Source organism: Lutra lutra, chromosome 2 (genome assembly GCF_902655055.1).
Source record: "Lutra lutra chromosome 2, mLutLut1.2, whole genome shotgun sequence".
Lineage (NCBI taxonomy): Eukaryota > Metazoa > Chordata > Mammalia > Carnivora > Mustelidae > Lutra > Lutra lutra.
In genome coordinates, this window is record NC_062279.1 from 44652756 (window position 1) to 44713703 (window position 60948).

General features: G+C 40.5%; 1 protein-coding gene across 2 annotated transcripts; it reads left to right on the forward strand.

The window, feature by feature from the left end:
- The first annotated feature begins 20913 nt into the window (after positions 1–20913).
- XPO7 (exportin 7) lies at positions 20914–60454 on the forward strand. Of its 2 annotated transcripts, none has more exons than XM_047717287.1 (28): positions 20914–20949; positions 21485–21631; positions 23868–23961; positions 24511–24677; positions 25703–25795; positions 28418–28522; positions 29915–30080; positions 31126–31199; positions 32867–32986; positions 36249–36395; positions 37570–37742; positions 39504–39697; positions 40372–40477; positions 42899–43034; positions 43542–43615; positions 44791–44871; positions 45834–45897; positions 46264–46372; positions 47317–47423; positions 49776–49864; positions 50608–50715; positions 52936–53018; positions 53231–53445; positions 53937–54075; positions 55833–55993; positions 56969–57067; positions 57717–57844; positions 58860–60454. In XM_047717287.1, the coding sequence occupies exons 1-28, from the start codon at positions 20929–20931 to the stop codon at positions 58951–58953; spliced, it is 3294 nt and encodes a 1097-aa protein (XP_047573243.1). In that variant the 5' UTR covers positions 20914–20928; the 3' UTR covers positions 58954–60454. The 2 variants fall into 2 exon arrangements, with proteins under 2 accessions (XP_047573243.1, XP_047573244.1); XM_047717288.1 differs by having other exon boundaries at positions 25703–25768.
- Positions 60455–60948: the final 494 nt, after the last annotated feature.

Sequence of the window (60948 nt, forward strand, 5' to 3'; positions counted from 1 at the left end):
TAGAATTTGGACAAGCATTGACAGGCTTGCAAGAAGTAAGGAAATCCCCAAGTCCCCCAACCCTATTAAATAATTTCAAGGAACTCACCCAAACTGGAGTATGGGGAGTGAGTGTTGAAGTGAACATCTCTCTGGGGTCAAATGCCAAAACTAAGCACTTGTTCCTGCTCCTGCAAAGTGAAGAGGCTAACGCTGAGGACCCTAGAAAACAAGTAGAGTTGTTAGCTCTCTCTGGCCACTAGCAGAAATAAGAAAATATAGGTATTCAGGATTTCCACAGACTTATTTTGAGCAATTAGGAGTTTATAATATCCCACACAGAAAAGGCCCCTGTATGTGAGCTTTAGCAGAAACAAGAAGCAACGGTTTTAGATTACCCCACCCCAGATACTACAAATCATTAGAGAATTAAAACAAATTAAACTATGTTTGAAATGCTTAACAGAGTAATGAATTTTTAAAAGAAAAATCAAGCAGAGTGTGATCATCAAAAACAAGACACATCTGACCAAAAAATCAAGTAGAATATAAGTTTAAAATATAACCATTGAAATTTTTAATCCAGTGAATAGGTTAGTATACTTGACATAGCAAGGAAGAGAGAGCTGGAAGATCTGAAGTTATTATTCAGAGTATATCGCAGAGAGACAAGCACAGGAAAAATATAAATGGTTAAGGGACATGGAAGACAATATCTTAACATACCTAGAAGGAGAGCATGGAAGAAAGACTTCTCAACAGCAACCTGGAAGCCAAAAGGTAGTACAGAGAAATAAATGTCAACTTAGAATTATATACCCAAGAAAAGAATCTTTCAAGAATAAGGTGTTATCAGTAATTTTTAGATAAACAGAAACTGAGTGTACCATCAGTAAATCTTTAAAAACTTATATGAAGGATTCTTAAGAAGGAAAATATCCTTGAAGGGTTTGGCTGTATGAGAAATAAAGGTGAAATTGGTAAATATAAGCAAATCTAAACAAATGTATGAAATAATAGTAATGTCTAATTTTTAGGACTCAAAAGATAAAACCAAAATAACAGACCATAACAAATGTAACACAGGAGAGAACTGATCATAGTTAATGTTCTAAGGCCACTCAGGAGAAGGGATAAAATATTGCCTAACTTTGGACTTTTTTGAGAGTGTGTGATAACTAGTATCGAGAAAAATAGAATTCAAAAACTAGCAAACAAAAAAAATTTTAAATCCAAAAAATGGAAAGAAAAACAGAAAACTATGACAAATATAGCAGAATGGAAAAAGGAAGAAGAGTCCAGGGTAGAAATTGTGATTAGAAATCACAAGTACTAAGTAATTTCAGAGTTAAAATCCAATTTGTCTGAGTAGACTAAAAATAGTAATATAAAAGAAGTAAGGTTTGACCACCACCCCTGCAACATGGTCACTTCCAGTGACTTTAAGATCTAAAGGTGAAAGTAAAAGAAACAAAACTTAAAAAAAGTTTTTATAGACTTTATAGTCTATAGACTATAGTCTATAGACTTTTATAGTCTATAGAAGAATAGACTTGTGATCTTAGGATAGGAAATGGTATGTTAAACAGGGCAAGCAAAATACTAATCATAAAGGAAAATAATGATAAATTGGACTATTAAAATTAAGAACTTCTGGGGCGCCTGGGTGGCTCAGTGGGTTAAGCCGCTGCCTTCGGCTCAGGTCATGATCTCAGGGTCCTGGGATCGAGTCCCACATCGGGCTCTCTGCTCAGCAAGAAGCCTGCTTCCCTCTCTCTCTCTCTGCCTGCCTCTCCGTCTACTTGTGATCTCTCTCTCTCAAATAAATAAATAAAATCTTTAAAAAAAAAAAAAAATTAAGAACTTCTCTTCCTCAAAGACACCATCAGCAGTTAAAAAGTTAATCTACAAAGTAGCAGGAGAGATTGGTAACAGTAACCGTTTTATTTTTAAAAAAGCCTTTAGAGATCAAAAAGTCACTAATAACAAAAGATTTAGCTCCTGTGCTTGTATGCACCTCATGAAGTAGCTTCAGAATATATAAAATAGGGGCACCTGGGTGGCTCAGTGGGTTAAGCCTCTGCCTTTGGCTCGGGGTCCTGGGATCAAGTCCTGCATCGGGCACTCTATCAGTGGGGAGCCTGCTTCCCCCTCTCTCCCTGCCTGCCTCTCTGCCTACTTGTGATCTCTCTTTCTCTCTGTCAAATAAATAAATAAAATCTTTTTAAAAAGGAATATATAAAATAAAAACTAATAAAAATATAGAGCAAAATTAGAAATCTGTTATTATAGTAAAAAAAAAAAAAAAGTCACTGAGTCATTGATAGGGCACAGAGCCAAAAAGAATAAAGCTACGGAAGATTGGAACACAGGTTAGCAGTTTGGATTTGATGGACGTACACAAACAGGGTCTTAAGCACACGTGGAATAGCTGCAGAAATGAACAAGAGTAGGGCACCTGGCTGGCTCAGTCTGTAGAGCATGGGACTTTTGATCTTGGGGTCATGAGTTTGAGCCCTACATTGTGTGTAGGAATTACTTAAAAACAAGATCTTGAAAGAAAAAGGAAGGAAGGAAGGAAGGAAAAGAAAGGAAAGGGAAAAGAAAAGAAAGAAACGGGAATCAGAAAACTGGGTGGTAAGCAGGCCCTGTAAGCCCAGAAGAATGAGGATGATAGATTGGAAAACTGAAGAGACCAGAGGGTTTGTATTGTGAGTGGAAAGTAGATTTAAAATGGATAGATTTCAAGTCTGATTGCTTACCAAATCTGAAATAGCACTCACCCTAATATATTGATCTAAAATTGAAACCAATTTGAAATTGAAATAGCACTCACCCTAATATATTGATCTAAAATTGAAACCAAGGGGTACCTGGATGGCTCAGTCTGTGGAGCATGTAACTTTTGATCTCAGGGTTGTGAGCTCAAGCCCCACATTGGGTGTAGAGATTACTTAAAAATAAAATCTTAAGAAAAAAAAATGCTCTTTAAAATCGAAATCCAGTCCTTAATTCGAAGCAGAACATAAATTACATAAATTTAAAAGTACTTTGAAGACTTTTTTTCTTTTTTGAAGGCATTTTAAAGTGTTATTTTTATATATTAGGTTGAACCACATAAAATTGCCACTTTTATAGATCAAGAGTGATTGGATTGGATATTTGGCATTTTTATATAGTTCAAGCTAATACAAGGTGAAGAAATGAACTTTACTGGGTTTGTTTTTGTTCTTTTTTATTTATTTCTTCCAGAAAAAAAGTGAGTATTAGTAAGCCAGAATTCAACATCCTATTAAAACATCCGTGCCAAAATCTTCTTGAATTTGTTTAATGTTTTATACTTCAGAAGATGTCTCAGGCTTTGGTAATGACATATTCTCAGACTGGAAGGATATGGTGGGATTATTTCAAGGAAACCATCTTAACTGCTCCAAGGATTCTTAAAGAGCCAGTACCCTAGAGAGTCTTGATACTGAATGTGTGGTTTCATACATAGTTTGAGTCATCCAGAAGAAACACTGCCCCCGGGCTTGGGGACTTCTGGCAACAATAGCAAATGAAGAGTCCTGAGATAGGACAGGGTCCTGAAAGTTCCCACAACTCCAAATAATCTTCTGAAGTTTTGCTCATCTCCGCTTGTAGCTCTCTGTAGGTTTTGGACTTCTCTGTGTTCAAAACTCGAGGTGCCGTCTGTTTCCGGTTTCTGTTGAATTGTTGAATTATACTTTTCAGAAAATCTCATACATTGGCACAGTATTTCTAGATATTAACATTCTAGACAAAATGAGTTTCTTTTTCTCACACTGTGAAGTTTAATTTCCACATTTATAATTAAGTGACTTTTCTTCCCTGTGTAACACAAATCTCCCTGCCTTAACCAACTTTTGTTCTTTGGGATTCAGTTGTTGCTCCAGGAACTATAAAAGCTGACCCAGACGTCATCCTTAGTGCATTGCCCGTCCAGAGGCAATTGCTAGCAGAGCCACCTTTCTCCAAAGCCTACATACTGAATAACATGAAACTGACAAGCAACTGAGATTCTTGCTGTATGCAGTACTTCTGCCATCATCACTGCTCAGATGGAAGTGTATTTGTGCACTCATTGTGCCAGAGTAGTTACAGACAGGTTTAGCACTTGAGAATTAATTTGTTAAAAGCAATGTGATTGGCGGGAGGAGGAAGAAAGCAGTGTGGTGTAAAAAAAGTTTTTTTTTAAGCTGAGGCTAAGTGTCTCAGGACTTCCTTTCCCCATGTGACAACTAAGTTGTCTCAGCCACTGCTCTTAACTCTGCCAGGAGTCAGGTAAAGCTTCTTCATGCCCAGGGCAAGGTTCTTAAAAAGCTGTCCACCTCAGTCTGAGTCTCACTTCATTCATTGTTCAGTCCTTAACTTTACTGAGTACTGTTGATTATTTTGGGTGGGTAAATGCAGACAGAACTTTCTTTTATTATAGTTTGGGAAGTCTTTTAACTTTCTGAAAATGTAGAGTTAGGAATACTTTGCTTTAAATCTAATTACCAAAGTAGGAACAGGTTTAAGTTCCAGAAGGTAATTTTACAGTCATTCTTACTGGGATCTGGGTTTGGTTTGGTTTGGGATTAAAAAAGGAAAAAAAAAAAAAAAAAGCATACACATTAGGTGGGTTTGCCTTTACTTAACTCACAGCCCTATCCTGAAATATTTGTTTCTGGTTGGGATGAATGGATCTAAAGTCATTTCATTTCCTTAGAAGTAGTTTCTTTAATCTCATTTGTCTCACAGGCTCTTATGGACATTTTCAAAGAAACACTTGTATGAAGATTAATTAACATCTATAGCATTCGATGAAGGAATATTTCATGTTCCTAAACTACCGGAGTTGATTTTTGTCCCCTAAAAGGAAGAGTAAATTATTCTCCCCATCAAATAAGTGAGATTTGTTGGTGAGGTTATGTGAAAAGGTTTAGGTCACATCATGTCTATTTCCGGGATTATTACTGTTGTTTTCATTCCAGCTGCTGGATTGTCAATTTCAGTTTATCTTTACCAGCCTGCAAATGTTACATGGACTTTCTTTGGAAGTATCTTGCAGTAGGCCATTGTTAATTTCAAAAAACAGCATTGGTTGGATGAATTTTATATATATTTATATGCACATTCCTCTTTTTTTTTTTGTAACCTTTAAATGAACTCATGTAAACTTTTGTTTGCCTTTTACTTTTTAAAAAAATAAGAATAACTACCAATAGGATTTTAATATCCTGTCTTAAATTTATGTAGGAAATGAGACATACATAAGTGTATACCACAGAGATTAACACAGAGTTGGTAGATACCCAGGAATGTGATAGTCTTTGCCTTTTGAGGACATCATGTGTGTTGTCTTAATCCCTAGGGAATCCTTGTTAGGGGTCATAAGTAGATGTGCCCTCTTTGGTTAACTCCTTCACTTTCTAAACATTTGGCTCATTTTTTCACGTCTTTATGAAGGTGAACTATGTAACTCACTACCCTAGAATAATATAACCTGCAGCTCTCCTACCTCCATCCCACCTACATATACTCTCTTTATCTTCCCTTGTTTCCATAGTATTTATCACTTTCCAGCATACCCTGAAGTTAATGTACTGTGTTTATTATGATTTGTCTTGCCTCACTATAGTGTCACCTCCAAGAGGACAGAGGTCTTTGTTTTGTTCACTGCTGTATCTCTAGCATTTAGAGTGGTGCTTGGCATATAGTAGGCACTCAAGTATTTGTCATTGAATAAATGAGTCCTGTCTTTTATGTGACAGAATAGAGGTTGTCAAGTTGGGGAACTTCCAGAGTCACATAGAGTCTAAAGCAGAGCTGCCCATGAAACCTCTATTAAAACTCTCCTTTCTTGACTTTAAAATTCACTGTTTTGTCTTTTGTCTGCCATTCTGTCTGTAGTTAAAATATTGATGCAGCCCTCCAGCATTTGATCATACTTGGAGAAGCCAGGAGCCATATAGATGTCTTACCAACTATTTTGTTTTGGTCTCCACCTACTGCTAATGTTTTTTCAGACCCTTGTGTTCCCTTCCCAGTATTTTTGGGAAACTACTTTTGAAGAGTATTTGTGGTACTTATGGTACTGGAACTTACATTAAGATCTTATGTTAATTACGAGTATATGAAGTGTACAGTTAACTGTGACTCGTATGTTGCCTGTGAAAGAGAAGATCCCAGTGCTGTTTGAACAGTGAGAATCCTTAAAGGTGATGGAGACACAACAGTATCAAGATAGGAGTGATTGATGATAACCCAACTGAGTCTAAACAGATTTAAATAAAAATTGTTCAGTATCATCCCCCTTATTGTTAGAGAGTTCCTCCTTGGTATTAGTGACCTGTTTAGCACATGTCACTTGTCTTTTCTAGGATATCAAATTCATTTCGGCTGCCTATTTCTTTTGAGAATTTAGCTTAGAAAACATGTATCAATTTAGGATGTCAGAGATGGCAAAATACCAGTAGTCGTTTCCTGTAATAAGTTTGTGAATGAAAATATTAGGACTGTCCAAATATAATATTGATATGTTGCACACACTACATTTTTTTAGTTGCACATTTTGTTATTTGCACTAATATTTCATATGTAGTGACATCTAATATTTACAGTAACTTTGGTTCTTCAGGTGAAGTATTGTTTTGTTTTTTTTTAAGCTGAGACAAATGCATGGTTAAGCTGCAGCAAGTTACAGAGACAATACTTTCAATTGTCAGAGTGTGCAGAATTGTATTCAGAATTTTGAAAGGACAGAATATGCCATATAAAATAGAAGACCCATAAGGCAAACCAAGATATATTTTGCTGATCTTTTCCACATGTATATAATGTTTGGGTGGCAGGGGGTAATAAAAGTAACAGGGGTACCTGGGTGGCTCAGTTGGTTAAGTTTCAAACTCTTGATTTTGTTTTAGGTCATAGTCTTGGGATGGTGAGTTGCGCTCTGTGCTCTGCGGGAGCAGCAGCTGCTCTTTTTACTGTTCTGTAGTTTTGTCTTTTCCTGAATGTCATATGGTTGGAATGACACAGATACAGCCTTTTCAGATTGGCTTCTTTCACATGGTAATAGGTGTTTAAGGTTCTTCCATGTCTTTTTGTGGCTTGAACACTCATTTCGTTTTGTCTCTGAATTATGTTCTGTTGTCTAGGTAAACCATAGGTTGTTTATCCATTCACCTATTGAAAGACATCTCAGTTGCTTCCAGGTGTTTGCTATTCTGAACTAACCTACTGTAAACATTCATGTACGGTATTTTTGTAGACATAAGTTTTCAACTCATTTGGGTGAATACCAAGGAGTGCAACTGTTGGATAGTCTAGTAAGAGAATGTTAAGTTTGGTAAGAAACCACCAAACTCCCTCTCAAAGTGGCTGTACCGTTTTGCATTCTCACCAGCAATGAATGTGAATTCCTGTTGCTCCACATCCGTGTCAGCATTTGGGGTTTTCAGTGTTTTGGATTTTAGCCATTCTGATAGATGTGTAGTAGTTCGTCATTGTTGTTTTAATTTGCATTTCCCTGATAACATACAATGTGGAGCATCATTTCATATGCTTATTTGCCATCTGTATATCTTGTTGGGTGAGGTGTCTGTTCGGGTCTTTTGCCAAATTTTTAATTGGGTTGTTATTGTCAAGTTTTAAGAGTTCTTTGTATGTTTTGGATACCAGTCTTTTCTCAGATACATGTTTTGCAAAGATATTTACCAGTCTGTGGCTTGGCTTTTCATTCTCTTAAGCAAATTAGATTCTGTTTGTAAATGGAATTCCTATCAGCCATGGAAATTGTGTTTAAAAAGAAGGGGAAAAACCCTAAGACTCCTGAAGTTCCCTAAATATTCACCAGCCCAATCACATTTATTTGGATAGCCTGTTAGTAAAACTAAGTATAAATACTTTAATCTGAATCCTTTTTTATTTAGTCACTGTAAAACATAATGATCAGGTTTGGTGATTGGTGGCCAAAGATAATTGGTAATTCTGCATTTGATCCCTTTTTTTGCTCTATTATATACAATTAAGTGTTTAAATGGCACTTTTAATATTTTTGTTTGTTTGTTTTTTCAGTAGGCTCTATACCCAACATGGGGCTTGAACTCACATCCCTGAGATTAAGAGTTGCGTGTCCTACCAACTGAGCTAGTCAGATGCCCCACTTTACTATTTTTAAATGATGATTCCATATAAAATACACTCAAAACTCTAAAGTTTGTATCTTATGCCAAATTGATACCTGGCCCAACGGTATGCCTCTACAGTGTAACCTAAATTAATAAAGAACTCAAAAACAAATTGCTCTTGGAAACCAGGACTAAATGAAGGTAAAGTCTGTACAACTCTCATAGTTTGGCTTCTTTAACAACAGGCTATTGCTTTCTGACCTTTAGAAGCATGTTTGTCTATGCTTGCTGTATGATAAAAATCATTGTTAAATTTGTAAGGAAAAAATCTGGTATCAGGAGACAGTATCATTCCAACTTAAATTGTTAGAGTAGAGATGTGGTTTGACACTCTGAACAGGAGTATTGAACAGGATTATTCTCCCTCTATAGATCTGCTTTAAAAATGAGGTTTCAGGCTGGCTTGTGACTCTTGATCTAGGGGTTGTGAGTTCAGATCCCACATTGAGTGCAGAGCCTACTAAAAAAAGAGGTCTTAAGGAGATGGTTAATATAGCAAAAAAGCTAATTTAAAGGTATATTGTTTTGTACTGCAAATTTGGGTTCCCAAGTGGCTGGGCGTTGGCTTCCTTTTGTAAGGTGATATGCTTGGCCTACATAGTCTACTCTCTTACTCAGCCATTTTCATAGCAGAGTACATTGTTTTGCTCTTTTACTGCTCTCAGCATGACAGAATCAAGTTCCATGAAAGGCATTTGAGAGACAAACAACCTTATTTATAAAGGAAGTGAAGGTGGCAAAAACCAAGTATATTCCTTTTTTTCCTTACTGGAACTCCATTTATATAAATCATAGGATGTAAAATGTTTATGCCCAAAGTCTGTTACAGATTTTTAAAATGCTGTGAATAACCATACAATGCAGTATTAATTTCAAAGCCATCCTTTAATGTTGCACCACTGCCTTTGTTCTTGGAATGTTAGCTTAGAATGATTACACAGGTCTGTAGACAAGCTTTCCAAGATGTGTAATAGAGAGTGGTTACTTTTTTTTTTTTTTAAAGATTTTATTTATTTATTTGACAGAGAGAGATCACAAGTAGGCAGAGAGGCAGGCAGAGAGAGAGGAAGGGAAGCAGGCTTCCTGCTGAGCAGGGAGCCCGATGCGGGACTTGATCCCAGGACTCTGGGATCATGACCTGAGCCGAAGGCAGCGGCTTAACCCACTGAGCCACCCAGGCGCCCTAGAGAGTGGTTACTTTTGTCATTTGAGGGCTTTTCTTCTTTGACCTGGATTAAGGTGAAATCTTTTCATACAAGAATCCTCACCCAGTGTTCTCCATGGCAAGAAGATGGCACTAAGATCTTTAGTGATGACTTCTTGAACAAGACTTGGCCCTTGAGCCACTTTGCTTGAATAAAACTGGTTGCGAGGATGGACAGTGCAGTTACCATCCTAGGATCTCCCTCCACCCGCCCCCTAGGGATTTCTTTGATGTCTCTCCAGCGTTGGCAGTTCCCATTTTCTGTATTCCACACTTACCTTTATATATGGGATTACTCTTATTTTGATGTGAAACACTTTCTTTCCCCAGGAGCATGGGTGATAGATTGCTGTGGCTTTACAGGCGAGAAATAGCTTTGTTCTCCGCTCACACTTGATTACTTGTTGGTCTGGGGTAGGTGTAGTATTCTGTGTTGTCATTTCCCTTCAGAATTGCAGACACTGTTCTCTTGGCTGTTTGCAGTGTTGCTTTTGCGATGTCCAGAGCCATCTGATTCCTGATCATTTGTATGTGACCTGGCTTAGGTTTCGTTTTTATTTTTTGACCCCAACTCCCATCCTCTCACTCCCTGGGCAACTTGTAGAATCTTTTTGTCCTCAGGTCTCAGAAGTTTTACTGCGATTTGCCTTGGCTTGATTTTCACCTGTGATGCTGGGCATTCAGTAGACTCTTTCCTTCTGGCAGCTGATGGTCTTCAGTTCTAGGAAGTTAACTTGAATTATTTTGTTGATAATTTCCTCTCCTTTACTCTTCTCTGTTTTCTCTTTCTAGAACTCCTGTTACTTGGATGTTGGACCTCCAGAACCTGGTCTCTGATTTTATATGTGCTCTCTCATTTTCCATCTCTGTCCTTTTACTCTACTTTCTGAGAGACTTTAACTTAATTTTCCAACCTTCTTGATAAAATATTTTATCTCTGCTATCATATTTTTAATTTCTAACATCTTTTTTTACGTTCTTTGAATGTCTTCTTTTTAGAGCATCCTGTTCTTATTCCACAGTTGCAGTATATTTTCCAATTTCTTTGGTGAGCTTAATAGTTTTTTCTCCCCCTGCCCCCACCTTTATCTTTTTTATCTTTCTCTTCATGATTCCTTCTTCCTGAATAACTTTCATTTGTTCCAGGTTGCTTTTTGTGTGCTTACTTAGATTGCAATTGCTAAAAATAAACTGAGGTATATTAAAACTTCCAAGAGTTTATTTGGGCAAAAATTAGCAAGCAGCATCCAATCTAGCAGACATAAAGGTGCTCAAATTGCAGCACAAAATGAAACACTTACAGGCAAGAAGGAAGTGGGAACATGGAAGTCCTACTAGGCAAAAAAGGGGGGTGGTTATTGCAAAGTTACTTTCCTTTAGGGATACCAGTGGTCTGTCAGGCAGATTACCTAACTGGTGCTGATCAAGTGGTTGCTGATTCACATGGTTTAAGATTCTAATAAAGCTGTAATTAAGTCTCAGTTTGGTGACATGGGGCTTAGCATAACTCCATTTGGGGCCTGTTGTCTTGTTTTAAATGCTGTCTTCCTTGTTAAAGGGCTTCTTTAGATTTCTAGTAATCTTTGATTATTTGCTCATAATCAAGATTAAGAGACTACAAAGTTGACTGGAAAGTTGCTTCAGCATCACAGTAGGATGATCTGACTGTACCATTTGTTGGGTGACACCTATATCAGTGGTCTTTTAAGTATCGCCTTTCTCATGGGAATATCTTCCAAATTCCTGCCTAGAGAATACTGTCTGGACACTGGCATTTCTGGGTAGAAGGAACTAAGTAGGGGAAGACTGAATACCATTCAGTGTCCTTGTAATTTACCTCTTAGCTGTGTGGTGCCCATATCCTCAGATGTGCTTTTGAATGTCTTGGTATCTTCCATTCCAGAGAAAGGGGGGCAGTCGTTCAGCGGCATGGAGTGAGGGGAAAATATCTGGAATCTAACTTTTCAAAAATACTTTGCACCCTGTTCTTCCTTGCTTTGGCCACCCCACTTCACCTTAATATCTGAGCATGGAGTACAAATCACGTTGGTTTTCAGATCTGGCAAGGAATTTGGCTTTCTTGAGTCAGTTAAGTCAGTTAGTTACCACTGATTTTTCTGGATTCCAAAACTTTGTTGCTATTTGTCTCCTCTCCTGTCTTCCCCATCCATGAGGGATTATGACTTTTAAAAATACCAGTAATGTTGTTTTAGTTGGGCTTTGGGAGGGAACAAAATTAGATGTGTGGCCAATCTGCCATTTTAACCCCAAATCCCTTTAGAAGCTTTTAAAAGTTAGAGTTAACCATTTATAAAGACATTTTTATGAAGCTCTTATTATGTGCCAGACATTTGTAACACTTTTGTCTTTTCCATCTAGTGTGTTCATTACTGCTCATTAACTAAAATCACAATACATAAATAATATAAATGCAGTTTAAGCAAACATTTGAGTCAATTGTGCAAGAATTCGAGTATGATAGATACTAATATGGAAGTTACGAAAGTTAATAAATACCTCTGTTTTGAGACAAATGCCTTAAACAGTGGCAGTGTAGTTCACTTTCTCTGGGGAAACTTGTACTGAATACTGTGTAATGATCCCAGAAATACAGTCGGACCTCATTATTCATGGTGGTTCTGTTGTGTGAGTCACCAAGAATACTGAACTAAGAGATACCAGATAGAACGTTGCTTGTAGAAGATGCACGGGGTTAGGTTCCTACAGACCTCTGGTCACAATATTTTCATCAGCCAATCAACCTGTAACCTTGGTCTTTTTCTGTTTCTGTTTAAAGGCACCATATTTAACATGTCTGAGTGAAGCTTTAACACGTATTTTCTGACAGCCTTCTTGGCTTTGGAACATTAGATAGCACTTCAGCACTATGTTTGAACCATTTTAAATAATAAGGTCAAATATGTCAGCTATACTTTAATTAGAAATTTCGAAATAATAAAATACTTAGAAGAAAGATAAACAACAGAAAGCACAAAACTGAAAAGCATGGCACTAAATAAACCACAAAAAGGATGCTCACACTTGTTCAGTGTCGGAGAGCTGAATGTTACACCCACGCTGGAATATATCTCAAGTGACTCAGATTTTTCACCATTCTGAGTATGTCTGCAACTGACCACCAGATTGCTATAGGTATTGATGTTGGGGTCCCACATAAATTTTGGCAAGTAGATGAATTCACTAATATGGAATCCACAAATAATGAAGATCACTTGTATATCTTATCCCCAATCCTCCTAGCTACCCACCCTTATAGGAAAAGGCATTTATAATCCCTCTAAAAGAAACAGTGCAGTTTTGTGTTGTTGTTGTTGTTGTTGTTGTTAAAATTATGTTATTTATTAGAGAGAGCACAAGTGGGGAAGGAACAGGGGGAAAGACAGAAGTAGGCTCTCCACTGAGGAGGGAGCCTGACGCAGGGCTCCATCCCAGCCAGGACCCTGGGACCATGACCTGAGCCACCCAGGTGCCCTGACAGTGCAGTTTTTATATGCATTTATCTATGTGCTTCTAAAACGTTGTTTTATTTTTTAAATATTTTATTTTTAAGTACTACTACCCAACATGGGTCTTGAACTTACAGCCCAGAGATCAAGAGCCAGCCAGGCACCCCCAGCGTTTTTAATAGCTAGTGTAATTGATCATAGCCAATAATAAACTCAATCATTAACAGTCGACATACAGTACCTTACTGACTTTACATTCTCGTGAGGTAAATATTTCTACTTAAAAGAAATAAAAACTAGTTTGAAAGATTTGAATAACTTATACTCCCACCGCTAGTAAATAGAGGAGTGGGGATTTTTCTGACATCTAAGGTCTTAGTCATTACACTGTACTCAACCTGCCCTCCAAAATGATCCTTGTTCTGCTAGGTCGCTGAAGTTGTTGTGAGTAAAGCTCCCATGTAAGAGGTATGGGTGGGAGTGTTACCAAATTTATTTATTTATTTAAAGATTTTATTTATTTATTTGACAGAGATCACAAGTAGGCAGAGAGGCAGACAGAGAGAGAGGAGGAAGCAGGCTCCCTGCTGAGCAGAGTGTCTGATGCAGGATGCAGGGCTCCGTCCAGGACTTTGGGATCATGACTGGAGCTGAAGTCAGAGGCTTTAACCCACTGGGTCACCCAGGCGCCCCCCCCCCCCAAATTTATTTTTTAAGTGTAATTCTCTAAGAAAATTTGTCCTGACTGTGGTTTTCATTATTATCTTAATTTTAATATTTAAATTTTAATTTAACTAATTAAATATTAAATTTAATATTATCTTTAAATATTTGCTTACTTTTAAATCTGATTTCCTTATTTAACTGAAAGAGAAAGAATAGTATATTACAATCAGAATTTTAGAGCTGGGAGTGTCTTTTTATTTTTTATTTTTTTTTATTTTTTTTTTAATTTATTTATTTGAGAGACAGAGAGAGAGCATGAGAGGGGAAGTCAGAGGGAGAAGCAGACTCCCCATGGAGCTGGGAGCCCGATGTGGGACTCGATCCGAGGACTCCAGGATCATGACCTGAGCCGAAGGCAGTTGCTTAACCAACTGAGCCACCCAGGCGCCCCGGGAGTGTCTTTTTAAAATAATAAAATCCACTTCTTCTGCACATGAGCAAACAGAAACTTCAGGAAATTAACTTGCCCCAAGTAACACAGTTAATTACCGAGACCAGTGTCCAAATTGCTTTAACTCTCAATCTCTCTCTTCTGTCGAAGTTTTATGCAGTTCTTGTTGTTTTAAACAGATTCAGCAAAGAGTACCCAAAATTAAGCACAAATCTGTGGTATGCTCACTACTCTTTACCCTTGAGATCGTAGAGTAAGCCACTGATAGCAGACAAAAACTACATTAAAGCCCAGGGAGAAAGCACTCAAAGGCCTGCAGGAACTGTGGTGAATTACAAGAACCTGCCCAAGCCAAGTGTCATCTGATTAGTGACACTTGAAAATGCCGGTCCAGTATTATCAGATCCTTGAATTTTTCTTGGGAAGCTCGAAAACCAGATTTTTTTTTTTTTTGAAAACCAGATATTATGAAATACTGGCAGCTATATATATATCTAACTTTAAAACCACACTGTAAGACAAAAAACGACACTGTCAATGGGCGGGTTTGAGGCTGTCAATAGTACTTTTTACAACCCTTACTTTAGAGGATTCCGCTGATACTGCAACTTTCATTCCTTGCTCTGTGAGTGATGACGAGAAGGAACCAAAACCAGGGCTTAGTGACATGCTAAATGAAAACACTTGAGTGAGGGGCGCCTGGGTGGCTCAGTGGGTTAAAGCCTCTGCCTTCGGCTCAGGACATGATCCCAGTGTCCTGGGATCGATGGGAGCCCTGCATCTGGGAGCCCTGCATCCGGCTCTCTGCTCAGCAGGGGGCCTGCTTCCTCCTCTTTGCCTGCCTCTCCCCCTACTTGTGATCTCTGCCTGTCAAATAAATGAATAAAAAATCTAAAAAAAAAAAAAAAAAAATACTTGAGTGAAGTTTATAAGTCAATAAGCCATTAAGTGACCAGGCACAGTTAATCTGTCTGTTTACCTCTTGAAATAGGTTGTTTACATGTGTTTTGGCTGCCAGTTACCCACAGTGCAAGGATCTTACGTGTTTATTGCAAGTTCAAATTGATTAGTATTTTGAGGCTAAGTGTAGAATTCTGCAGTCTCATATGTTAGCAGACTTGCTGTCCTTATCTAATGCATGCAAAGCTCTGGCGTAGTATTATCACTTGCTGGAAATATGTGTTTTATCTTGTTTTATGGCAGTAGACATTACACAGCATCTGCAACCAAAGTTTTACTCAGCCTTTTAGCACCCTCAGACATAGAATGTCTCCCAGAAGCAACCAGAAACCTTACCATATTTATTTATTGAGTTAGGGTTCTAAAACATGAATTGATATTAAAGTACAGCATTCTAACTCTAGAGTGTACCTGTCAGTTATGATGATGAACTTCTTTTTTTATGAATATCAGAAAGAAATATATGACACTGAATACCTGGAGAATTATGGGAAAACTGGGACATTCAGTCATCTTTTTTTAAAGCTTCTCATTGAGGCATAACATACAAAAACATATACAAATTAAACAGTTCAGCGGATTGTCTCAAAATGAGTGTGCCTGTATAACCAGCACCCAGAGCAGAAAATGAGATATTTATCCATACTACTGTTGAAGTACATTTGACTTTCCATTTAAGAACAATTACATTTGGTGCTGCCTTGAACATTCTTGTATGTTTTTTTGTGTGTGGTTGGTTTTTTGGCGGGGGGCTGGTTTGCAGGGGGGGATTTTGGTGGATTTAGCACAAATTTCTGTTGGTTACTTACACAGGAGTGGAATAGCGAAGTCATAGGGTACCCACATTTTGAGCTTTAAAAGATAGGGCCAATTTTCCAGTGTGTTTGAACCAATTCAGACTCCACTAGCAGCACATGATTTCTTGTTTTCACATCCAAATCAACACTAGATCTTGGCTTTTTCATTTTAATCATTCTAATAGATATCTCATGTGGTTTAAATTTAATTTCCTGACAATTATTGTGATTGACCACCTTGTCATTTGCTTATTGACCATTTGGATATCTTGCGAAGTGCACTGGCTTTGTAAACTTTTCTTTAACTTTTAAAAATAAGTAGTTTGCATTTATAACCATTCTCCTGGGAGAGCTAGCTACTTTCCCCCATTGACTCTACTGTAATAAATAATATCTTCGATATCTGCTGATACATGTATAAAACCATAATGGCTTTGGCCCACAGGATTGCCTTCTAGATAACATAAACAAGAGAAATCTTTTGTGGAATGTTCTTTTTAGGCAATTTAAATTACCAGCATTTACAGTTGGTGAGAACAAAATAAAAGTAATAAATAGAGACATAGCTTTTAAAAATTTCATTTTTAGGGGCACCTGGGTGGCTCAGTCAGTTAAACAGCTGCCTTCCCGCTCAGGTCATGATCCCAGGGTCCTGGGATTGAGCCCCGCATCGTGCTCCCTGCTCAGTGGAGAGTCTGCTTCTCCCTCTTCCTCTGCCTGCCACTCTGCCTACTTGTGCTGTCTCTCTGTCAAATAAATAAAATCTTTTTTTTTTTTAATTCATTTTTAAAATAGCCTTTTGCCTTTTTGGTTTTTTGAATTGGTTTTATGAATACTGGCTACAAACAGAATCAGCTGTTAACTAGTAATATGTTACTAATTTAAAAAGTTAATTTAGAGAATGTAGCTCAGGGGTGCCTAGGTGGCTCATTCGTTAAGCATCTGCCTTCTGTTCAGGTCGTGATCTCAGGGTCCTGGGATCAAGCCCTGCATCAGTCTCCCTGCTCAATGGGAATCCTGCTTCTCCCTCTGCCACTCCCGCTGCTTGTTTTTTGTTTTTCTTGCTGTGTCTCTCTCTGTCAAATAAATAAAATCTTAAAAAAAAAAATGTAGCTCAAATCTGTTCTTTAAAAAGATACTTATCTGTATAGTTGTTGGGGGTTTTCCTGCTTACAAGTAATACATGATTGTCAAAAATTCAAAAGTTACAGAAATACATAGAAGTTGACAGTTTCCCATAATCTCACCTCCCAGAGATGATTGGTTTGTATTCCTCCAGATTTTCTTCTTTGAATTTGGTAACATATGTCACAAATGATACACACTATATACAACTTTGCCTCTTGCTTTTTAACCTAATAATTGACTGTTGTTACTGGATCTTTCGGAGTTTTTTTTTTTTTTAAAGATTTTATTTATTTATTTGACAGAGAGAGATCACAGGTAGACAGAGAGGCAAACAGAGAGAGAGAGGAGGAAGCAGGCTCCCTGCTGAGCAGAGAGCCCGATGCGGGACTCGATCCCAGGACCCTGAGATCATGACCTGAGCCGAAGGCAGCGGCTTAACCCACTGAGCCACCCAGGCGCCCGGATCTTTAGGAGTTTTAAAAGATATTACTATGATAATTGGGTACTCGTTATTGACAATAAGAATGCCTTATCAAGTAGGAAAATAATAAAATGTAATTAGTATATTAATTTTATTAACCTTACTTAAGGATCTTCAGAATGATTTGCCTGGCAGTTTCAGTATGCGTCTTTAATTAATGCGGTGTTTTCCTAGTACACAGAAAAGTTCCAACTGAAGAAGATGTAAATTAATGTAGTTTATGAACAAGTTGAAAGTGGGTTGATTTTTTTCAGCAATTCTTTTTTGGATATTTTAAGGCATCCTGATCATGAAAATTCAGATACTGAATTGGTAAATCTACTCCGCATTTTTCATGAGAAAGTCTCTGGATGGAGCCTGCACTTCACACTTTGTAATAGGATGGTGGTTTCTGATCGGGGGGTGCTGGTGGCTGTCAGATTAAAGATGGACTCTGCAGAGAATCTGCAGCTCTGACCAGTCGTCCAAGGGTTCTGTTTATTTTCTATTCAGTACTCAGCATTATGGGACTGTTATCAAATCTTTCCTAAAATTAAGTAACCTAGTCTTTGATTGGAAATCTCCAAGTGAATTTTTTTTTTTTTTAAGCAGTGAGGCTAATTTAAAAATACATACTGGTTGGCTTTTTAAAAAGCAATATTTTACAAATTAAATAAGTTCCCAAGTATTCTGCTTTGTGGAGTAGTATAACATCTCATTCAGAAACAATCTCCATTTTCCTCTAATCTTTTTTTTTTTTTTTTTCATTTTCCTCTAATCTAAAGGAAACTCTTAGGTCATTATTCTTCATTGTATTGTGAGGTCTGTAGTCTCAACTGGTTGCACCTTATATTGAAATGAGCCTAAATGAGCTGCATTTTCTCTATTCAATTTTAAAAGACTGTAAAATAATATTGTTGCTAAATATTAGTGAAGACACTTTTCTTTCAGTACGTTCATCTTAGCTATCACGCTGAAATCAGCGTGGTCTAGGTTTGGGGGTTTGTCTTGCATCTCTTGTACTAAAGCAGTGCTTCGCTAGTGGCAGATCGCATTCCAGCTTTGTCCAGTATTTCACCCAAGTGTGCTTTTCTGTTCCAGTGGGACCAGATGGAAGTTTCTTTGTGGATTATACATTTGGCAGTCTCAGGAATAGAAAATAGGCATTCTTCTCCGGAGGCTTTTCTGTGACTGAACTGTCCTCACATAGTAGTTGTCCTCAATAAGACAGTCGGGTGGGAGAAGGTTTAATACAGGTGTTACTGTGCAAAAAGGGGAAATGCCATGATGTGTTGTTGCCATCCTAAATGTGAAATACTACTTTTAATAGCTAATCAAATAATCATAGGATAAATTGTTTTATTGGGGTCCCAAAAAAGGTGGTTCAGAATAATCTGTTAGATTCGTTTTAGAAGTGTTGGGATCCAGAAGGGCATAAAGATGAACGTAACACTTTCCTCTCCTTCCGTGGGTAGTATGGGTAACATTCCCAAATAAAATGACTGTTAACCCTGTGGTTTTTAGATGTTCTCACTAATTGTTTGGGAAAACAAAATCGTTTCCTGTTCGTCTGGAAACACAGAAACAGGGCTGTAGTTTCTCAAACTGTTTATGTAAATGGTCAAATTACTTTTTTGTTTTTTAAACAGACCTGTTTCCTGAGCTGAGAACTCATTAACAGACTTTACCCTGCAGTATGTTTTTGTCTGCCGAATTAAAGCAGATCAAAACAGAACAACGACCGAGAAAGCCCACCATAACCTGCGTGTAGGTTTTAGGAGTAAGGGAGTACTGGTGACAGATGCCCAGCCATCGTCATGTGAACTTTGTTGTAACAAACATAAACAAGAGATGCACCGGGGGTGCTGCCGGAACTGATTGATCAGACTTGAAGGAGAGTCATTATACCTTAAGCAGCGTGACTGTTGGAGGGAGTGTCTGTTCAGGTTATTGGAAAGCTCCCAGAGTGTGATGGCTGTGGAGTTATGAGGCAGCTGCTGCTCCCCAATACCTCATACCAGAGTTTATAGATATTTTCAGTTTTAGTTAGGGTGACTTTCAGCTGATGGCTTCTGTGTTACCTTTTTTTTTTTTTTTAAATAATCTCTGCACCCAGCTTGGAGCTCAAACTTAGAACCCTGAGATCAAGAATCGCATGTCCTAACGATGGAGCCAGCCAGGTGCCACTGTTAACCTCTTTTTAAAATAATTTTTTTCTTTCTTCTTCTTCTTTTTTTTTAAGATTTTATTTATTTATTTGATAGACAGAGACCACAAGTAGGCAGAGAGGCAGGCAGAGAGAGAGGAGGAAGCAGGCTCCCTGCTGAGCAGAGAGCCCAATGCAGGGCTCCATCCCAGGACCCTGGAATCATGACCTGAGCTGAAGGCAGAGGCTTCAACCCACTGAGCCACCCAGGAGCCCCGTCTTTCTTCTCTTTTTTTTTTTAATGAATCATTTTGTGCGGAATGGGGAGATCCAGCCTGCTAGGTTGAAACTAAACCTTGTGAAGGAGATTTAATCCCTTGCTTAGGAACGTGGGGATTTAAAATTAAACTGATTCATTTATCAGTAAGATCTTGGGCCAGTATTGTAAGCGTATCACTTTCACTTATGTTTATGGAATATATGTCATTAATTCGCCTTATCCTCTATTCCTTGTGTTCATAAGCTTATGAAGAATCAGGTGATACTTATGGAACTTCACTGAGATCTGACTTTTTTACAAGTACAGTTTCCTCTGTGCTTTTAAATTCAAGAAGGTATTAAGTGAGACTCCTGGAAGTCAGAGAGGAATAAATTAAACATACGGCCACCAGAGTCCCAAGATACTTTGAAGGGTGGTTGGTTGATTTTGTTTTGGAGGTAGGGGATGTTGGGTCTGTTGTTGGGGAGCTCTCTGAAGTGAGACTGCTGATCTTAGAGTATCAGTATTTGTCTTTCTTGTTTCCTTTAGGTTAATGTTTGAAATTTATTAATCAGGTTGAGTAAAATAGGTATCCTGCCCTAAGGGTTTTCCTACTTAGTGCAAAAGCTGTGATTTATAAAGTAACACCATAATAAAGTGATCATGAAAAGCCTTGAGCAGACAGGCTGTGTAAGAAATTGTAGGCTATTTACCCGGGTCTGTTTAATTATTATCATTATTATTGTTGTTGTTGTTATTTCTGTTCCTGTCATAATTGTCATTTCTAATAGTAGGATCCCTCATACTGTTTAAACCTAATCCTGCTTGCTACTATAGAAAATAGGCTCAGATTTCTTCTCAAAGTCCAAACCATTCCTTTAAAGACTAACAGATGTTTGCCCTCTCCAGTCAGTGAAAGGTGACAGTTAAGTGAACTCTTACTGGTTTCTTTCCTCTTTGCTTTTCAACACCACTGTTCAGTGGAAGTAGATTTGCATCCCTTTGGGTTTTTGACTAAAGCACACACCCATCCCTTCCTGCCTCCCTGGAACTGGTTCAAGATTTGGAGAGAAAGGTTTGTTTGGGGGTGTTTCCCTGGTCTTATCTCCGTCTGAGCACACGCGAGGGTTGAATTTATTTTGACCCTTCCACTTTAAATTTGGAACCGAAGCAAGAGTTTAAAGTACAACAGGAGGAGAGAGTCTGCTGAACCTGAAACATGAGAGATCCAGGGAGGAAGGTGCGTACTTGCATTCTGAAGCTTTCTCATAGAGGTTGGCCACCTTTATTGGCACACATAATTGTCAGCTAATAACTACTAGGAAAAGGCAAAATACTTAAAATTACATAAAGATATATGTGACACTTATGTTGTATGTTTACGCGTTTAATTTTATAGCAGTGCCTCCAGTATCGTTTTGAAGTTGTTGACAAAAAGTAAATTCTGAATTTTTATTTGAAGGCCTTTAGGAAAAGCTTAGGAGGATGGGTATTTGCAAGGAAAAATGAATATATCATTTGCGATTGATCTCCAACAGAATGACTAAAGAAGTATGGGTATTTTAGGTGTTTTACCATTTTGTCTTCTAAAATACAAAATGTAAAAAGCTATAAATGGTTATTATTAGATAAAGGTCACCCAGATTCTCCTCAGAGTTGAGAAGCAGGTCTCTCTCCATTGATTATTACTTATCTTCGTCTAGTGCTTTTGTGCACAGTACCTTGTGTATAAATAGTAGGCCAGACTGATTTCTTTCTTGACTGATCTTTTCCAGAGCCTGGCCCAACTAGAGAATCTGTGCAAACAGCTTTATGAGACAACAGACACAACCACTCGACTCCAGGCAGAGAAAGCCTTGGTTGAATTCACCAACAGCCCTGATTGCCTGAGCAAGTGCCAGCTACTCCTCGAAAGAGGAAGTGTACGTAAGATTTGAAAAATCTGGAAGGGTAATAGAGGTTTAGGAAAATACATTCAAAGTTTAAGGATGAATTGGGATAGCTTGTGTTCCTTAATTCTTCTAGGTGCCTCTCTGCCTTAATTTCACCTTTAAAAAGCACCATTGCTAGTTGCCAGGTTGACAGTAAAAGGACACACAGCCTCATCAGGAAAATCTCATTGAACATATATTGTGTTCTGTCATTTTTCGCCTTGAATCACATTTCTGGGATTTTCTTTCTGTTTTTCACACTTAAGTACCACCTCGTATCTTTTACAAAGAACATAGGGCTATATATGCATGACCCTTCTTACTCACATAGCCCATGTCACCGTGCAAGCTCCGTAGTGGTCGCTGTGCTGCATCCTGTGCCACAGCTGCTGCATATTGCCCTCGAGCCCTGGGGGGAACGTTCCACAACGAAAACCACAAGAAGTCAAGAGTTTTAAAATGGAATCAGAGCCTCTCAGAGCTTGAAAATGGCAGTGCAGTGATCAGTATAATGCTGTCAATGAGACATAGTTTGATTAAATTAGTATTGGGGGCAAGATGGAGGTCTTAGGAAGGCTAGGAATCCAACTAGGGTATCCTGAAAGGGCCTGAGAGAGTCAGAGTCCCAGCTAGACCAGCAGCTAGCACTCTTACCTCAGACTGGAAGGACATGTGGGAAGAACAAAAGCAGTTAATTTGTTTTGAGGATAAAATTCTAGATGACTTCATATTTGCATTTTCACTGACAATGTTACAGTATTTGTTCAGTTGGCTAAAAATTATCCTTTAGTGGCTGAGAGAGCGAACTCTTTCCAAGCATAGGAAGGTTTCAGAGCCCTGTCAGAGATGATACAGTGCTCTGCTCTGTTTTTGCGTGTAGTATGTTGTATATTTCTTCCCAGTGCCTTAGTCTTAAGATTGACCCACTTACACTTGTGTATTTTATGCTACGGGACATGCATGACCAGCTTTTCCAGGTGACTCCCACCGAAGCCCCACGGTATCATCTCTGACCCTGTTAACTCTGGAGCCTCAGGTTGACAGTAAATAAATTAAGCTGCAGTAAAACAGGATTGGTGCAGTACTAAACAATTACAGTACAATCTTCCTTTTAATCTCTGCTGACGTCTTAGTAACTGAGCAGGTTTATTGGAATTATGTCTAAAAACCATTTAGATGTTGTGTAATGTATAGTTACGATTGTATGCTGTGTTATATATTTAGAGTAGCCTCTCTTGCGTTATTACTACTCTAATGAGTTGAAACCATGTTCAGGAGTGTTGAATAAAAATCACATATCAAAATCACTTTATAGATTTTTTTCTTAAGCATAAACTTTTTTATAACTGGTGCCATTTTGCAGTGCCTGTGGATCCTGTCTTAAGAATTTTTAGTGTTACAGGAAATTATCCTTGACCCTTAATTAAATTGTTTTAATAGTCCTGAGTCTGTCCCTGTTATAGGACATTATCATAATAGAGCCACATGGAAGAATTTGCTCACGGCTCTTTTTTATACATTATGATCAATTAGAATACCAGAATATTCTATTCTCCATAAGGTTAAAAATGCATAAAAGCCACATGTGAGAATATGATAATGCTATTCCCTTGCATAGTACATAGATTTTCTTTCTCATAAATAATTATTATAAGTTTACTTTAAAACTAGCATATACATCCCCCAAAGCTGTATCTGATTGATAGCCGTGCTGATGTAAACATACAGTTCAGGGATTAACTCTACAGCATAATGTAATGGCTCTCTCTAATGCTTTTTTTTTTTTTTTTAAACTTTGTAATGGTACACTTTAGCAATATTTTGAGTTGAAACTTTTTGAATCATCACTATAATGAGGCTTTTGACAGAAGATTTCTTGGTAAATGAAAGAAGAGATCCATCTTCTAAAGATCTGTTTTCTTAATATCTTTCTGAAACAATCCTCTCCAGTATGGGCCCCCTCTAAGTGATACAAAATCTGCCCTGGATTCAGTTCGATCAGGCCATTTGTGTCATACTGCACCTTGTTCATAACTGAAATCAGTTCAAAGAACATATACTTTGTGTGGGACTCATTTTTCCTAGACCCTCTAAAATGTGGAGGATCGAATATGGTGGAACTGATTAATATTTCTTGAATCTCAGCATAGAACTCCAAATAAAGAACCTCATGACTGACTAACTCAGTAAAACTGAATTCTGAGTCCTTTTCCCCGTCTTTCCACAGTCCTCTTACTCCCAGTTACTGGCAGCTACATGCCTTACAAAGCTTGTATCACGCACAAACAACCCTCTACCATTGGAGCAACGCATAGATATTCGTAAGTAGAGAATTAATCTGTTTTCAAGAAATTAGTTTGTTTAGTGATGAGCTAGTAATAGTTAAATTCACATTGCTTGTTTGATAATGTTCTGAAATTGGTAAGCATATAAAATATGTAGAATCCAGTTTTTTCCCCCCAAATTTAGGGCTTTTGAAAGTGAAGAGGACCTTTTAAAATTATTTCTAGATAAAGTCTTAAATCATCCCTTTTGTTGTCAGGTTTCTTTCACTCAGTCTTTATGGCCACTAATAACTAAGAAAAATGTTGTTAAGGATTTTGAATTCTGTGCAGGCGTGTTACTTAACTATCTGGGAATGGATTAAAGGCTGCCATACTCCCAAGTCTTCATTGTGACAAGTATAACATCCTGAATTAGAAAGCCTACTAATCTTAAATTCAAAGTCCCATTTCTCAATCGCATTAAGAATTAAGGGAATACAACAGAAACAAGAATTAAGAGAGTTTAAGGGTCTTGGATGTTTGGTATAAAGATGTGTGCCCTTCCCTGGCAGAGCTTTCTATTACGTGGATTTTTTTGTTTTGTAGGGAACTATGTGCTCAACTACCTTGCCACTCGGCCAAAGTTGGCTACTTTTGTGACACAAGCACTTATTCAGTTATATGCCAGAATCACAAAACTGGGCTGGTTTGACTGTCAGAAGGACGACTACGTCTTCAGAAATGCAATCACAGACGTCACAAGGTTCTTACAGGTATGATGTATATATGTGATGTAGTAGGAATGTGAGAAGCAACATGTATATGCTTACATAGTGATCTTTTTAGAAATTACACAAAATGAAATTATTTTATACGTTCTCTTCTGTGTCTTTTTTGCCTTTAATATTGCTTGGTTTTACATGCTTACATTTCAGCACAGACAAACACCGTTTTTTCTAATGCCCATATACTATTCCAATCTGAAAATACCATCGCTTAATTAAGTAATGTCTTGTAGGTGGACATTTAGTTTGGTTCTGTACTTTGACTGTTAAGTAAACACTTCGGTGAATATCCTAACATAATATACACCTGTCAAACTTGGATTATTCCGAGTGTGTTTGTAGGGTGAATTCCTACCCTTAGAATTATACAATCAAAGGGATGTGTATATTCTTGGCTTTCAGAGATATTTCCAAATTATCCTCAAAAAAAGTTGTTTCCCTACAACAATTAAAAGAGTGCCTGCCTATTTTTCTGTACCTCCACCCTGGGAGCTCAGCTTTTTTATTTTTCCAATTTAATAAATAAAAAGAATTAGTATCCCAGCATTTGAGTTAGGAATGAGACAGAACAAATTTTCATGTTAACTTACTACTAGTCTTTTTTTCTGTGAACTTCCCATTTATATCTTACTTACATTTTTAAAAATCTGGCTCTTTGTTTTTTTTCTTATTGTTATATGTAGTCTTTTTGTGTGAATTACGTTATGCATCCATTTGTCACTTAGATGTATTTTGCCAGTTTTTCTTTGTATAATGGATATGGTATAATGCTCATGACTATTTTTTAAGTACAAAAGGTTTCAGTCTTGATGAAGTCAGATTTAGCAGTCTTTCTCTGTGGCAGTTACGTTTCATGTCCTGCAAAGCAACAGTTTTAAACTACAATTCCGTGCTGCCTTATCTCGGCAGTTCCCTAGCTACACAGGATTCTGCCATTTCGAAAGCATGGCTGCACTGTCATTGCCAAAGTCACGCTGCACACACCAACTTCTGCCTTACATTGTTTTTACCAGGATAGTGTTGAGTACTGCATCATTGGCGTCACAATTTTATCTCAGCTAACCAATGAAATTAATCAAGTAAGTGCTACAGCCTTCCTCATTGAAGTAAGTGCCATATTTTTTCTTAGTATTGGTGTTTTCTGCTATATGTGGGATGATCTTTTTTGGCAGTTGTGTGCTTTTGCGGTAAGTGATTAATGCCCTTTGAAACAGTAGTTCCAGTGGATTTTCCTCTGTACGTGCAGCCTTACGTTCTTAATATCCTGGTCCCCGTCTGCCTCCGGAACATTTTATCCGCCCATCAGCTCTCCTTACTGGTATTAATGTTCATGGTGAGAGATGAGAGCAACATTCCTAAGTCAAAACCTTAGTAAATTACTGCTTTGCTAATGAAAGAGAATGCATCCAAAAAGGGGATCACAAAAGTGGAACAGAACGTCTGCTAAATAATTACCGTGTATTTATAACCATTTAAAACTCAATTCGCACGTGCTACTATTAAAGACTTTTCCGGTCATCTTTTTAGAATGCTTAAGACATTCTGCTAAATACCAAATAACTTTTTGAGTAGTCCTTGTCACAGGTTACTACAGAGGAAACACCAGTGGCTTTCTTTTGCTGTGGCTATTATTTTTTATTTTAGTCATTTACTTTTGTATCCAGCTAAAATTTTGTAATGATTGAATAGGCCAGTGTTAATATTAGTTGTAACATCTCACCCTTCAGTCCCCAGCTGTGAATTACTTCGCATCACTGTTGCTGCTGCGCATATTTATACAGACCTTTTTATTAACCCTGAGAAACTTTAACCGTGAGGTAGTGCTGTTCTAAACGCATCGGCTTCTAGTATCTAAACTCTGGAGTTCGTACTTTGTTCTCTGTCACGTGCGATCCCCACTATGGTCGGTAATTACCAGAATAATAACGGAGTGACTGCTATGCAGCAGGCGCTGTTCTGAGCACTTTACTGGGAGCAGCTAATTTTATTCTCACCTTAGTCCTGGGAGGTAGGTTCCGTGGCTGTCCCATTTTCTAGATGAGGAAGCTGAAGCACATAAGGGTCAGTAATTCGCCTAAGGTATCACAGTCCGCAGGCAACAATATCTGAATTTGAACCCGCATCATCTTATTCTAGAGCCTTTGCTCTTAACAAGTAACTTCTTATTGAGCCGCTGTTACCTTTGTAATACGAGAGCACGCATTAACTGAGGACAGAGATTGTGGGGTTAATGTTCTCCTTGTGGAAGCTTGGCCCCTCATAGTACACCAATATTGATATATTTTAAAACTTCAGAATTTTGTCTTTCTTAATGGAACAGTAGAAATGTGTGTAATGTACGTTATCATCAGCATAACCGATTACATATGGAATATGGTCTATAAGCTGGCAATGTCATATTATCCAAGACATTTGTGATAATACAGTGACACTGAAGCTAGAATTGGGGGATATTTTGAACCTCTGCAAAACTTAGTTTTCTCTTCTTCTTTTGGTTGTCAGATTTATTTATTTATTTTTTTATTTGTCAGAGAGAGAGGGAGAGAGAGCGAGCGCAGGCAGACAGAATGGCAGGCAGAGGCAGAGGGAGAAGCAGGCTCCCTGCCGCAAGGAGCCCGATGCGGGACTCGATCCCAGGATGCTGGGATCATGACCTGAGCCGAAGGCAGCTGCTTAACCAACTGAGCCACCCAGGCGTCCCTGGTTGTCAGATTTAAATCAGAAAGCATATTTCTGCTACCAGCCCTGTCTGAACTTAGTAATAAAATCAAGAGGAAGGGTACCTGGCGCTCAGAGGAGCACGTGACTCTTGATCTCGGGGTCATGAGTTCAAGCCCCACATTGGGTGTAGAGATTAGTTAAGTAAATAAAGCTTTAAAAAAAAGAAAAATCAAGGGGAGTCCATAACTTGATTGTCAGAAATCTTGCTGCATTATTCTTTAACGAGCCAACAGCAGATGAGCCCCCTCCTGAATGAACTGATTGGTATATAGAATAGAAGAGATTTAAGCTTACAGGAGGTGGTTGGACTAAAATTTCCCTTGGTAACCTTGAAATCCCTTTATTCTGCTTACTGAAGTGCCTGTGTGTCAGGAATAGAAGGCATACATACTAAAGAAGTAAAAAACAGAGTTCTTAACCATAAAAACCTTTAACGTTTGGCTGAAGAGAGAGGAACAGAGGAAACAGTGAGAGACTGATGCTGCCCTTCAATTAAGTGCTCATGTCTAGAATAGAGACTATGTGTTAAAATAGGTTAGAGAAGCAGAGTGTCATGGGCCATTGTCAGTCATCCTAAGTTCATGGCTGTCAGTTAATGACTGCTTTGGAAATTCTGTGGTGACTTTAGCCTCGGGTGGATTGTTTACCAAGCCTTACCACTATCTGTTTCTGAGACTAAGCCACAATACAGTATGCTAGAAATTATTAACAGTATCTGCCAGCAGTTGGTTAAATTTTACCTCCCTAAATGTGGAGGAAATTAAAAGATGCTCATCCATCTTTCTGTCTTCCATCTGTAAGTTATAGACCCATCCTGGCTAGCTGTTAGCAGCTTACTGTCCTTTGCATCCTCTCATTATACGCGAGTTAACAGTGATTTAAACATTAAAAAGGTATTTTGTGTATAAGTTGGTTTTATTGGAAATCCTAGTTTACTTGATGTCTGTATGAAAATTTTTTCTTTGCAATTAATTCTAAAACTTGAATTGGTTTATCTTTTTGCGCAGGCTGACACCACACATCCTTTAACCAAGCACAGAAAAATAGCCTCTTCTTTCCGAGATTCATCGTTATTTGATATCTTCACACTTTCCTGCAATTTACTAAAACAGGTGAGATTGTAGGTTGGATCCTGCTTCCCAGTCCCCTTTGAAAGGATGAGAATGAGTTGGGACCTGTTAAAGGTCAGCTCTAAGCTCACCCCTTGAGAGTTGGTGCAGCTCTAACCATTACCATCTCTCACACGACGCCAGTCTCCAAGATGTGGAAGAAAGTGCCACACTGACCACTGACTCTAGAGAGGGGATTGCACTTGCCTTATTTCAGAGCTCTTCCCTTAAGGAAAGTGCAGTAAGTGAACACGTATCCCAAGGAATCTGGTTTACCACAAAGTTTGGGATTTTGTTGTTTACTTTTTTATACCCACATAAAATCTTCCTGCATGGAATAAAAGCATGTTAGCTTTATGGTGTTTGGATTCTTAGAGCTCTAAAAGCAGGTTCTGACTGCATTGTTAGCATACTGAAACAGGCCGGCTCCCCTGCCCCCTGCTGAGTTACAGGCGGCACATAAACAAGCAGCATCTGTAAGGAAAAGTAGATTTTGAATTTTTAACACCCATTTAGATTTCATAACCTGAAGGGGTAGACAGTTACCACATAAGGAAATTACCTGTTTTAAAATGGAAAATGGATAAAAAAATAAAATAAAATAAAATGGAAAATGGATGTTCAAGTTCATTTATGAATGAGTTGAACTAGGAAAGAAATGCTCACCTGTGAGTTCTACACGTTTATAACAGTCTTTAGGGACCTCCCCGTAGAAAGCTAAATGGGGTTAGCGTCTGGCTGTTTGTTCATTTTGGGTTGTTTGGTTTGGGGTTTTGTGCGGTTTTTTTGTTCTTAATCTCATTTTCCATTATGTTGTGAGTTTTAGAAGCAAGTTTAGATTCTTTGTGTTGTCCCCGTTAATGATGTTCATCTTTTCCCTCAATTACCTAGTTCTACCTCAATTCCCAAACAGTCCTCGGGTTGGGCAAGCTACCTGGCAATAGCTATTGCCCCTGAGGGGGGAAAGCTTTTGAGAAAACTGAGGATTGACTCCTCCTGGCTGATACCATCAAAACCATTAGCCACCTAGTCACTGAGGTCTCCAACCCCATCTAGAAATAACCAGGCTCTCACAGCAAATGGAGTAACCACCCGTACCATATGGCTTCAGAATCCCCTATGGCCACTATGTCACAACACGTAAAACATACGTGTCAAAAGGGGGATTTCTTTAGATACCAGTTTTGTGTTTTTATAGTAAATAAGCAGCTAGTATTTTCACAATGACATTAAGGTGACAGAAAGAAGTGCAGCCCCTTTTGTAGGGGAAGCATCACTTCATTGAGTTGAAATACTGCCCTCCTTTTCTGGCTTAACAGCCTTCTCAGGAGTCTGGCAGCAAGCTTGGAAGAGAGGAGTGATTGTTTGGGGCTCATTATGTGGTAATTTTTACAGGCTTCAGGAAAGAATCTAAACTTGAATGATGAAAGTCAGCATGGCTTACTCATGCAACTGCTCAAACTCACTCATAACTGCCTAAACTTTGATTTCATCGGCACTTCTACTGATGAGTCCTCAGATGACCTGTGCACAGTACAGATTCCCACCAGTTGGAGATCAGGTAGGAGTACTGCATCACTGGGAACACACTGCTGCTCAGCCCCACATCGTGTCTGCCGGATGGTCTGAGGAACCCCTGGAGATCCCTTGCTTGCTTTTAGAGAAAACTTAGAAAGTCAGCATCTACCTTGATACAGTGAGGAAGAGAGTGTTGGAGGAAACTTACTTGGGGTTCCTAGCTTGGGGAGGACTTTTTTAATTACTGGGTTACTAACAGATGTGAGTTTGACCTTCTCACATTCATCACCTAGGGATTCCTTACTCATTTGAGGTCATTTCTAGGTTTTTTGTTTGTTTGTTTGTTTGTTTTAAAGATTTTATTTATTTGACAGAGAGAGAGAGATCACAAGTAGGCAGGGTGGCAGGCAGAGAGAAAGAGGAGGAAGCAGGCTCCCCACCAAGGAGAGAGCCTGATTTGGGGCTCGATCCCAGGACTCTGGGATCATGACCTGAGCCGAAGGCAGAGGCTTTAATCCACTGAGCCACCCAGGCGCCCCTCATTTCTAGGTTTATAATTTTTTTTTTTTTAAGATTTTATTTATTTATTTGACAGACAGAGATCACAAGTAGGCAGAGAGGCAGGCAGAGAGAGAGAGGAAGGGAAGCAGGCTCCCTGCTGAGCAGAGAGCCCGATGTGGGGCTCGATCCCAGGACCCTGGGATCATGACCTGAGCCGAAGGCAGCAGCTTTAACCCACTGAGCCACCCAGGCGCCCCTCATTTCTAGGTTTAAACAAGAAACCAAAGAAAAGAACTTGTGCTTATGCTTGTTTTTATGTTTTTCAGAATCAAACTTCTTGCTTTGAACGTAGCCCTGATTGTCTTAAGTTCTCTGAGGGTCATAGGAATGAATCTGTTCTTTAGAGGAGCTAAAACCTAGTGCTTTAAAAAACAACAAAAACAAAAACAAAACAGGAAAAAACCCAAAGCCCCTCTTATCCCTTGAAAGGAACCCTGTGAGAGGAGGTGCCCCCAGTACATAGTGCTGTAAGTGTGTCACTAGCAACAAGCGACGTACTCAGTAACGGTTCCTTTGTCTTTTTTCAGCGTTCTTAGATTCTTCAACTCTGCAGCTGTTTTTTGACCTGTATCATTCCATCCCTCCTTCATTTTCACCTCTGGTGAGTCAGGACCACAGTTTCTAAAGCCCCACCTACATCCAAAAAGTAGCAATGGTGAATGAGCCTTACGCTCGTTCATTCTATCATACAAAATCATCCAAGTGAAGCATACAAATGCTAGGGTTAGTTATTTAGCCTTTTGTGGTAAAGCTTGTAGCCTGAAGGTTCTCGTAGTGAAGTCTTAATTTAATTCTCTTTAAATTATTCCTGTCTAGTGACAAATTGCTGTATATGCCAAGCTCTTCTGTCTCATCTTGAATCTGACTTTATACTGTACCTCAAATAGCCACAAGCTAGAGTGTGCGTGTTGGAGGGGTTGGGGGACGGGATTTAGCTTATATTGTCCAACTGAAGTTTATCCTGCCCAAGAAAATTTTTGAAAGTCCTTCAGGCACATGTTATATAGTGATAAATGGAAGCTGTGAGGAGAAGGCAAATTTGTATACCATCCTGGATAACATTACAGAGCTTTTGGAAATGATGCATTTTTCTCCTTTAAAGCAGTAATTGACCTCATCAAATTTCAAAATTCATCCAGGTCCTGAAAGACATTGGCCTAGTATTTCAGATTATTTCATGTAAATTGCTAACGTACAAAACACACAGATAAGACAGTAAAGTAATGGGTGTTTTACACAGTGTTTCTACAGTAGGCTGGTTATTATGGTACTTTTCCAAATGTAGACCTTAGCTTTAGTAGAAATGTGAATTCAGTGTTGTTTGTATCGTTAAGTTTACTTCAGGAAAAGGTAGCTCACTGGAGAGGTAGTTCATGAAAAGACTATTAGTAAAGATGTGGGCAACACTAAGGGAATCCAGCAAGGGGTGGTGAGGTGAGGTATACCCACTAGGGTGTGCAATAGTGGGGGGTCCCAGGGGGCAAGGGGAGGAAACCCTAGAAAGAACTGAAGCTGTGGCCTAGGGGAGGGCTGGGTGCAGAGGGAGGGACACCGCCATTCATGGCCTAGCCAGGGGTCCACAGGGGGTACCTCTTTTCTTCCTGCCCTTAATCTCTTGCTAGTACTTTCCAGTGGTTGAAGCCTACTGGAGGCAGGAGGAAGGGGGAGCTCTGCCTCTAAGTGAACAGAAGAAGTCAGCCTCCCAGGGAACAGAGCAGTGTGGAGAACGATAGAAGACAGATCTGGAGGGGCAGACAGTATAAATACCTAGCACAGTGGGGAAAGGGGAAAGGTTTTCAGGGTAAAGCCTGTTCTTTTCAGGACACAGATCTAGCTTGGTTATTTCATTATGGCAAAGCCTGATTAGCCAAAAGTCTTAGTGAAGCAGAGAAAACGAAACCTAAAGCTTTCTTAACCTACAAATTATATGGTATTTCCAAGCCTTAAATACATATCTTAAAAGAATCAAAGAAGCCATTGGGTGGTCAAAGAATAATACCTAAGTGAATTTCCAGACTGAATTTAACTAGTTGTTATGGTAACTTGGATCTAATGATCTTTTTTTTTTTTTTTTAATAAAGCTGTTTCCAGTATCCTCAGCTGTATCCTTCTTGATCTTTCTGTATCATGGTAATAGTAGGGAGGTTGAAAGAATAGTTAATAGCATATGTAAAGAAGAATATTCTAGGAGGGGAAGAAGGGAAAAGATAATATGGAGTAGCCGTATCATCTTTTTAATCAGTTGTGTTTGGTTGTGCCTGTTTTTAGGTACTATCCTGCTTAGTACAGATTGCCTCAGTCAGAAGATCCCTGTTCAACAATGCAGAGAGGGCCAAGTTTCTCTCACATCTTGTTGATGGTGTTAAGCGAATACTGGAAAACCCACAGGTAAGATTTTTGAGAATTTAGTATTTAATACATATTTAAATACATGTTGTGTGTGGATGTGTGTAATTAGTATATGCCTCTCTGTTGAATCAGAAGGAACTACCATCTAGAAGCCACACTTAGCAGAAATCCTAGAGAACACTTCAGTGTGTCATTCTCAGAAGGTTTAAATGAGTCGGTATCTGTCGGCAGATTTTTTTCTTTTAAGATTTTATTTATCAAAGAGAGAGGACAAGTAGGGGGAGCAGCAGGCAGAGGGAGAAGCAGGCTCCCTGCCGAGCACAGAGCCCGATGCGGGACTTGATCCCAGGACCCTGGCATCATGACCTGAGCGGCTTAACCGACGGAGCCACCCAGGTGTCCTGTAGGCAGATCCTTGAAAATGTTTACCCAAATGAGGAATTTTTATCCTCTAGCCTTGGGAATGCAGGAGTTAGGGGAAAGGACCACTTGGACACAGGAAATTGAGACAGCTGGTCATTTTTCCCCCAAGAAATTAAGAATCTAGAGTTTGCTTTTTGTTTCTGTTTCCTTTTTTTTTTTTTTTTTTTTTTAATATACATTATTTACCCAAGTGTGTAGGTCTGCTTTTAGGTGGGAAAGGAGATACTGACCATCTGGTATTCATTGCATAACTCAATTGCCCTTTTTGTGTTTTTCATTTCCAGAGATTCAGCCAACACCTACTTTTTTTTAAAGTGCCACTTCTCTACACTAGGAAATACCATACAAGCATTTTGTTTTTATGTATACTCAGTTCTGTCCCTCTTTTTAATAATTCTTTTTTTTTTAACCAAAGTATAGTTGACTGAGAATGTACATTAGTTTCAGATGTACAACATAGTGAAACAACTCTGTATATTGTGTTATGCCCACTGCAAGTGTGGCTACCATCTGTCACCACACAACGCTATTATAGTACCATTGACTGTATTCCCTGTGCTGTACCTTTTCTCCCCATGACTTCTTCACTCCATAACTGAAAGCCTGTGGCTCCCACTCCCCTTCATCCATTTTTGGCCATCCTGCCCATTGCCTCCCCTCTGGCTACCCTCAGTTTGTTCTCTGTATTTATGAGTCTGTCTCTGCTTTTTTTGTTTATTTGTTCATTTGTTTTATATTTTTAGAGTCTATATATAAGTGAAATCCTCTGGTATTTGCCTTCCATTTGACTCATTTAGTTCACTTTGACTCACATAGCACCCTCTAGGTCCATCCACATTGTCGCAAATGGCAAGATGTGAGTCTTTTTTATGGTTGAGCAATGTAATACATTGTATGTATATGTATGTGTATGTGTATATATGTGTGTGTATGTGTATATATATATGGTACACATATATAGACCACTTCTTTATCCATTCATCTATCAGTGTACAGTTAGGTTGCTTCCATATCTTGGTTATTGTAAATAATGCCGCATACATACAGGGTTGCATGTATCTTTTCAGATTAGTGTTTTTGTTTTCTTTGAGTAGTCACCCAGTAGTGGAATTACTGGATCACACAGTATTTTCATTTTTAATTTTTTGAGGAACCTCCATACTGTTTTCCACAGTGGCACTATCAGTTCGTATTCCCACCAGCAGTGCATGAGAGTTCATTTTTCTCCACATCCTCACCAACGCTTGTTCTTTCTTGTCTTTTGAAGTCAAGTTTGTAGGGTTTTGGGGGGGGTGGGTTGGTCTTTTTTGTTTTTGTTTTGTTATGTTCTTTTAAGTAAGCTGTACATCCAGTGTGGGGTTCTAACTCACAACCCTGGGATCAAGGGTACATGCTCTTAAAAAAAAAAAGAGTAACATGCTCTAATGACTGAGCCAGCCAGGTGCCCCAGGACTTCTTGTCTTTTTCTGACAAGTGTAAGGTGATATCTCATTGTGGTTTGATGATGAGTGATGTTGAGCATGTTTTCATGTGTCTGTTGGCTATCTGTATGTCTTCAGAAAAATGTCTCTTCAGATCCTCTGCCCATTTTTTAAAAAATATTTTATTTATTTATTTGACAGAGATCACAAGTAGGCAGAGAGGCAGGCAGAGAGAGAGGAAGAAGCAGGCTCCCCGCTGAGCAGAGAGCCCAATGTGGGGCTCGATCCCAGGACCCTGGGATCATGACCTGAGCCGAACCTCTGCCCATTTTTTAACCAGATTGTTTTTAGGTGTTGAGTTGTTTATATATTTTGGATCCTAACCCCTTATAAGATATGCCATATACAGGTATCTCCTCCCATTCAGGGAGGAGGTTGTCTTTTCATTTTGCTGATGGTTTCTTTCACTGTGCAAAAGCTTTTTATTTTGGTGTAGTCCCAGTAGTTTATTTTTGCCTTTGTTTGCCTTGCCTGAGGAGACATATTCAGAGAAGTGTTGCTGGGACAATGTCCAGGAGATGACTGCCTACATTTTCTTCAAGGAGTTTTATGGTTTCAGTCTCACATTTAGGCCTTTAATTCATTTTGAGTTTATTTTTGTGTATGTGTAAGAACGTGGTCCAGTTTTGGTTTTTTTGCATGTTTCTGTCCAGTTTCCCTAGCACCGTTTATTAAAGACTATTAAAAATGCATTTATTCATCCAACAAATACATAGAGCACCTACTATGTACCAGGGATGTGGTGGTGAACAATATAAAGTATGCTTATTGAGGAATACCTACATAAGAAAACAGTAAATATACCTATATAAGTATAATATGCAAATAAATCCAAAGTGTTTCATATAAGTATAGAGTAAAATATATAAAAATACTAATCTAGGAATTAAATTGTTAGAGCAGTGATGATATAATGTAAATAAATTAAACATTTTTATGACTTTGCCACAGGAGTATAGTCTTATTTAATGATAAATTTGACAGAGGTAAAAATGAAAATTTCATGATCTTTGATCAGTGGGAAGCAAACAGACCAGAAATATCTTCGATTGTACCCCTTTTCTGTTGCTAATCATCTTTACAGCTTTAAGCAAGTAATGTGATCTTCTGGGCCTCCATTTCAGACTTTCAATTGAGGCTAATAATTTCATCCCACAGGATAATTGTTATGAACAAATGAGAAAGCAGATGTGACCATCTCTTTTAAAAGTGATTTTCTAAAAAATTGTTTTTGAACATTCTACGGATGTGTCATTAGAAGTGAGGACCTGTAGCTGAGAAGTTAAAGTAGATAAGTTAAAGTAGATTCTCCCTTCCCCTCATGCCATCCCCATTGTCATTCTGAAAGTATAGTCCATCACATTTTACATTTTATTTTCCTCCTGTGCTGTCACCAGAGCTTATCAGACCCAAACAATTACCATGAGTTTTGCAGACTACTGGCCCGATTGAAGAGTAACTATCAACTGGGAGAATTAGTAAAGGTGGAAAACTACCCTGAGGTCATCCGATTGATAGCTAACTTCACAGTGACCAGCCTACAGGTTTGTCTTCGCTTGTATCTCTCTTTCCCGCACAGTGAAACCTCTTCTCTTGCTCATTGGTTTTGAACTTAAAAGAATATGGGCATACCTCATTCTGTTGCACCTCATGGATCCAGCGTCCTTTACAGGTTGAATGTTTGTGCAACCCTGCATTAAGCGAGTATGTCAGTGCTGTTTTTCCAGTAGCACTTGCTCGCTTCCTGTCTGTGGGCATTTTGGCAATTCTCATGATATTTCAGGCCTTCTCATATTTAATATGGTGATCTATGGTCAGTGATTACAATTCCCTGAAAGCTCAGGTGATGGTTAGCATTTTTAGCACCAAAATATTTTTTAGTTAAGATGTGTACTTTGTGTTTTAGACATAATGCTACTGTACACTTACTGGACGATAGTGTAGAATGAAACATAACTTTCTTATGTGCACTGGGAAGCCAAAATACTCATTTGACTCGCTTTATTGCAGTGGTCTGGAATCAGACCTGTAGTAATATCTCCAAGGTATGCATGTATTCCCTCTCCCCGCCCCCGCCCCCAGGCAAAAGTGAATATAAGTATGGGGCAACCCTGAAGAGTAGTTATTGCAGCCTGCTTGTTTGCCTTACAGAAGTGCAAGGAGTTTGGTTAGAGGAACATGGGGGAATTGCAAGGATAATATTTAGCTTATCCCTCTGAAAAAACAAGATTGGAACATAGTGAAACAAAGAGTCAAGAGAGAGCTAGTGACCTCTCTTAGTCATGTAATATAGGACCGTGGTTCTCAAATTTTACGGCTTGCATCAAAATCATCTGGGGAGTTTGATGAAAAATACAGGTTGCTTATGTTTTACCCCCATAATTTCTGCTTCACTAGATCCAGAGTGGAGCCTTGGTGTCTCTGTGTCAAACAGGTTCTCCAGCTGATTCTCAGGGATACTAATGTTTGAGAACCACTTACACAAGGCTTTCCTTGTGGAAAGGCTTACACAACCAGTGTAGAGCAGCTCTTTTTATTAGATGCTTAATCTCCAAAATAATAATAAGCACATTAGATGAGTTGTCACACACAGAACAAAGCCCATAAAAATTTATCCCTTTCTTTTTTTTTAAGCCTTTATCCTTTGTGTCAAGTGGCATGGGACTAATGTGTATAAAAAATGAGAAATATGCCTCCTGCTCTTTTGGTTTTCCTTAGCACTGGGAATTTGCCCCAAATAGTGTGCACTATCTCCTGAGCCTTTGGCAGCGGCTGGCAGCCTCTGTGCCATACGTGAAAGCCACAGAGCCCCACATGCTGGAAACTTATACTCCTGAGGTCACCAAAGCCTATATCACATCCCGTTTGGAATCTGTGCACATCATCCTGAGGTAAGGAAACTGGGACAGCCGCCTGGTGTCAGACTTGCCAGAGGTCAGACACCCAGTTGGCGAAAGCGCACTTGACATGGGCCTCCTTGGAGCTGATGCCGTTAACGGCCGTTTCCTCATGTCAGCCGAATAGCAGGTGGAGTATAAAATCTGAGAGAACAGGCTTTCTCTGCAATATCCTCATTCACGACCCCATTTTTCTGCCCTCCTTGGCGATCTCTTTGAATACAAGGTATATCATCAGTATTCTGTTTGTCCTTGCCAGTGATTCCTTTTCAACATGACAGGAACATTTATAAGCTATAGATGATAAGAATTATGTGTAAGTTATAGGTGCTTTAGTTTCCTGAAGAAAGAAGTAGGTAACTAAGACGACACAATCCAGAGCTTACTAGAAGAGGTAGAATCCTACACAGCTAATTGCCGATTGCGTTACAGGAATGCGTGGTTTCTGTCTACCTTGACTTAACTGGACCAGAAGTCTATAGCTAAAGAAATGTTAGACCCTTTCAGAAATGACCTATATAAAGTGAAGTTATTCTTGAGGGACCTTTCTTGTATGTGTGTATATCTGTATCTATATCTGTATTTTTTGTTGTTATTTTTCAGGGGAATTGGAGGTCTGGGTTTTGTTTTGTTTTGTTTTTTTAATCAGATCTTAATTGGCTCAGAGTCAAGTGCATTAAATTGTCATAAGAGTTATAGGCTCAATTGTTAATGACTTGAATCCTTTCAAAATGCAAGTATTTGTGAAGCCCGCTGGAAAGCATTGTTCTATCAGCCATGTAGTTTCTGTTCCTGAGGATTCAGCTGGTTTCAGTGAGGCGTTGTTGAGGAGTGGTTACAGGTGTGGGCTCTGGGCTGGGATAGCCAGTTAATAGCTGTGTGCTCTTGGGCAGGTTATTAAAAGGATTAAATTACTATGTCCTGGCCCTGTGTGTGGACCATAGTATACACACAGCTAGTTGTGATGGTCATGGTGGTGCAGCTGCTGGGTTATCATACTGTGATGTAGCAACAGAAGAAGAGCTTGGAGTACAACATGATTTTTAAGTCTAGGAACTGATACGTAAGGTAGGACCTGGTATAGATTCACAGTGCCTCCTCTGTGAGTCTAAAATCCAAGAACTGAAAACTAAATTTTCTCGTAAGTTGGAAACAGAACTCATTTGGTGGCAAAATTTGACATGTGCTAATATGAGACCATTTAGAGCCTTTATGAAAACTTCTTTGTATGGCTCTTCCTGATGGTTAAACATTTTGCTACAGGAATACTGTAGTTGCTACCCTAGAGAGTCCATTGAGGGTTAATAGCACATGCTAGAAGCATCATATTGCCTCTTTAAAATCTGAAGAGCTCTGAATTCCAAAACCGATCTGGCCACAATGGCCCCACACAGGGACAGGATATGTGTAGTCCCAAAGGTACTTAGAGCCAAGAACAAGCAAGAGAGTAAGAACCAAGAGCTCCTGGGGTAAGAAGCAAAGGACTGAAGGGATTGAGCAGACGAATGTTAAGGGAGCAGGAGTTCAGATCAAAAGCTAGACACCAACTCACAGAGTGTATCTAAAGAAGATGACTTTAGTATGACCACCATCTTCCCACTTTTTATATTATATGTTTCTTGGTAAAATGTAGTGTTGGGATATGGGCCTCTGCCATTGGAAACGGTGGCTAAATGCAGAAGAAGGAGAGGTGTCGTAGTGGGGCAATCAATGGTATCTTTTAAGAGAGCCGCCTTCCTTTTCCCTTGGGAGCAGGGATGGCCTGGAAGACCCTCTGGAGGATACTGGCCTGGTGCAGCAGCAGCTGGACCAGCTGTCCACCATCGGGCGTTGTGAGTACGAGAAGACATGTGCACTCCTCGTGCAGTTGTTTGACCAGTCTGCCCAGTCCTATCAGGAGCTGCTGCAGAGTGCTAGTGCCAGCCCGATGGATATCGCGGTGCAGGAAGGTGAGTGGACAGTGCTGCAGCCTGAAAAGTGGTGCTGTCTGTCCTTCTTCACTCACTGCCACCTCTCTTTCCTCCCTGCTCCCCGAAAGAACTCTTCAATCATCCATCACCTCCATCTACACAAAAGAATACTATGAATAAATGCCACAGGGCTAGGGGAGAGTAACTGAAATCATGTCTAAGTGGATGTGTTTTTAACTTCCAAGAAAGTACTGGACTCGGGGGCTCCTGAATGGCTCAGTCGGTTAAGCATCTGCCTTCAGCTCAAGTCATGATTCCAGAGTCCTGGGATCCAGCCCCGTGTCAGGCTTGCTGCTCAGCGGGAAGCCTGCTTCTCCCTCTCCCTCTGCCTGCTGCTCCCCTGCTTGTGTTCTCTCTCTCTGTCAAATAAATAAAATCTTTAAAAAGAAAAAAAAAAAGTACTGGACTCTAAAAATAATGACCTTGTCTCATAGGGGACTGTTGGTTATCTACTGAATTTCCCCCTTGGCCTCACCCTTGCCAGAGCATGGTGGTAGCTATGCTCAGTAAGAAAAGTTAGACATTATGGCTTTACCATACTGTTCTTAAGATTACAGAAGCTCCTAGTAAGAAACACACCTCACTATGAGGAGCTTTCGTCAATGAAATGACCACTGGAGTCTAGACACTAACAGGTCTTCTTCCTGTTGCAGGACGGCTGACGTGGCTGGTTTACATCATTGGCGCAGTGATCGGTGGCCGGGTTTCCTTTGCCAGCACTGACGAGCAAGATGCTATGGATGGCGAGCTCGTCTGTCGGTAGGTGCTCTCACAGAGTCTTTCCATTTCACACCTTTGACCGAAACCCCTCCTTTTGGGTCCTAACATCACAGGAACTTGACATGCTTCTATTAATGCTTTCCTCCCTGTTGATAGACTATAATCTCATGAAGCTGGTGCCCAGAAAATGAAGGACTGTTACAGGTCCAGCTTCAGACATTTTGCAAATACAGCAAAAATTCTACCTACAGTCTTTCCTGAAAAAACATTTACAGTAATTCAGCAAGGAAATGATGGATACAGAATTAGGAAAACCAGAATAGGGAGTAGCTTTTAGTTTTAAGGACAATATCTCAGAGTTAATGAAATGTGGACTGCTTTTTCAACAGAGTAAGACTAAGAGGAAAATATGGTTCCGATATCCCCAAATACGGAATTACAGAGTTTCTACAGCCTTTCAAATCTCTTGACATACACTTTTCCACCTAGAGGATTTCAAGTTATTTTGTGTCTATGTAATTCTCATCTCTCTTCCTAAAAACCTATAAATGAACATTTAACGATTTCTAAGTATTTACCTAACAGAGAAATAAAAAGGCAGGATTTTGGGGTACCTGGGTGCTCAGTTGGTTGGGTATCACCTTCAGCTCAGGTCATAATCTTGGGGTTCTGGGATTGAGCCCTGGATTGGGCTCCCTGCTCAGCAGGGAGTCTGCTTATCCCTCTCCCTCTGCCCTTCCCCCCAATTTGTGCTCTCTTTCTCTCAAATAAATAGAATCTTTAAAAGAATAAAAAGGCAGGATTTTTTAATACTCTGCCACAGAGGTTCTCTAACCTTTTCATCAGGACTATTCACCTTCTTAAAAAGGTATTTAGAAGTATTTTTAAAATTACTTTTTAAAAAAGTATTGAGAATCTCAAAGAGTTTCTGTTTATAAAATATACCTATTGATAGTTTTTGTATTAAAAAGTAAAACTGGGGCACCTGGCTGGATCAGTTGGTGGAGCATGCTACTCTTGATCTCAGGGTTGAGTTTGAGCCCCACGTTGGGTGGAGAGATGACTTAAATCTTTTTGTAAAAAAAAATGAAAAGTAAAACTGAGAAAATTTAAATTTATTCACTTAAAAATAAGCCCCATTACATGTCAGCATAAGTAATGTTTTTTTAAATATTTTTTCAAAAAAATCAATGAGAAAGTGGCTTTGTTTTAATGTCTGGCTCAGAAGTCAGCTGGATTCTCTTATCTGCATCTGCATCCAGTCTGTCATGGTGTCACACATCCAGTAGCCCCTGGACAACGCACTGCACCCTCCTGTCAGAATACAGGTGGAAGGATAGATCGTGTTTCAGAATTGTGTGCGAACAGACTGCAACCCTGGGGAACTGCCACCCTGAAGGGTTCTGAAATTTCCAATGCTCTCCTTAGAGATAAACACATTTTAACATGATGGCTTAGAATAGATTGGTTCCTAGACATTTCAGTCCCTAATTCTTATTCTGAAAAAATCCCCATTTTTCTCTTAGCAGATGATGCCCATCTGCCCTTAGGTGCCTTAATCCTGACAAAATCTCCATGGCATGTCACAGATGGCATTTTTTGAAGAGTTCAGCAAAGATTTGATAAGGATGAAAGCTAATAAGCTATCTGATTCGGCATCCTGGCGTGATACTGCACGTGTGTCATAATATAAGTTGAGTTTAGAGAGTGTCTTGTATACTGGTTCTCACACTGAGTATGAGTATAGAGCATCATGCCTGAGTCTTACTCACTCATTATATGTCAAGAATAGTTTATCTGTTCTCACATCATCAGAATGACAAGTGACTCAACTTGTAGTAACATTCTTATTCATCCAGTATTCACACACTTGCACTCCAGTATGCTTTCTTTTGGGGGGTAAAGGTGTGGGAGGGGGTAAAGGGATGAAGTCACGGGTAGCATATCTGCTCTTGGTCTCTGGAACATTTATCTGCCTGTGGACATTGCCCTTCATGTTTCCATTCCCTTCATGCTCTGTGGGAAAAAAAGATTGAGAACCACGAGCTTAGTCCAGTCTCCCGTCATTTTATAGATGAGCAACTGGAACTCAGAAATAAACTGCTTTACTTACGGTCTCACAAAAGTTTCAAGGAAGGTCATAACCCCCGTGCCCGTGTATTGTTTTGTTTTCCCACTATTTTTAAGCCAACTGTTAGTTCCGCCTCAGTCTTTAGTCTTGGTGGACTGGAACTTTTAAACAGCCAACCAGTCGCTCATATTCATTCTTCCGCTGTGGTTCCTATGGGGCAGAAATGGAGAATTCTATTCTCTCAGCAGAGCACTAAGCCTGCAGAGAATGCCTTTCAGATAGGATGGGTAAGGAGAGGAGACACAGAGGCCTATTTGAGGGTAGCTTGGATTTTCTAGAGTGATCAGGATATCCTGCTGTTGAGAGAATCATTGCTCTTCTTCCTCTAGGGTGCTCCAGCTGATGAACCTAACAGATTCTCGCCTGGCTCAAGCGGGTAATGAGAAGCTAGAGTTGGCCATGCTGAGCTTTTTTGAACAGTTTCGTAAGATCTACATTGGGGACCAGGTGCAAAAATCCTCTAAGGTAACAGGCGCTCAGTTGGCTCCACTTGGTTCTCACTTGCACTTGCGGAATTGCTGAGAAACATGTGATAGCAGTTCAGACACAGATTATAGTGTGAGGATGGTCCAGATATCTCTTCTTAATCTGTAGAATTTTGAGAGGTTCATCCAAGAATTGGGTCCATTTCTCTAGTGTTCCATGTGCTTAACAGATGGCTGGTCAAAACATCTGGTGGTCTCAATGTTGGCATTTCTCAGTCTCTGTACATGAATTGATGTTCAGAACAGCAGAAGGTTTTGACAGTCTTTGTCATCTTGGGGTGAAGGGAACTGGTAAGATAGCTCAGCATCTCTCTAGTATCAAGTAATACTTAGAAACTAGTTTACCCCTTCAACAAAGACTTCCCCTACACTTTTGTCCATTTTCTTCCCACATCTTACCCCTGAATAAGGACAAAAACAGTGTTGGAATGTGACTTTTCTAATCCATATTTTCTGATTACTTTCTCTTCCCTTAACACAACACCAGCTGTACCGCCGACTCTCAGAAGTTCTGTGCTTGAATGATGAGACCATGGTCCTGAGCGTCTTCATAGGAAAAATGTAAGTGTTTGGCTTGCCATCAGCAAGAGTCCCTTGCAATCCTGTTGCAACTGTAAAATGTGATCTTGGCATTATGCTGCCAGTGCCTTGGTATTCTAGCATTGATCGTTTGCGTCAGAAAATTGTGCATTTGAGTGTGTGACAAGCTGTGCTTAGAGATATGGCCCGGCCCCAGAGCATTCCAGGCTTGTACAGGCAAGGATTTAATTTTGTTCATGTGAAATCTCATCTCTAGCTTCTGGAATCACCGGTGAAACCCTGTCATGGCATTAGCAAAATGGACCTCCCTCCCGCCCATGATTGGTGCTCAGCCTCTCACCCAATCACCGAAGGATGCCCAGAGTGGGCATTCCCTTTCTGGTGCTGATTTCCACTAGGTGCCCCCCTCCCAAGGAGGAGAGCCTCACTTTAAAACAGGCTTTTCCTATCACAAAGCATCACACCCTTTGAGAGTCTTGAATCTGCAAAATGGAGTGCTATTTGAATTGTCTTCAAAGTTGGAGCTCCTAATTGGCCCTTTTGCGTTTGTTTTCTTTTCTTTTCTTTTTCTTTTTCTTTTTCTTTTTTTTTTTAAGTTATGCCCCTTTGTTCACATTTTCCCCTTTTTAGGAGCTCAGTATCTCAAAGCACACACTAGGAGCCAAATATTTTACCCAGGGCTGTGTGCAAAGTGACATTTTGCCCCCTTCCAGCCATCCCAATCCTAAACACTCATATCCATGAGCTGGTTAATAATTTAAGATGCACAAAACAAAGGGGGTCTAAAGGACTCTGCCAGCCAAGAACCCGGAAGCAAGGGCTACTAGAATTCTGCAGCTGACAGTGGATGGTGCAGGTGCAGAATTGCATACGTCTGCATGTTATCACTGCCGCAGAAATCTCTTACCCTTGCTGCAGAAATCAGCCCTGGAGTGCCCCAGAATTCCAAGGGCCTGGGTATGGGCCAGTGTAGCTTTGGAACCAAGTAGTGAAGATTATCTGAAGGATAATTTTTCTAGTCAACCAAATGTAAGTACGGAGATTTTATACCCATTTTTTGTGGTTGTGATGTCTGTGAATTGGTGATGCAGATGTGTGGTGACTCTTGATGGATGATTTTCTTCTTCTCCCAACCCTCAAGGAAACCAGGCAAATCAAAAGTATCTCCTGCTTTTTTTTTTCTTTTTGTCCTCCAGCATCACCAACCTGAAGTACTGGGGCCGCTGTGAACCTATCACTTCTAAGACACTACAGCTTCTCAATGACCTCTCCATTGGATATCCTTTTTCTAAGCCGTCTTCTGTGCACAGCAGGAACTGTGGTTTGCCACAGTCTTAGAAATCATGGCCTCCTGCTCTTTCCACATTCATTTAGTTGTTTTTTTTTTTTTTTTTTTTTTTTTTCATTTAGTTTTTATGTGTGCTCAGGTATCCCGCATTCTCCTGGGAGCCAAAGGCAGCACCCATACAGAATCCAGGGATAATTCCAGACGCTAAATGTGAGCCACCCCACGACAGTTTCTACAGATTCTCCCTGGTTATTTCTAAGATCCAGAAACACCCAGCAGATCAGTATACACTCCGTAGCCAATATTTTTGCATCCTCCCTGATGCAGAGTCCATCTTGATTGTCTGTCAGCCTTTTGGTAGAAGCCACCTGATTACAAGCTCTGCAGTAAAAGTAGTGGCTGCACTCCTTCTTGACTTGAGTTGGACTAAGTCTGCCATAAAGTTTGAATTGCTCTGAGACAAACTACCACAAGCAGGGGTCTGCAAGAGACTAAAACCTATAAAAATGAGTTACTTTTTTCTCAGTCATCCCAAAGATTGTACATAGCTAGTACCATTCTAAATGCATAGGACAGAACTTCATTCACCACACACAGTGGGTGCCCGAGGCAGGGATTTAGGGCTTAATTCCCTGTTAGAAGCTCCAGTGAGAGAAGTTACCCTAGGATATTCATGATTCTTGGGGGAAACTGCTGGGTTTTATCTCTTTTCTTACAGATGGCCGTTTGGTATGGGTATTCTGTCATTGATCAGTTAAATACCACTTAGAAGAGAACACATCTTTTTTTCCATTTGGCAGGTGTCATATTCAAGTGTTTAAGGAAAAAGAATCTAGGTATGGAAGTCAAAGGCAGCAAAGAAACTGCTTACTTTATCCTAGAAAGCTGCGTTCTGCATTAGAGATGCCTCATTTGCACACACTTTCCTTGACCTTCTCTCTTTGTCTTCACGTACAGCAGTGTAAGGAAACTGGTGAAGCTTAGTGCGGTACAGTTCATGCTGAACAATCACACGGTGAGTGCTTCGCTCCTCTTCTCAGCTCTCCTGCTAGCCACACGTGCTTCCTCCGCAGCCATACACAGGAGATGTTCTCAGTTGAGGCCCACAGTGCCTCCCCAGCCAGAGACTGCTCCCCGACTCCCTTCACACTGCCAGATCACACTTCATGGGCATCTGAGTGGCTTCCTGAGAGCGGGGTGATCGGAGTTACGCTGATGCTGCCTACTACTATTCATGCAAAGATAAATTAGTTGTAGACAACTCATACTCTTAAGAATGACAAGATAGCCATTAGCTTGAAAAGGCTCAGTAACTCTGAAATTCCTGGCTTGCCTGCGCCCATGTTTTACCTTTTTAACTTGTCTTCTTTTCTTTCAATAGAGCGAGCACTTTTCGTTTCTGGGCATTAACAATCAGTCCAATCTGACAGACATGCGGTGTCGGACTACGTTCTACACGGCACTTGGGCGCCTCCTCATGGTGGATTTAGGTACTGCAGTAAACCCTAGAGGCTCGGCAGCAGTCTGGCGCGGTGTCCGTTCTTACTTGAGCACAGAAAACTAGATGTGGGGGAGGTCTTTCCTGTTGTTTCAACAGTAACAGAACTCTCTGAAATAAGTCTGGTTTCACCAAGAACACATCACGCTATCATGGTCCCTGTAACTGGAAGAGAAGAACAGTATGTGTCAGAAGTTTCCTCTGATGTGCAGTGGGTTTAAAACCTATTCATATTTCTTCTCTGAAAGTTAGGAGAATTGAGAGTCCTAAATGCATCTTGTTGGCCAGGTAAACCCTCCACCCCAAATGAAGGCACAACCCACCTAAGACCATCAACAGAATCTTCCTTTCACTAGCACGTGTGAACCCACAGGGCTGAAGAAACTTTCTAGCTCTGCTGTGATACTAGCAGTTTTGGGTCAACTAATGACTGAGACTTAGTGCTGTCATCCTCATTTTGAGCTATTTAAGTTTCATCCTACCACATAACATTACAAAACCTTCTTGCTTTATGGAAGATGGGTGAAAAGAGAAGCGTGAAGAGAGCCTCCACAAGCACCCGATTCAAGTATGAGTCTCGTCAGGTTCTCATACACCAGACTCCGTCCTTTCTTAGCTGACTGTTAGCTCTCACTTAAGGAGAAATAGATAAAAATGTAGTATCTTATACACATCTGAATCTCTGGTATTGTGGCTCGGTGTCAAAAAACAATGTGGACGTCCGTGCAATGGATGATTTCTGCCTTCTTCTAGATTAAAAATGATCTATTTACATTTCATTCTGAAATTACTAATAATAACCCATGGGGTATATGGTAAAGGGGCCTACTTGAGTTATCCTTGGGTCTGCTCGCCTGTCATACTATCTTATCTTCCTTGCATACACAGCTTTGTATTTTTTATACTGGAGTCACAGACTTGTTGTTTCCCTGACAGGAGAGGATGAAGATCAGTATGAGCAGTTCATGCTCCCACTCACGGGAGCATTTGAGGCTGTGGCCCAGATGTTTAGCACTAACAGTTTCAACGAGCAAGAGGCAAAGGTGAGTCCTTCACCCATTGGTTGACCAGCTTCTGCTTTCTGGCAACCCCCGACAGAGACTAGATTAGCTAGCACTGCAGAAAATAATGCTCATCCATACATTTTCCACTGATTTCACTTTGTATTTAACCTCTTGGACTCCTGGGATTTTGAGATAGAAGAACCAGTAGATTTATAAAGTCTTTTATTTTTATGCTAAAATGTGTTCTTTAAATGTGTTCTTTAAGCAGCACTTAGGATTTTTTTGTCTACATTTTCAAATGTAATAACGTAGTTATTTCTAACGTAAAGTTATTTTATATGTTTTCCTATTACCTTTTTAATCTCTGTTGTATCTTCAGTATTGTGTTCCCCTTTTATTTTTAATACTGCTTATTAGTGCTTTCTTTTGTTCTAGATCAGTCCTGCCAGAGATGTATTTATTAGTCTGCAAAAATAATAGTTGTGGTTTTTTTTTGTTTTTTTGCTTTGTTTAACCTCTTGTATCTATATTTTCTATTTCATTTTTTTCTTGGGGTTTCTCCATTGTTCTTCTTTTCAGCCCTCCTTTCCTAATGTAAGCATTTAAAACTATAACTGTCCCTCTAGGCCTCTAGGTATATCATTCCACATGTTGGTTTTGGATGTTGGGTTTTTTTTTAATTGTTAAAAAAAACATGTAACGTAAAATTTAGTAGCTTAACCATTTTTAGTTGTACGGTTGAATACTATTCAACTATTTTTAGTTGTACAGTTGAATAGTATTAAGTTTGTTAACATTGTTATGCTCTAAGCCTCCAGAGTCTACAGTTTTTATATGTAACATTTTCATTATCATTCACTATCATTTGTATTATTTAATTTCCATTAAGATCTCTTCTTAAATGACAGGAGTCATTTAGAAGGCTTTGTGAATTCCATGTATATGGAATTTTAAAGTTACCTTTGGTTATTGACTTTGGCTTTCAGAATGATTATTTCTTGATTTTGCTCTCCCCATCTTCACACACACCTGTTCTCCTTATCTATGTAGGTCTCTACACCAAAACCAGAAAACACTAGGCTATTAGTATTTGTAGGACTTTCTTGCAGTGTTCATAATGACACTGAGGCTGAATTACAGTCACCAAATAGCCAGGACTATGGTCCCGAAAATGCCAGGCTTTACCTAATATTCTAAAATTCTGTTTTCATCTTTAGAAAGGCTCTCAGTTTTCTGTCTCCAAATCATCAGGGAAGTCAGCAACACTACTTTGTCCAGCTCTCTCTCCTCTTTCTACCAGTGTCTTGAGATAGGTGCCATTCAAAGCTGTTAGTGTGGAGCACGGCACTAACTTGAGCTTGAGTACCAGCCGGTTCCGGGGATAACAGGGAGATCAGTGAATAGCCGCGCTTTTCCCCATCACTTTAGTTCCATACAAAGCAAGTAAAATTTATGAAAAGAACTATTTTGGCCATGAGCTATAAGCATGATCCATCTCTTTGTTACACTTCATGTAGTAAGTCTCTAGAGTGACCACGTCTTAGATTTGAAAATAGCTTATATATTAGTTTAGGAATAGAACTTCGCTTAAAACAGGCTGTTATGTTAGCAGACGTGCGATCATTTTTGACCAATGAATCAGGACATCCATATGTGCCATGTCCTTGAGCCTAGTGATGACTGTTAGTTTTTCAAGTCAGTTTTATTGCTGTTCAGGGCCCATAAGACAAGTAAAAGTTCTACTGAGAAAAAGCATTGGATTTGGAGTCTTGATGGTATGAGTCTTAACCCTGGCCCTCTTGCCACCTAGCCTCGTGATGCTGGGCATGATATCTGACCTCTGAGGCTGCAGTCTCTTCTATAAAAGTGTCCTTTACAGCTCCAGGATTGACAGACACAGTCTTATTTCCAGGCACCCCAGCCAGAGGGGCGGTAACCCGTAGCCTTCTTTGTCCTCCTCCCAGCAGGGTCTGCAGTTGATTTCCTGTGGCACTGGGGCCTTTGTAATTAGTTGTGGGACCAACCTTCAGGATATATATTCCTTCTCCCCCTTCTTGTGTAAACGTTTTGGCCATTTCTTCTTTTTTTCTAACTCTTCCTGAATCAAGCTTTTTTGCTTTTCCATTTTTTTATGTAATTAATTGTCACATTAGTGTCTTAAAACTTTATCAACCTGTTTTTGCTATGATGGACCAGGAATCACTGCTTTTTTTTGTACATAACAAGCTTCCAAAACTAATTTTCCAAGTGAAAAAGATTGCATCAGAATATCTGGGAAGGAGTATTTGTTGAGTGGTGGAAGAATTTGATTACACATTTGTGAAATCCTCACCAAGTGGTTATAGGTTTGGTTTTTCTTCTATTTTAATATATTTTTGCCTTCTACTACAGCGAACTCTGGTTGGCCTCGTAAGAGACCTGAGAGGGATAGCTTTCGCCTTCAATGCCAAGACCAGCTTCATGATGCTGTTTGAGTGGATGTATCCTAATACAGACCAGGAAGGCCTGCCACTGAAAGCCCTAACTGGAGTGTGGATGGGCGGTGGTGTCATCAGGAAAGGGAGAGGGAGGGGGAGGATAAAGGAGGCAACGAAGGCGAAGGCTAAGGGTTTCCCCAAAGACCTGCCCTGTGTCTTGTTAGCTGCCATTCCACAGTGGCTTAATGGCCTAGGACTGCCTGCTTGGGTCAGACAGACAGGCAAACGAATGAGGTGGTTTCCCACGTTCTATTCTGGGTCCCAGGTATAAATGCCTATGGAACTGCTGCACACGAAGTTTGCTACAGTCAGGAGAAAGAGACATTTCAATCTGCCCAAAAAAGATCGCTTTCCTAGGAATGAGAAAGTCTAACTTTGAATTCATAACCTTGAACAAATCCTTTCAAAGCTGAGTGCCTCTGTTTCTCCAATAGTTATATAACAGAAATAGCTTATTTCCCATCATGTCACAGAAGGGAAAAGAAGATAAATTAACAACGTGAGACACATTATGCTCTTCGGGACCAAGTCATTATGTAATGGCCGTGCATTATTAGATGCTTATTACAATTTCAGGAGCACACTGTCCCTGTAGCACCTTTGGGTGAAAAAGACAAGATTAGCAAGCAGGAGACAGGCAGGTGGAGACTTTCATTCGACAGTTTGTGCTTAACCAGCGCAGAGAGATTACTTTCAGTTCTGTACCTTTCTGGATTTAGAATTCTTCCTTAGCTTTTCACTTACAGATATCCATCCTACATGCCAATTCTCCAGCGGGCAATTGAGTTATGGTACCATGATCCAGCCTGTACCACTCCTGTGCTCAAGCTGATGGCTGAATTAGTTCATAACAGGTAAGCCGGATGAAGATTTTCAAAAGATACGACTGCCCTTTCATCTGAGAGAATTCTGGAACAAGAGATTTTATCTCGTGTTTGGGCAGATTGTAGAAGATAGTAAGATTCACTGCTTTCAGAATTTGAAAAACGTCTCTAAAAGTTAATGTGTATATGTTTTTGTTTGTTTGGAAGAAGGGTGTCCCAGCCACACAAAGTCATAGCTGCTTCAGGAAATAAGTCACTTTGGAAAGAGTCCTAAGATAACCCATTTTTACGAGAGGTGAATCTGGCAACCTGTATTCCAATTTCCCCGCCCACATATAAAAGTTAACATTTAGTAATGGTGTCATGTCCACCACATTTCAAAGTTCACATTTCAAAAAAGACAATTGACAGTGATGCCAGACGTATATGAATATCCATTTTTAAGAAAGGTGTCTGTCTGGCAAAGTGTAGCTGTATGGGTAATGATTTACTTAAGAAGAAAGTAAGGCAGACTGCCAAAATACCAAATCTTAAATTTGCCCAAGAATTTAGGGATGGAAGAAGAGAAAAATCCACCCCCTTGACTTCACTAGAATTGTGGGTCCATGTATCTGCCCCTCATGGCACTCCTGAGAGAATTAATTCTTTTTTAAGAGTTTTTTTTTTTTTTAATCTGATAGAGATCACAAGTAGGCAGAGAGGCAGGCAGAGAGAGGAGGGAAGCAGGCTCCCTGCTGAGCAGAGAGCCTGATGGGGGGGGGGGGGGGGGGCTCGATCCCAGTAACCCTGAGATCATGACCTGAGCTGAAGGCAGAGGCTTTAACCCACTGAGCCACCCAGGCACCCTGAGAGAATTAATTTTTAAAACTACTTTAGTGAGGGGGTAGGTAACTCAAAGAGCCTAGAGCCTCTACTCTCTGCCAGCCACTTTCCTAGCTGTTGTGCCAGACAAAACCTCTCCCCTCTTAGATGTTATGTTCTGGGAGAACAAATAGTGAAACAAGCATGGAAAATCATTTCAAATAGTGATAAGTGCTGTGAAGAAAAAAGTTAATAAAACAGAGGAATTGAAGGTGAGGAGGGTCAGAGAAGCAACCTCTCAGAGAAGGTGATATTTAAGCTGGGATCTGAACGACAAGAGACTCTGATAGCCCTGCAAAAATAAGGAGAAAGAGCATTCTAAACTGTGAAAACAACTACAAAAGACCACCCTCCATACCAGAGAAGCCTACAGCTGAAAACAGCTACAAAAGCCCTCAGACGGGATGAGCTCATTGGGACTGGAGACAGGAAAATGCACTGGCTGGAGCACGGTGGATGAGGGAGGCCATAGGAGGGGAGGAGTCAAAGGCAGGTGGAGGCCCAGCCCTGTGGTGACTTAGTATAGCAGCAGTGAGGAAGGCTCAGGCGAATGGTTCTCATGCCAGCGGGAAGCTGCCGAAAAGTTTGAGGCACGGGATCACAGGGATCTTGTTGACAGTACTGAAAGATATCCCTCTACCACATGAGGAAGGGAACTGTAGAGGGGCAGTAGTGGAAGCAGGAGAACATAGAGGAATTGGATAGATTCGGGGCATGTTATGTAGTGCTAGACCTTGATGGATCCAACGTGGGGAGGAAAGGAAAGAAGGGTCAGGAAGAATTCCTGAGTTTGAGGCTTTAACCAACTACAGTCAGTAAAAGTCCCAACTAGCAGCTCATTAAAAGGTGGCACAAAGCAAAGAGGGGCTCTGGTTCAGGGAACAGTCAGGAACCCAGAGCTCAAGTTGTTTAAAACACTTGACTCGCCCACTTTCTCTAGTAGCAGTGCCAGTCCCTTCGCCTCTTTCCTTCTTATCAGGGGGTAACAGTGCTTGTACCCTCCCTTGGTTGCCACTGAAGCTATAAAGGTAAAGGCAGGTTAATGTCTAAAGGGCTATGATTGAGTACTTCTAAGAAACGACTATTGCAGAAGCCATATTTTAATCAAAATGGAGAATTTTAAGAGAGTAATTTCATCTTCTGCCTCACTTCCATTTCTTTTAAATGTTTTCAGTTTGAGAAGCAGAACTTGAGTCTAGCATGTCAGTCTTCAAGATAGAAGCTCTGTCACTGGCTAATACCTTTGACTTGGTTATTCTGCATTAGGATAGGTAATCTGCACATCCTAGTGCAAAAAGAATCACCCAGGGTACTCAGATGAGAGCCTGAGTACCGCAGTCTTCCAGCAGCATACCTCTGACTTTCTCTGCCTCTGTGTTCTCTGCTCAGATCCCAGCGACTACAATTTGATGTCTCTTCCCCCAATGGCATCTTACTCTTCAGAGAAACCAGCAAGATGATAACAATGTATGGTACGTGCTTTAGAGGAGGATAACCCCGGGAGGGAATTCCAGCTCAGTCACCACACTGTATGCAGTGTAGGCGAGCCATGGCGCCAGCCAGGACGGTATTATAAGGCCAGCTGGCACTGAGGGTCTCCCAGTAGGAGGGTTGAGCTGATGACCTAAACTATCAGTAATAATGTGGTTTTATACATGTATATGTCACATGTCTCTCTACTCAGGCAATCGCATCCTGACACTAGGAGAGGTCCCAAAGGATCAGGTCTATGCACTGAAGCTCAAGGGCATCTCCATCTGCTTCTCCATGCTGAAGGCAGCCCTCAGTGGGAGCTATGTCAATTTTGGAGTCTTCCGTCTCTATGGGGATGACGCCCTGGACAACGCTCTCCAGACCTTCATCAAGCTGCTCCTCTCCATTCCCCACAGTGACCTCTTGGTAAGCACTAAGCTTTGTTGACAAGATCTGAGCCCCTCATTGTATTCGGGTGTTTTTGTTTTGGGGTCTCGCTTTTTGGTTGTTTTGCTTGACACTGTGGTTGAATGTTTCTCTGGAGAACTATAAGCTAACTCTAACTAGCTCTTTTGTCTTCCCGTCTGAAGGGAACTGAGCTGTTTTATTTAAGATCTTGCTCCCTGTTGGGGTGCCTGGCTGGCGGAGTCGGTTGAGCATCCAACCCTTGTTTTCGGCTCAGGCCCTGATCTCAGGGTCATGAGATCAAGCCCCATAGCAGGATCTGCACTCAGCTGGGAGTCTGCTTGAGATTCTGTCTCCCGCTCTTACTTTCATTTCTTAGAAGTACTAAATCCCTCTCATGCTCTCTCTCTCAAATAAACAAATCTTAAAAAAAAAAAAAAGAAAAAAAGTCTTGCTCCCTGCATATTGAGGTGCACAGTGCCTAAGCAGATTTTTGTCCTCTTCTCCCACAGGACTACCCCAAGCTCAGCCAGTCTTACTATTCACTACTGGAAGTCCTGACCCAGGACCACATGAACTTTATCGCAAGCCTGGAACCTCACGTCATCATGTATATTCTCTCTTCCATTTCTGAAGGACTTACTGCACTTGGTGAGCACCTGGATTGGTTGCTTTTTACCTCTTAACAGAAAGGGAAGATTTTGCTCTTGTATCCAAAAGTGTATGTTTGTATGACTCATGGATATATTCTCATCCAGAAATACTTACTGACCCTATCCTGAGGACCAAGCACTGTGCTAGGCACTAAGGATACAGTAATTATTAATAACCACAGCTTGTCCTTTAGGAGCTTTTTATTTGGTAGATGAAACAGACAGGTCGACAAGTGCCTGTTTACTGCGCTTACCTACTTCCGCACCACAGTGGGGCTTGAGGATGGAGTGCTGTGAGAGTTGTCAGGAAGAACACCTGCACTCCTGGTTTTGAGCAAGTGGGGTAAAACAAGGCTAGCCAAAAGCACTGATGAAAAACCGTGGGCCAGAAAGCTGACAGGCGTTAGCAGGTTAGTGGGGAGGCTTCCTAGCAGGAGGAACAGCAAGTACTAGCACCCGCAGGCAAGAGAGAGTCCAGAAAGCCAAACACCTGACACACTGGTGCAGAGGACCCGCTGGTACAGGGGAGCCCGAGGGAGGTGGGCGGGGCAAATCCGAAGACCAGGCAGGGGCCCTTCTGCACTAACCCGAGGACAGGGAGGCTGTGGAAGGCACTCCCACTGGCAGCTGCATGGGTTTTTCCTCCTCCTCCACCGGGCTCCTGCCAACCCTTTTGTCCTAGGCTACCTTCAACCAGTCTCAGTAGGTATGCATGTGTTCAGAGAACAAAATACATTTTTTTATATTAAGCTGAGCAAAACAAATAGGAAGATTAAGTCAACTGTAAGATAATCACAGTATATTGCAAGTACACACAGAATGACTTGTGGATTGCCTGCTCTGGTGAGTTACACCTCCGTGCCCCTGCTTTGACTGGCATTGACGTCCAGCAGGGTGCAGACCCATACCTGGGACAGTCCAGCCAAGGGCTCCGACCCTGCTCTGTTTTATAGCTTCTTGAAAATTGAGGGACATCTGTGTAAACAGAAACAGAAGGGTTGACTCTTTTAAGGGCTCATCCCTTTGTCCTCTGGCTTGTGCCTCACCTCGTCAAGCTGTGCTGCAGTGTCCCCTTTGTAAAATGTGTAGACGAGTCTGGAGCTCCCCCTCCCCCGCCAGGCCCGCCACGCTCCCTGCAGAATGCTTCATAGATAAAGGATACGGTACCTCTAACAAACTTGAAATTTCAGGAGGCTGTATGAAGCTGGCTTTAATGGCCTCCCCCAGTAACTCAGACTTTTGGATTCTTATCACACCTTGTCCAGTTTTGAGCAGTGTGATTTGGAGGCAAGTCATATAACCTCTCCAAACTCTGGTTTATTTGTTAAAATGGAACAGCTACCTCCCAGAGTTCTCAAGAGGATAAATTAGAAAGTCCTTAGCATAATATCTGGCACAGTAGAAGTACTTGCTGTGTGTAAGTTATTTGTTATTTTTTATGAAGCAGAAGATATACATCTATACCACATTGAGTCAGAAATGTCAGTATTATTAATGCATGTTGTCTATTACCACATGCTCACTTTCAGACTTAGAATTGGACCTTGTTATAAGATGAGGGTGAGAAGTCAACAGAAAGCACCCAAGCACAGGCCTTGTCTGAGCTGGGGACAGTTCCCTGTCTGCCGGGGTACTTCTGCCTCTTCTACCTCTGCCTCTACTGGAGCTCAGCTAACGGCAGTCCCTTAGCTGCCCACGTCACCATCAGCAGCTCCATACCCCTGCTGTAATCCACCCCTGCGCTCTTTCTTCCAGACACCATGGTATGCACAGGCTGCTGCTCCTGCCTAGACCACATCGTGACATACCTCTTTAAGCAACTGTCACGGAGCACCAAGAAGAGGACGACACCTCTGAACCAGGAGAGTGACCGCTTTCTGCATATCATGCAGCAGCATCCAGAGATGATCCAGCAGGTACGGAGCGTGAGCATCAGGCGGCCGTGTGGGGGTCCTGCAGTGCAAGAACCTCTCTGAGAGAGGAAAGGGCAAGCAAAATGGGGAGTCCTATCTCACCAGCCTCATGCTGCCGAAGCAAAGTTCATGCCTTAAAATTGCAGTGGAATTTGAGTTTGCTGTAATCATCAGATGTTTTAAAGATCTCGAAAAAAACAAGTTCTGAATTGCTTTTCCAAGTGTCACCCCAACCCCTGAGCCTTGGACATGACCTCCTTCTACAACAATGGCCGGGCTCACCCGCTGCTGTAAGTGGAGCGTGAGTTAGCAGTTTCCAGCTGTAAAGCTTGTACTCCCATTTGCAGAATGGGAACAAGAATATAGGATAAAAGGAAATAACTGACCACACAGAGATCAAACCATATGTTTGCCATTGCTTTATTTGTGTGAGGCATCTTTCTAGAAGTGATTTGCAAAAATATACTAGATAAAAATAGATAAGAAAATGGGATGGATGGAATTATTTAGCTTTTAGCTACTAGTTAATTTTAACCAATCTCATCTTTGTCTGCATTGTTCTCTAAAGAAACACTGAAATAATTCACATTCACATCACATTCCCAGAATGTTACAAAGGTACTTTGTCTCTTCTGACAAAAGAACTTGTCTCTTCTGAGACAAGTACCTGGGAGCTGTAGTGTAAAGGGATTTTGCCTACTCTGATCACTGTTTAACTCATCCCCTTCCCCACAAAGATCAGGGTGAACTTGGAAGATCCGTTTTTAAAGGAATTGTCAAACCATTTAAAGAACAGGACAGGAAATATCTTAGAAAATTTAAGTTGTAATAGAAGATTAAAATAAAATTTCATAAACTATTTGCCTGGTTTACCCTAGACAGAAGAGGCCTTCAACCCAATGAACTCTTCTGTTTAGAATCTGTAAGTCTGTCTCGGGTAGCTACACACTAGATCACTGCCTCATTCTGCATTTCCAGATGCTGTCAACGGTGCTGAACATCATCATCTTTGAAGACTGTAGGAACCAGTGGTCAATGTCACGGCCCCTACTTGGCTTGATACTACTTAATGAAAAGGTAAGAGAGCCAGCTCTGTGGTGCCCAGAGCCAGAATCATGGGTAAACACACGTTTGGCTATCATTTTCCAGGGCACTGTGAGAAACATTATAGGAACGCCCCACGATGGTGAAACAGAGGAGAAAACAGCCCATTTTCTGAGCATGTACTGTTCATGCTTTGAACGGCACATAATCACTGAACTGTTAGAAGTCAGCATGTGTGGCAATTCAGACAATTCTGCTCTGGAGAGCAGACCACCAATGACCTAAATTCTATTTCCTGCTCCACCACAAACATAAGGAAGTCTAGAGATTCCTGTAGAAGAACCTGGATCAGTGGCACCTGGCTGACTCAGCTGATATGTGAGCATGTGACTTGATCTCAGGGTTGTGGATTCAAGCCCCACATTGGGTATAAAATTACTTAAAATCCTTTAAAAGAAAAAAAAAATAGACCCTGGATCAGATGACCCTTCGAGTGTTTACAAATTTAAAACTCTGATTTTTAAGTAAGATGAACACACATGGTCTTGGAAATAGTTACAAACAAGGTACCCCATTTGGGTAGGTAATTCCATGTCTTGGAGAACATCCCTTCAGCCCTGCAGATGAGGGAGGTCTAATCCCTGTCTCCTCTCCTTACCCTGTCTTACCCCTTGCCCCACAGTATTTTTCTGACCTAAGGAACAGTATCGTGAACAGCCAGCCACCAGAGAAGCAGCAGGCTATGCATCTGTGTTTTGAAAACCTGATGGAAGGGATCGAGCGAAATCTTCTTACGAAAAACAGAGACAGGTGAGTGTAGAGGCCTTGCCGAGAAGTCCTAAGCAATTTCTCAAATCATCGAACAGGGGAGACTCCTTGAAACTCTTCTAGAGACCATCTCAAAGCAGTGCTGTCCAGTAGAAAAGCAGGCCGTATACGTACCTTTGAACCTTTTAGTAGCCACATTAAAAAGGGTAAAAAGAAATAGACAAAATTCATTTTAATATACTGTATTTAACATATGCAGATAATATGTAATCCATATTTTAAAATTGAGAATTTTTACATTCTTTTTATTGTACTAAGTCTGCAAGATCCTGTGTATTGTATACTTAACAAGGCATCTCAAGTCAGATGCTAAATATTCATTTGAAACACTTGATTTGTATTAAGACTTCATAAAATGTACAGTTGACAAAGTAGATTCCCATATTCAGGTATACCAGACATACTTAGAAGTTGTCTGGTTGTCAACTAAATATCAGGCTTTTTTGAATCAATGTTTAAGTCTTACTTAACTTTAATTAATTAGAAAAATGGCATTTTAATTTAAAATTAATTAAGGTACAATCGGGGAACTGAATTTGAACTTACAGCTAATATGCATCAGTTTTTTGGTTGCACTGGGCACATTTCAAGGGCTCAGTGACCCTGTGGGGCGAGTGGCTACCATATTGGACAGCACAGCACTATACCACAGGTCTCCAGCGTTAAGCATTAAGTCAGCCTCATTCTCTTCTTGCCCTCGCCTTGGGAGGGTTACTTCCCACCTCTGTCAGATGCCTTTTGTTTTGCCATGAGCCCATGGTGGCCCTCAAAGCCCCAGATTTGACCAGATCTCAAGGTCTGCCACAGGGTCGTCACGTTGAAAGGGTTGGAGAACTAGTCCAGCTTTCCCTTAAGGTCTGAAGACTGAGGGTAACTGACCTTAGAAACAGATTCATACGTTCTGCCTCTCAGTAGCTGCTTCTCTGCCAGAAATGTTTTAGGCCAAGACCTTTCCCCTCCACTCTCCTCCCCCAACCTACATGCATCCCCTCTGCAGGTTCACCCAGAACCTGTCGGCATTCCGTCGAGAAGTCAACGACTCGATGAAGAATTCCACTTATGGCGTGAATAGCAATGACATGATGAGCTGACACCTTCTTGGACTCTACCTGTACAGAGCAGCGCCCCTTTGGTCTGGCCCAGGGGGGCAAACAATTACAAGGGAGAGGGCCTGGCTGACCCTGGCTCCCTCCTCCAGGGGTGTGGGGAAAATGGCAAAGTCAACTGGCTACTTCCCCAGGGAATAGGGGTGTGAGTGCACTCACTAGGGGGCAGGGCGCTGCTGGTTCCTGGGGGGTTGGGTGGGAAGGGTGGTGGGAGGAGATAGAGACACAAACGTGTGAGACTCCAGCCCCTCCTCCTGGGGCCACCCCAGGGGGTGGGGGGGGATCCCCCAGTGTCCTGCCACAACCTGCCTTGTATAAACATGTACATTTTTTCATAACATTTTGAACAAGGTTTATATTGACTCAAGTTTAAAAACAAAAAGTGTGACTGAAAAATTTTTACAGAGTCTAGTGCACCAATGCTGATGTGAGGGGTTGTGTATGCGAGTGAGGAAAAAATGTGTATTCTGGTGGCCTGAAGCTTTACTGGACGAGGATGTGTGAACGTGCAGAGATATATTTAGTGACAGTGTAGAGAGGCAAAAAAAAAAAAAAAAACCTAAAAATTCCAAATGTATATTTTTTCTTATTGCCCTTTCCTTGCCCCCCAAATTATCACTTCCTGTTACTGTATTACCCTTGTTATTAGGAACTCTAAGCCATGTGGAGCACCATCCTTCCCCTTCAACCATAGATGCTGCCCTAGGTCCCGTGGCCTCTTGCAGTGACAGCTGAAAGTGTTTGGTGTTCTTAGCCTCATCCTTTCTCCCACTTTGCTTATCCTCATCCTCAGACAGATGCCTCTTGCTTTTACAAGTCGGATGTAGCTCTGTGACTTAGGGTTCTCAGTCTCTGTAAAGGTAGAGACCAGAGAGAAGGAATTCAGCCCATTGCTCTCCTGGTGAGTGATTTGGAGGCGTCCACCAGAGGCCTAGCTGTGTGGCCGATAACTTTGAGTCTTCCCCAGCCCTTGAGGCAGTGTGTGTGGATGTGTGCGCGTGGATATTTATATACGTACCCTGCACTCGTGAATGTATGAACTGGAGGGAGTTCCTGCAGTGGAGGGGTTCTTAATAACAAGGTCTGCCTAGCATGAAGTATTTAACAATCTCCCGCCCCCTTAAAAATATACATTTTTATAAAATGAAAACCATAATAAATGTTTTGAATATTTAAAAAAATTAACCTACAGAAGAAAATTAATGGAGAAAGCTATTTGCCTTGTACTTTTTCCACAATTGCTGCTGCTAGTTGTACGCATCTCTAGTTCAGCTCTTGCCCATGGGACACTCATCAATTAGGTTTTATCTTTATTTCTCTCCTCTGCCCCCCAAAACAAGCCTGTTAATTTTTTTTTCCTTCTCCTCTGGCGACTGTGTGGTGAATCCTTTCTTGCGTGATCAGGTTGCGGATAGACTTGTAAGGGTGTTTGCTGCATACAGTGTAAGCATTGTGACCGCCAATAAACTTCAATGGTTTCTACTGACCTGGCTTCAGCGATCAAGTCTAGTGTGTCTGTAGGGACATGTCTCACACACACAAAGATGTTTGAAACATGCATTTGTAAGAGCCAGTGGATGACAGGTGCCTCTCACCCTTGCAAAATTAGCTTCTCATTCAAGTAAGTCTGACTTCATTTCTTTTAAAAATATGATTGTTCTAATTGAAACAGATACAGGTACAATGCTACTGTCCACAGCTATAAAGGTGAAGCCACGCTACCTCTTCTAGGTAATAACATGGCAGCCAGCAGAGAAGTAATAATTACAGAAAGCCTAGTTTTGTGTTAATTTTTTTTTTTTTTTAAGATTTATTTGTTTAAGAGAGAGTGCACAGGTGAGCAGAGGGAGGGGCAGAAGGACAGGGAGATAAGCAGTGGGGAGTACAACATGGGGCTCGATCCCAGGACCTGGAGATAATGAACTGAGCCAGAGTCAAGTCTGATGCTCAACTGACTGAGCCATCCAGATACCCCTTTGT

Bases quoted from the DNA above. Each gene is read 5' to 3' on its own strand.
- XPO7 (XM_047717287.1), top strand. From the start codon at position 20,929: ATGAGAGATCCAGGGAGGAAG. The intron at 50,716-52,935 runs GTAAGCCGGATG...TTCTCTGCTCAG, and splicing joins GCTGAATTAGTTCATAACAG to ATCCCAGCGACTACAATTTG. The intron at 57,845-58,859 runs GTGAGTGTAGAG...TCCCCTCTGCAG, and splicing joins CTTACGAAAAACAGAGACAG to GTTCACCCAGAACCTGTCGG.